Here is a 60948-nt window from a genome sequence, read left to right as displayed (position 1 = left end):
TCGAAAACAAATTTGATTTTGATATTGATGCTTTTTTTTACTAAATCATTCATCTGTTCCCTTGTTTGGAAATCATATGTCTTTATTTCTACTGTACAAACACTATACCACAAAACAAAAGCAAAAATCGTCGTTTTTAATTAAATTCTGCCTTAATAGTTCCGTTACTTTTTTGCTGTGGGACCACCCGTTTAAACTGCATCAGATACTGCCGATGGCGCATGCAATTAATGTGAGATTTTTCATCGAAAATAGAACTGCAGTTTAGGGTTTTTCAATGGTTTTCACATTAGAAATGCTTGCAGTTGTTCCCATCTGAATTTACGTCAAGATGGCTATGTCATTGTAGCCAGGGGGGTATCCATATAAAAGGGACAAGGGTGGTTGTTGGTTGTTTTTCAAGCCAAATGAATGATTTTGAGTTTATATCCATTATTCAAAAAAAAAATATGAAAAAACTGGAAACGCGCGTGAGTTATCCACAAAAAAATGTTTTTTCAACATAACTTTTTAGTCCGCAAAGTGTTATAAGCTAATTAGAATGTGACAACCGCAGAGCCTACGTGACGTGTTTTGTGACATCCACAGACTCCCACTTAATCATCACACAACAATCTAAACCACAGGCTTACCACCCTTAAAGTTTGTGAGGTCACATCATGCCCATATGAATATTCAAACTTATTCACTAGCTGCTATTGTAAATATTTAAGCTTTCTAAAATCGGCTTTAACGACTTGTATTTTTAATAAAATGAAGTAGACATATTTTTGCAATGTTAACCAGATGAGAGAGTTTTGCCATTATCAAGTTCACGCAAGTTTTATAATTCCTCGTGGTGATCAATAACTTTATTCTCATACTCAATGCAATTGGTTTGTATTGGTATTTGAAGGAGAAATAAAATATTTATCACCGTTACGTTTAAAAAGAATAAAACCTTGAAAGGCTCATTTGAGGAAATATGAATTGAAATGTACACAGCGTTAGAGAATTTAATTAATGGAGCTCAATCACGGACAACTCATCTTGAAAAAAACTGGCAAGTTTTTTCAAGTTTGTCAGTCGTAATCTGTGTTAATCTTCGTCAGTCGAAGCCATCTTTGTTTATTTTCGCGTTTCGTTTACTCCTTTGTTGTTTCCCTACATTACACAACTATTATTTTGAGGTTTTCTTCAATTTGGAAGTAATCAGAAAAATGACTTAAAATATCATGACCATGTTCCTTTAAGTTCACGAGCAATTTTAGGTCAATTTATCTATTGAACTGTTTTTTTAAATAATTACAAATTCGTAATCGTCCCCTGGCTCATGATTCAGCTTGGCAATCGGCCCTTTAAACTGATGCTTGTTGTCATTATTATTATTTAGACATAAAATGCTTTTGTGTTCAATTTTTTACCATTTTTTCTCATCCTGCCTACGACAAGATTTTCAACTGAAGACCAACTGGTTTTTAAACGTAAAGATATATAGTCATTCTCAATTAAAACGAACTGAAGATTCTTGCATGTTGCTTTCCCATGGCCAGGCGGAGTATTCCAAATGTCGATGATAAGTAAATACAAGTAGTTGAAAGTAAGCAAACAAAACTATTTAATTTACCTGAAAGATGATAACTGCTCTTCCTTTAGTGCTCAAACCCGTTATGGAACAAAAGCAACAATGAATTAATGCACAGAAAAGTTAAGCCCCAAACAGCTGTCGCTTTTTTTTTGATAAACTTCGGAACGTAGCATGAAATCTTTAATGTATTCCTTTTATGCCTGCGATATAAAGATAAAATTTAGCAGAAGAGTTGTGAATATCCAGTTTCCAATTCCGCATGCAGAAAAGGTTTCAGTTATGTCCTCAAATAACCGGCCTTTTTACAAAACTGGAGCAGTAAAAGCGAAAATTGTTATTCAGTATCAATGTATAAATGAAAGCAGATTTTCCCTGCAGGCAGTAAAAGTTTATTCTTCTTTTATGTGACAGCTCCTTTGTTTCATTTCTATTTTTAGTTCGACTTTTGAATGAAAAATGTATTAATGTCTTTGACTTGAAGTTGTCTCGCATTAAATTATTGTTTTCGTACATGGGAAATTTTATCTCTTTTCCAGGCCCAATTTTGAATTTTCTTTAAAATATCATGAGCAAACATTTTCCAGTCGAATGTTGCTTCGTGGTCTTAATTATAACTTTTGACTAAAAAATAATATAATATCCTTTTCTGCACACAGTTAAAGCTATCTCGCGTTAAACTATTGTTTTTGCGCATGGAAAATTTAAACTCTTTTCCAGGCTTTTTTCCATTCTCCCCCTGTTCCTCCTAGCTGACGGAGCCTGGGTACGAGGAAAAAGTGGCATGATTCGATAGGCTGCGTGCCGTTTATTCTTGATTGCTCGCCATTAGAAGGCACATCCACATTTTGAGAAATAATTCAGTTTGGGAAAGATTAATGAATATGAGATATTATCGCCAAACATGTCGATTTTAAGAGCTATTTTTGCGGTGAACTAATTAAATACCTTGTTAAGATTTGTGACATGCATTCAACTCCTGACAGTGCTGACACCCAATAATCTTGTTCCCAGATCTCGCGCGCTGGCTAGCTTCGCGCGCGAGATCTGGGACGAGATTAGACACCCAATTTTATTTCCAAAATTCAGAAAAAACTTTGAATTGGGAGTGGGGAAAGAAGTAACACAATTTTTTGCAGAATTATGTATTTTTAAGGGTACAAATCGACCCATAATCAAAGATCGTGACTGAAGGAAAAGAGCTAAAGCATACATTTTAGCCTCAATTAGCAGCCAGGAAATCAGCCCACGCTCATTCCCAAAACGAAGATCCTAATCCTCCGGAAAAACAAAACACATCTGGACTCGAGAGATCAACGGAAATCAACCATACCTACATGTGTGATCGCGAGTACCAGTATCCACCTTGCACTAGACACAAGTTCGCATTGCGGACCTTTTATTATAGCAGAAGTGAATGTCATATGTTTTATTGATTTCCGGCGGCCATCTTGGAGCCCTTCACATGGACTCCAGCATGGAGTTTCCATACTGAGCTCTGTAAATTTGTGTAAAATATTTTGACGGATAACTCTAGTACAGAATACCGTACAGACCTGAGAATTAGACAAATTGACTATATAGTAATTACATACAACCTGTAATATTCTTGAATTTCGTGACTCAATAGTTTTTGATTTATTTTTTAGCAGCGCGTGACAGAAGCATTACTGGCGTGACAGTGAAAACCAGCAACCGATCGCAGCAGCAGCAGCCAAGAGACAGAAGACGCAGTGCGTATCTATTGCATGAGACCTGCATGACTTGGAGTACTACCACCCTCACTCTAAGACCCGAAGGGTGAGGAAGTTTGCTCTTGATGATTTAGGGACGGACCATTATTTTTTTGGTGGGGGGGGGGGGGGGGGATGAAAAATATTGAAAAAAATTGTTTGCAGGGCCTGGAAAGACAAAATAAGTTGCTTGCAAACACGATATGTATAACAAAAAATAGTAAGAATTTCGAAAAAAAAAATGTTTGCAGTGGTGCATAAACTAAAAGAAAAAGTTTGCAGAGGAAAATTTTTCATCTTCCTCTCCTCCAAGAAAATAATGGTCCGTCCCTTAGTACGAAACTCGGGCAAATCGCCACTCCAGTGACCCGACCCCAGGGGCCCGACCCCTACCAAGGTGATCGTTCAGCAGTCATTTGGTGTTAGGGAAAAAATAAATAAATAAGGCTTCTTTCTTCAAATTTGAAACCGAAAATTTAACTTTCTATAAATTTTCATTACAGACATTCGGTAAGACGATAGAGCGGCAATTACCGACGAAATTTGAGTTAAAGTGGCAACATGTTAATTTGCTTAACTCTCTTTTATATGCGCTTGGGTGAGACCGCTGAAAATAGTAGCTTGTTTCTCAGTTCCATACGTTTCTATTCATCTGTCGGTCGAGCGCAACAGAGGCCACGAACGCGTCATAACATAAAGGCGATAGTCATCGTCTAAAAATGATGTCTTTATTTTGATTTGCAGTATTAAATACAGGAAGTTTTTTTTTCTTTATAAAGTAACAACATGTATTTAGATTCTCCTCACGGGTCGCAGTATATCTTCACTAAACCAGATGGGAGAATTTTGCCATTATCACACGCAAGTTTTATAATTCCTCGTGGTGATCAAAAACGTTGTTCTCATACTCAATGCAGTTGGTTAGTATTGGTATTTGAAGGAGAAATAAAATATTTATCACCGTTACGTTTAAAAAGGATAAAACCTTGTAAGGCTTATTTGAGAAAATATGAATTGAAATGTACACAGCGTTAGAGAATTTTTAAATAATGGAGCTCAGTCACGGACAACTCATCTTCAAAAAAACTGGCAAGTTTTTTCAAGTTTGTCAGTCGTAATCTGTGTTAATCTTCGTCAGTCGAAACCATCCTTGGTTATTTTCGCATTACTCCTTTGTTGTTTTCCTACATTACACAACTATTATTTTGAGGTTTCCTTCGGTTTAGAAGTAATCAGAAAAATGACTTAAAATATCATGACCATGTTCCTTTAAGTTCACGAGCAATTTTAGGTCATTTTATCTATTGAACTGCGTTTTTAAATAATTACAAATTCGTAAACGTCCTCTGGCTCAGGATTCAGCTTGGCAATCGGCCCTTTTAACTGAAGCTTGTTGTTATTATTATTATTAAGAGATAAAATGCTTTTGTGTTCAATTTTTTACCATTTTTTCTCATCCTGCATACGACAAGATTTTCAACTGAAGACCAACTGGTTTTTAAACGTAACTGAGAGTCATTCGCAATTAAAACGAACTGAAGATTCTTGTTGCTTTCCCAGGCGGAGTATTCCAAATGCCAATGATAAGTAAATACAGTTTATTATACAGTAGTTAAAAGTAAGCAAATAAAACTATTTAATTTACCTGAAAGATGATAACCCTTCCTTTAGCGCTTCATCGCGTTATGGAACAAAAGCAACAATGAATTAATGCACAGAAAAGTTAAGCCCCAAACAGCTGTCCCTTTTTTTAATAAACTTCGGAACGTAGCATGAAATCTCTAATGAATTCCTTTTATGCCTGCGATATAAAGATTGAATTTAGCAGTAGAGTTGTGAATATCCAGTTTCCAATTCCCCATGCAGAAGAGGTTTCGGTTATGTCCTCAAATTACCGGCCTTTTTACAAAACTGGAGCAGTAAAAGCGAAAATTGTTATTCAGTATCAATGTATAAATGAAAGCAGATTTTCCCTGCAGGCAGTAAAAGTTTATTCTTCTTTTATCTGACAGCTCCTTTGTTTCATTTCTATTTTTAGTTCGACTTTTGAATGAAAAATGTATTAATGTCTTTGACTTGAAGTTGTCTCGCATTAAATTATTGTTTTCGTACATGGGAAATTTTATTTCTTTTCCAGGCCCAATTTTGAATTTTTTTTTAAAATATCATGAGCAAACATTTTCCAGTCGAATGTTGCTTCGTATTTTTAATTATAACTTTTGACTAAAAAATAATATAATATCCTTTTCTGCGCACAGTTGAAGCTATCTCGCGTTAAACTATTGTTTTTGCGCATGGAAAATTTAAACTCTTTTCCAGGCTTTTTTCCATTCTCCCCCTGTTCCTCCTAGCTGACGGAGCCTGGGTACGAGGAAAAAGTGGCATGATTCGATAGGCTGCGTGCCGTTTATTCTTGATTGCTCGCCATTAGAAGGCACATCCACATTTTGAGAAATAATTCAGTTTGGGAAAGATTAATGAATATGAGATATTATCGCCAAACATGTCGATTTTAAGAGCTATTTTTGCGGTGAACTAATTAAATACCTTGTTAAGATTTGTGACATGCATTCAACTCCTGACAGTGCTGACACCCAATAATCTTGTTCCCAGATCTCGCGCGCTGGCTAGCTTCGCGCGCGAGATCTGGGACGAGATTAGACACCCAATTTTATTTCCAAAATTCAGAAAAAACTTTGAATTGGGAGTGGGGAAAGAAGTAACACAATTTTTTGCAGAATTATGTATTTTTAAGGGTACAAATCGACCCATAATCAAAGATCGTGAAGGAAAAGAGCTCAAGCATACATTTTAGGCTCAATTAGCAGCCAGAAAATCAGCCCACGCTCATCCCCAAAACGAAGATCCTAATCCTCCGGAAAAACAAAACACATCTGGACTCGAGAGATCAACGGAAATCAACCATAGTTACATGTGTGATCGCGAGTACCAGTATCCATCTTGCACTAGACACATGTTCGCATTGCGGACCTGTTATTATAGCAGAAGTGAATGTCATATGTTTTTATTGATTTCCGGCGGCCATCTTGGAGCCCTTCACATCACGGGCTCCAGCATGGAGTTTCCATACTGAGCTCTGTAAATTTGTGTAAAATATTTTGACGGATAACTCTAGTACAGAATACCGTACAGACCTGAGAATTACACAAATTGACTATATAGTAATTACATACAACCTGTAATATTCTTGAATTTCTTGACTCAATAGTTTTTATTTTTTTTTTTAGCAGCGCGTGACAGAAGCATTACTGGCGTGACAGTGAAAACCAGCAACCGATCGCAGCAGCAGCAGCCAAGAGACAGAAGACGCAGTGCGTATCTATTGCATGAGACCTGCATGACTTGGAGTACTACCACCCTCACTCTAAGACCCGAAGGGTGAGGAAGTTTGCTCTTGATGATTTAGGGACGGACCATTATTTTTTTGGAGGGGGGGGGGGGGATGAAAAATATTGAAAAAAATTGTTTGCAGGGCCTGGAAAGACAAAATAAGTTGCTTGCAAACACGATATGTATAACAAAAAATAGTAAGAATTTCGAAAAAAAAAAAATGATTGCAGTGGTGCATAAACTAAAAAAAAAAGTTTGCAGAGGAAAATTTTTCATCTTCCTCTCCTCCAAGAAAATAATGGTCCGTCCCTTAGTACGAAACTCGGGCAAATCGCCACTCCAGTGACCCGACCCCAGGGGCCCGACCCCTACCAAGGTAGTCAAGGTGATCGTTCAGCAGTCATTTGGTGTTAGGGAAATAATAAATAAATAAGGCTTCTTTCTTCAAATTTGAAACCGAAAATTTAACTTTCTATAATTTTTCATTACAGAGTTCCCGCAAAGTGTGTTTAAACTTCGCACTCGTGGTATACTGCTCCCCACCCTACCCTGCTGGTTTTAATACTTGGTACGACGCCGTGTTTCATACGCCGTGTTGTGCAATCCTACCCACAGTTCCTATCAAGCACCAATTCAAAATGGAGTACATGGATGAAGCAGTTTCGTCTTCAGAGACCCAACAAAGGTGTTTATGACATTTTTCAGCAGATATCTTTTTAACTTGTTGTTTTATCGACTGAGATGAAGCTTATGTTTTTTGTAAGCGCTTTGTCTGGCCTGTATTTTCAGTCTTTGCTGCCAGTGTGGTGTACTAACCACTCCGAACCCGTCGAACATGTGCGTTGGATGTCTTCGTTCACAAGTTGATATCACCGAGGGAATTCCGAAACAAAGCAATTTGTATTTTTGCAAAGCGTGTGAAAGGTAAGATGGACAATCAGATCGATTCTTTGAGTCGTAACCACGATGAGATCGATTGAAAAGCTTTAATAAATGGCTCAAAAATGTTACTAAAGCTTTAGTACATGTACAAATGTATATACGTAATGTGATCACACAAGTTTACGAATCATTTATACATGGATTTATACACTTCAGATACCTTAAGTATATATAACCTCGTAGTTCAGTGTATTTTATAAAACAATTTATTTAGGCTGGGAAAACGAAATTCCCGGCGAGAGGAGTAAAATCAAGAAGTAAAAAATATTACATTCGTACATTCAATTCTCTAAAGAGAGATTTATGTACATATCCTGGCGTATCCAATCGAACAAAATCGAACCAAAAATCAGTCGAACCCAACCGAACACCAATCGTCTGATTAATCCATGTGGATGGAGAGAAGAGAAGTACTTCAGCTGTAGTTACCAGATTAAACTCGCAAGTCTAAGATTTTATTTTTGCACAATGTAATGTTTATGACAGCTATACAATGACTATTTTGTTTTTTTATCCAGGTATCTTCAGCCACCAAGCCTATGGGTAACCTGTGCCTTAGAATCCAGAGAGCTTTTGGCACTTTGTTTAAAGAAGCTTAAAGGATTGAACAAGGTACTGTAGCAGTGACAATGAGCTTTGTACATGAAGCACATCATTTTTGTGTGAAACTTGACTAGCACTTGCTCGTGCAAGTCTGTATTCAAGCCTGCCCTTCAGGCCGTAGCTTATCCCGGTTTCGGCAGCATTAAGCATCTGTGAGTATTTTTGCTCCCTCCTGAATGGTATGTTAGAGGATTTATAAAAAATTTTTTTTTAAAAAAAAAAAAAAAAAAAAATAAAAAAATAAAAAAAAAAAAAAAAAAAAAAAAAAAAAACCCGCGCGTACACGTTTCAACCCTTATGGGTTTCTGATATTATCCATGGCAGGGTTACTAGGCCCAGTACCGAATTTGCTGCAATTCATTTGCATCGACCATCTCCTGCTTCTAACTCAAGGGATGCAGTAAATTTTGCCTTAAAAAGCTTGAATGCTGACCCACCCCCTCTCCCTGGGACCAAAAAGGTGTCCCCCTTGAAATGTTGTTGTTGGGCCTACCGTTTGTCTGAAATTGATCAACAGAGCCCACTGAATACTATCACTTTGCCAGGTTTGGTGCTTTTAACTAAAATCACACAATTCACCCAAATTGATGCACCATAATTATTGCTGGTTTTCACTGTCACGCAATCAAAAAATAAATTCGAAACTATTCAACTATGATAAATAAGACAATACATGTAAATAGATAAACAATTTCTCCAAGTTTCAGGTCTGTGCGGTGTACCGTTCGTGAGTTATTTGCCGAACCTTTCCACGCAAATTTATAAAGCTTAGTATGGAGATGCCATAGTTCTGTGTCCTTCCGAGGGACACAAATGGCTGCCGTGATGTCAGAGAAACCATCTGGAACTCAATTCAGTTTACAACAGCGGCAATCTTTGGCTCATGAGCTAGTACAGTTTCACATAAACACCACTTATTATATCTGAAATGTTCAATCTGCTGAAAATGGAAAGGAAAGGCCTTTTTTTCAAACAAAACAGCTTTGCAAGGCACTCAGCTTGATGTCACATATGACAGAGGACTCAAATATTCAAAATACTCTGTTTAAAAAAAAAAATGAATGACTTTATCGATCTGGAAATTTGCAAAAATATATCTTTTTAGTTTATCTTACGTCTAATGACAACGAAAATTTAGTAGGTCTAGTGAATTTTGGTTTTTAGAATTTTATGATGTAACATGAATATGTGGTACCCAAGAACATAATGCCTGTTAGGGCTTGATCACAGAAGGCTTTGATCTGGAGTCCAGCATGCTTACCATTAGGCCACTGTGCCCCCCCCCCCCCCCCCCCCCCCCCCCCACCCCCCCCTCTCCTCCCTTAGTCATTTAATAATATTAATGACATGTAATAGGGTCTGTCCATTTCGAGTTCGAGTTAGAATTTTGAGTTGAGTTCGAGTTTGAGTTAGAATTTCGAGTTCGAGTTAAAATGTTGAGTTCGAGTTAAAATATCGAGTTCGAGTTCCTTGCGGTTAGCTCCACTATGGTTAGCTTGCGGTTAGTTCCACTCCTATTTGCTTGCGGTTAGTTCCACTCCTATTTGCTTGCGGTTAGTTCCACTCCTATTTGCTTGCGGTTAGCTTTCATTTGGTGATAAGGGCGACACTATGCGTAACCAACTGGGAAAATGTTACCCCATAACTTGAACTCGAAATTTCTAACTCAAACTCATAAATTCGATACACTCCATGTAATACATGATGTTTGTAATAATGCAGCTGTCAGCGAAGTCTGACTGCCACCTGTATGTCATGTTTTAGGTTCGCTTGGTTGATGCTGGATTTGTATGGACAGAGCCTCATTCAAAAAGAATCAAAGTTAAATTGACTATTCAGAAAGAGGTTTGTGTAAATTGCAAGTACTGTATGCATTTAAAATGTGCCTTATTTTATAATGTTGCTTTCTAATTCTTTTCCTAGCTGTACTACAGTGTACACATGTTTACATGTAGGTTATAAATAATATCATGTGGATTTGGATTGTGAACTTGAAATGTTCTTAACTAGAAAATATTACACAAATCAAAACAAAAAAATCAAACAATTCATTTCTGTAACTTTTTAACCTTCAATGTCCTCACATGTACAGTTGTACATGTAGTTTGAAATTATATTAAGAAAATGTGTACCTTAAAAATTCATGTTGAGATATTTAATTAGTGAACTCATTTGCTGCAGAGTTTGACAACACAACATACCATTTCTGTTGTGCCCAAGAGTGTACGTGCCATGGTAAAAATATTTCTGTCTTATGTAATTTCTTGTCTTGATGTACATGTATTGATAAACATTTTAATTTTTTAAATTTTATCCTGCCTTTTGTAGGTGGTAAATTCCACAATATTACAACAGGTGTTTGTGGTTGAATTTGTCGTGCAGAATCAGATGTGCGATGCTTGCCATCGTCAAGCCGCTCAGGATTACTGGAAGGCAGTTGTTCAAGTCAGACAGAAGGTACATATATTTTTTTAATCAGTTATTGCTTTATTACATGGCTAGTAAAGTTCTGTGACTGTGTCTCGGCAGAAACCCATAAGGGTTGAAACGTGTAACACGCACGCACAGCGTTTGAATATTCATTTTGCTAAGTACCATATAAATTTGGAAACACGAATAATTTGTATGCGAATGTTATTCACGAAATGACACACGCAACATAATTTTTGGTTTTGAGGTAAGTTGCTTGAATTTCGACCTAAACGCCGTAAATTTCTTACAGAAACTAAAGAAATACAGTAAGTGTATGGAAGCGAAGTTCTCCAGACTACTTCAAGAAGATGAAACAGTAGAATTTAACCAAATTTAACTTTATTCAACCAAGCTTGTTCAAAAACAAGATTACACCATCGAGCGCGAGCTAGCGCGTGCTGTGAATTTAAACCTACAGTGTAACAAAGTTATTTTGATTGGTGAAATAGTTCTCGTAATTTTCCAAATATGGTACTTAGTGTAAACGAATGTGCAAACGCTTTGTACAATGCGAATCATAGGGAGTTACACGTTTCAACCCTTATGGGTTTCTGGTCTCGGTCAATAAACATACTGAAAAGAACTTGTCAAATATCTAGCCATCTTTGTATGCTGCCTAATGCTGAACACCAGTAACCCTATTTACATGGTATATAATGTTACAGGTCAAAATTAGCTTTAGGTCAAATTTTGCAACCTAGGTTATTTTTTTAACCTACAGTAGGTTATTTTTTACATACTACATGTAGGTTAATAAGTAGAAACTGATAATTAAAACACCTCCCCTCCCTTGCTGTCTTTGACCCTTCTCCACCATCCCTCCCCTACCATCTGCTAGAGACAAGTTCTGCCATAATACAGACAAGCTATGCTCTATCCTTGATTTTATATGTATAGTCTCAAAAATATTACTCAAATTGCCCTATACAGTCATGTAAATAATAAATGTATATAAGTGTACAGCGATAGTATTATAATTTGTTGTACTATTGTTCTTTAGACGTCCCACAAGAAGACATTCTTCTATCTTGAACAGCTGATCTTAAAACACAGTGCGCATCAAAATACTGTTAAAGTCAAACAGGAATCAGGTAAGAGATACTTGAATCAAATTGTACTGAATTTATTCCTTAGAACGACTAGCACTTATATGAAAACAGCAAAAACTTGTAATCACGACAACGTTAATTACTACAACTTTTGACTGCATAATTATAATTATGTTTTGGTTTAAATTTGGTGTTGATTTAAATGAACATGATTTCAAACCAGTTTGATTTTGCTTCCTTTTCTCTCCTACTTATTATGAGTCCTTCCAAGGGGTAAAAGCGACAAGCGACATGACCCTGAATTCTGGCGCCCCAATCATAATTTTAAAACAAAGGAAATAGGAAACTGGCTTGTTAAAAAACCCGCAAAGCTAATGATTTGTTTAAACCACAGCATACCGGCTAATCGCCAGATTTTACTGAAAACTGGTCAAAACGCAACTAAATTGGGGGTTGTATTTCCGCCAAAAAAATAATTGGATGGTGCTAGAAAAGAGTTGAATTTGAATAAAATAATTATTCATCTATAAGCCGAGCGATCATCAACAAAGAAAATTAACAAGCATTTGTAATTAATTCTTGTTCATTACCTTTTATTTAAGTTGCGGCTCCTAAAAAGCCATTTGGTTTAGTGAAGCAACGTTAAGAATTAAGTTTTTATTCCTCTTTTCTAGTATGTGTCAAACCAAGTGGCCCATACCGCCATATTCCACCTTATCCAGACAGGTGTCTATGAGTATTTCTACTCCCCCCTGGATGGGATGCTAGTCCATCGCAGGGTTATCCCCCAGCATTAACTTCAAGGAGTAGTTCAAAAGCCAATTGAAAGATTTTTATAATAAAAAAAAAGAAGAAATAACTCCAAGCTTGGAATTTTCAGTGGGAGGGGCATGGATATACACAGTTAATTATAAATTATTAACACGCTTTCATGTACTAGATGGTGTGGATTTTTTCTATGCAACCAGAGCTGATGCTAAGAAGTTTGTGGAATTTCTGCAGTCTGTTGTCCCGTGCAGGTAAATTTTTAGGAGGTACATGTACACTCTGTACAATCCTGTAGACTAGGAACCAGTTATGTACATATAAAAAATAATAATATTCTGAGGACTTAAAAATATTGAAGATCCGATACCAGGATTCATTGTAAGAAGATAAAAAGCGTTCTCTGGTAAAATATTTTAAAAATTATTAGCTTTCGACAGCCAGACTGCTGTCTTCGACGGATAAAAATGAAGGACTCATGCATGTGCAATACAGTTTTCCCATTTTGATTATGGTATTCATGAACAATAGTACAAGTAGTACATGCTTCAAATCAGGCTGTCCTTAAACCCTCTATGCACTGCTGACTAACAGTCTGTACTGTCCAGGGCTGTCATTAAGTTTTTAAGCAGCTGTAACATTGAAGTTATCATCTGTAGCATTTCATTCTGAATGCATGTGTAAAGTAACACAAATCAACATTTTCACCCGTAACATTGAGTAAGCTCAGCCGTAAGAGGTGTTACGGGTTACGGCCCTTAATGACAGCCCTGCTGTCAATGCTCAACTGTCTAACAGTAAGCATTAATTTTTCCAATGCCTGACCATTATTTGTTGTAGCTACATGTTGCTTATTGATTGCTCTATGTACTTATATTCATTTCATGAAGTAATGTAAAATTAATTTAGGATTTTAACTGAATTAATAGGATTTACATCCATTGATTGTAGTTCACATAAAGAATTAATATGCCTACGTGTGATGTCCATGAATCCCGGGGAGGGGAGGGGGGGACTTGGGTAAATTTTTGTTGGGTATGTGCCGCTGGCCTCTCAGAACCCCTACCCCATTATAGTCTTATTATATGGCCAATTATAGACCCCATCTTAGTCGTTTTTGGGTAAATTTGATTTTTACGACCCCAACTTAGTCACTTTCTGGGAGCTGTTTGTCAAATATTGAACAACAGCAATACATACGGTAACATTTTTTTGGGCGAATATTTCCGTTCATAAATCACAACTTTTTTCCGAAAAGTGTGACCCCATTCTAGTCACCCTATGAAAAATGCTTGAAATGGCGACCCCATTATAGTCAGTCCAGTCGTGAAAATGCGACCCCATCCAGCGGCACATCCCCATTAGCCCATTTATAGGAAGTGTCCCCCCCCGGGCCATGAATTGTTATCCTTGTACATTTCTATTTTCTGGTCATTAGGCCATTTCCAAGTTACCCTTTGCCTCTGTCTCAAAGCAAGTCTACATGCGAAAACCATTCATATGAAAATGAGTTTGCATTTGTATGGTTTTACACCTGGACTTGTTTTGAAACACAGGTAAAGGGTACAGTGTAACTCGGAAATGGCCTATTAACATCTAATTTGAAATTAATAAAATTCTGCACTGTTTCTTTCAGGTACAAGACATCTGAGAAACTTATCTCACATGACATCCACAACAACACATATAACTACAAGTATACTTTCTCTGTGGAAATTGTTCCTGTCTGCAGGGTGTGTTCCATTTTCTATAGTTTGATTTGATGTTAAAACTGCTTCCTGGTTGTTACTGTTGTTTTTTCTTTCTCCTCTCCAACCAAGGCCACCCAAGCAAATTCTTTGCAAATTTACCATGAGTGTTTGAGCGTTAAAATGGTAAAAAGGTCATAAATTTATTGCTGCTGAAGCGTGCAGCTTGGCTTGTTAAGATTGATAATTTGTCAAAAATCTGCAATGTATTTTTAAAGATGATTTCCAGTCTGTACTGCGCAATCTCCGCCTGCAATGTTTGTGAGTCTCACAAACAGAAGAATGTTTACTAGCAAAAATAAAAATTCCTGGACAAAACTTACCTTTTTCTTCATTATTAACGCCAGATATCCTTGCAAAACAATAATAACGAGTAAAAGAAGCTCGACGGTATTTCAAACGGACGTTTTAGCTCATCGTGAATTCTTGAACGAAACTATCCGTAATGGCGAACTAAAAAACTTCATGTACGCTATCACCGAAGTGTAACGTTTCAACGGATTCAAAACAAAAATGAAAACAAACCCTGAGTCTGCGCAGTACGGACTGGAAATCATCTTTAACAGCCAAGGTTTTCGTTTATCAATTTGTACAAAATTTGGTCAGGTGGCCTTGGTTGGAGTAGTGACGCTGTAAAGATGGCCTGCAATCAGGGTTTTGAGACAACTGAAATTCAACTGCTGAACAGCACTGAAGTGAAGCTGTCTTCACAGTTTAACGGGATGTATGATTTACATTCCATTATCTTCTTTAAAAAAACTCATTAATAATTCATAAAGAAAATACAAAAGAAATTAATGTTTAATGAGTGTCTTTATATCTGATAAAGACACGGCTAAACTTTATGTCCAATTTTCTTGGCCAAAATAACCCCAAATCTAAATATTAGTGCAAGAATGAGTTGATCTACATCAGAAGATTTTTAAGCTGTTCAATAAATTCGCAGTTCGTGTTTTATCAAGTCTAAAACACTCGGCTGCTCATTTATTAAACATTACTTAATATCAGTTTGCAGGCTAACAATCACCTTTATGCCTTACAAGTTACATGTTATGTTTTGTTAAATTAGTTGTCGGAGAAATCATCAGATTAAGTTTTTTTGTCCATCTATATTAGTTTTAGCCCTAATTCTCAATATTAGTTCAGATACCATTCATTATGTGATGTACATGAGTGTACATGTATTATGAGGCGAGCTCACTCTAAAAAACCCAATTAATAATTGAAATTATGACCTTTTTTTCAGGAAGAGGTTATTTGTTTACCTTTAAAAGTTTCAAGGTCCCTGGGAAACATTAGGTGTGATAATTAACTAGTAAATAATTAATTTAATGAAATATTATATAAGATGCCCTTCTTAACTGTCACATCCATAATAATAACATTATTTAGCTGACCCTCACCCTACGCTAAGCATGATATCTAACTTACGTCTAATAATTATCTTATCCTGTAGGCCAAATTTCCTTTGATAATTAGAGCACAGTCCAGGCCCTACATGTAAACTATTTTAGATAATAATATTGTGGCATTGTCCATTCCAGAAAGCTTGCAGTTGAATTTGTTGATAATAGGGAGAAAAGCAACTTGAATACCAACCCGGGGGGGGGGGGGGGGGTACTCAAAAAAGTTTTATACGAGGAGGCTCCGCCCCAAGTTCTAACCCCTTACCCTTTTATATACCATTTTTGACAGAAATTGTACCCCTTTCGTATACCTTTAACTGAAAAAGGTACCCCTTTCATATACCTAAGAGACATGGCTGACCTTAAAATTGGACGTTTTCTTGTCATTTTTGTGTTTTAATAAATTAAAACAATACAGCCATAAATTGCGCTGTTTGAAATATTTTAATTAAAGTCCCTTTTAAATAGCCAAATGACAGATTTCCATACCCTTTCATATACTTAAACTCGTGAAATCCCTACCCTTTTATATACCTGAAGCCTGAAAAAGGTACCCCTTTCGGACGGAGCCTCCCCGTATAGGCCATTATAGGGAGTACACCCCCTTCCCCCGGAATACCAGTATACATGTACAAGATTTCCATTAGTAACCTTAGTAGTAGTTTCTCCCATTTTTGTACCATTACAATTCAGTTCAGCCGTGAAGTGTCATTAACTGTTGATCAACACTGAGGGACAATACTTTGTTTTATTTTTTAGTCAAATTGTCATCTGTAGTCGTGTCAGCACAAACATACAACTAATTGATCCAGTGACATTACAAAGTAAGTCAGAACTACATGTATTTTAACTTGTGATTTCCACTACTCCTACTGTTGTTGTCTTATACCGTAGAATTCCGGTTATAAGCCCTGGGTTTATACAACTTCGTAAGGGGTTTTGGGTGGGCCTATAAGCGGAGGGGCTTATATCCTGGGGGGCTTAAAAGCGGAATGAAAATATCGTTTCGAAAAGTGTCACAGGAGTGTTGACTGAAATACGTTTTTAACTTAAAAACGTAATAAAGCAACATTTAGCCCTGTTCAGTACTGTCATCCGGTAGAGGGGGGCTTATATCGGGGGGGGGGGGGGGGGCTTATAATCGGATATATTTTTTTGTTTCCAGGTAAGTGGACCTATAACCGGGGGGGCTTATAAGCGGGGGGGGGGCTTATAAGCGGGGGGGGGGGCTTATAAGCGGGGGGGGGGGCTTATAACCGGAATTTTACGGTACGTTACTGTAGTTTCGGTAGTTTGACCATTGCTTCATTTATATAATCAGCTATAAATCATGCTATCTTATTTAAAAAAAAAGTACTGTTTACAATTCACAATTTTTTTTTTAGCAAATCATGAAAGTAGCGACCCCCACCTCCGGAAAAAAAAAAAACAGCCATTTTTTCGGCTGCAAAGGCGACTACCAAAGCAAGGTCTTTTCTTTAGTGAAGACATTGTGACTTACAGAGCATAGAACTTCTCCTTACGCCTTACATAATGTAAAGAGATTTAGAAGATGAAGACTGACAATTGATTTTGTTTTATCATTTCAGCTGCAGACATCTCGGCATCTAACTACTGGCGTTTACCATATAAAAGTCTTTGCACATATAAACAATTGACTGAGTTCATGGTGCTGCAGATTGAACCAGTTGACTCACAGAACCCCTCTGCATCTACCAGTAACCTCAGTCAAAAGGTATTTATTTATCTATTATCTACCGTCGATTGCATCTACCTGTGAACGCACGCTCTACGTCTGCGTTTCAGCCGCTGCCTCAAACTTTAAAGTTTAGCAGACCGTAACGCGAACTTTTGCACTCAAAATACTCACCATAAACACTGAGTACGGGCGAAACTTTACACCAGAAATGATTCAAGTGAACCAGTGTATACATCAAAACAAACTTTATACATACATGTCGACACAGATCAGCATCAGTTTCTCAGAAGAAGTCTCTATATCTAATCTTTCCGCCATTTTGAAACCGGAATGTGTTGAACTTTTGGCGCGAAAGTTGCCGTGAGGGTCTGGTAAACTTCAAAGTTTGACACCTGAAACGCTGACGTTTTACTTCACGTGAAAATATGTTTTCAGCGTGTGCGTTCACGGGTAGATGCAATCTACGGTATTTATTTTTTTATGCAAATTGTCTTTTAATTACAACTGCAATTTGCATGTCCTTGTACTCTAAATTGTCCCTCCTTTCACTACTGCCTTGATCGCTTTTAAGAGTTCTTCTAAGAAATTGGCAAGGCAAATAAAATTATTCCATATTGCATCGCATGTCAAAATTGTTCTGCATAAATCATTTACATGTAATACTGTACGTTTTAGTAAAAATTAATAATTGTTGCTCTCCAAAACAATGTTTGCTGTTTGCTTTTTTCAGAGTATATTAGACATCGGTACACAACTTTCCGGAACAAAAATATGCTATCTCGGCGTCGTCTCTTAAAATTGAAAAACATCTATTTCCTCACAGATTCCCTTAGAATTCAACAGTTATAAATTATTTTAAAATGAATCACAAATGGTAACATGACAACTACTGTTTATGTGATTTTAATTGCCGACAAAATGCCCGCAACAGCGTCGTTATCGTCCCAAACAGCTCCCCTCTGGTACAGTATGTCAACATGATACGGGCTAAATAACTTATGCACACAGCTAAAAATTAGCCATTTGTTAAATAGGCTTACCACTTTCAAAACCATTTGTCTTTCATAATATCAATATGTAATAATTTGCTGACGGTTTTTTTGTTTTTTTGTTTGTTGTGTTCTCAGCATGTTCTGGCTGATGCATGGGTTGCACGCATGCAGGACCTGGGAGTGAATGATGTTCAGTATCACTGCCGCACACACTTGGGTCACCTGTTGAAAACTGGTGACACAGCGCTGGGGTAAGAACGTTACAAGTCACTTAGAGACGGAACAACTTCATAAACATGTAATCTCTACCTCTGTATTAGGGAAACATCCATAATACGGTTTCGAGTGGTAAAATCTATTTCAAAACCAAACGAGTCATGTATGGTACCTGAAGTTATTTTTCTTTTTCTGTTAGATTCGATTTCACCAGTTCAAATGTCAACGATGAGAACTTAAGTAAGATGAACGCTGAGCGAGTCCCTGATGTGGTATGTTGAACAATTCACATTTACACAGTTTGTTTTACAGCTATTTCAATTAAGGTTGTCCGTCAAGACTGGGTATTCACTAGAATTTTGCATATTAGCCTACAGGATGTAAGTTTGTATTTTTGCACGTGAAGGATTCATGAATTTGTTTTCCTTGTAGGAGGCCATTCTTTAGTTTTACTTTTACCGTCGCCTGGCTTTAAGTTTTAAAAATCCTTCTCAAATTAATTGTGGCTAAAAAGAACTTTGTTTCCGTGTGTCGGAAAAGAAAAAAAAACATGCAACTTCGCGTTTATCGTGTCTATGTATCTATTAGTATTAGCACGTACAGCTGCTCTCCTCTTTTACCCATACTACCTTTTGGTCTTGTCTTAAAGCTTTGATCTGACAACGTTAATTGAAATAGCTATATGAGAGTCCGGAACAAGGTAGAAGGGGTTGAGGGAAGGGGTCTTGGTAAAAATTCCATTTCCCAGCCCTTTTTTGCCCAAATCCCAGTCTCATTTCCATTTTTGGTTTTGTTTTAATTTTTGATTTTCAGTCTCAGTGACCCAAATGCCATTTTTCCAGTTGAAAAAAAAATAGGAAAATCCCTCCAGCCCCCGCTATTTTGGGTCTGGTAGCAGCTCTCGCAAGGTTTCACATGAATGGTTCGCATGCCCTTCCAAAGAACAATTAAAATAATAGACAACAGAAACAATGTCCCACAGCCAAAAAACAAAAGCAACTGCTGTTTTAGATTAACAGTTAAGGTGGACGCCACACTTTAGTTACACATGCAATACCATTAAAATAACACCAACTACAGTGGAACCCCGATATAACGATTTGCCAAGGGGGCAGTAAAATAATCGTTATATCGAGGAATCGTTATATCGGGGTTCCGTCCCATACATTTTACTATTGCCGGTACATAACATATTCATCGTTATATCGGGAATATCGTTATATCGAAGATCGTTATATCGGGGTTCCACTGTAATAGTTATGAATAATTATTAGTTCGTATGAAGTGGAATTAACGGTGTGTTCTGTTGGTGCTTTCAGGTTTTGGTGAAGAAATCTTACGCCGATAAAAAGAAACGACATCGAAGAAGAAACTGGAAATTGAAAGGTCTTGAGAAAGAAGTGTCTGGAATTGACCAAGACAGCTTTGATAGGTAGGGCACATTTATTGGTTTATAAGGTCGGCGCCTAGCTATAACTTCCCTAGCATGAACGATTACGAATATACGGGAGTTCACTCTGGATGCAATTGTTGTCCATCGCTGGTTGGCTGCTCCGCGCCGTTTTAATGATAACTCGTCCAGTAGTGCTCATTTTGAGAACTTTTAAATATTTGACGCATCGCTTGATAAATCGCGAATTTTACCAGATTCTTTTTACATGCAAAATGTATATTTATGTTGCAGGAAACCAAAAACTAACAGTCCATTTTAATTTAAAAAAAAATGTTATCTAAGAGCACTGAAGCTGTTAACAAGCGTCTTTGGCTGGGGGTGGCTCGCATGGAAGTGGATTGCAACTTTAAAAATCAAGGCTTAACTTTTCAAGTTGTTTCCACGCGTCTTCAAAAAATTGATATTTATAGCCACAGCTTGATTTATACCCGCAAATTAAGGTTGTATTTTCCTTTAAGGTCGGGACACCTAGGCAACAGGTCGCTGCAACACGCCGTGGCGACATGTTGCTGCGACATGTCGCCTCGTGTGACATGGTGCATTCTTGTGACAAACCAGTCGCTGCGACAGAATTTTGTCGTTGCGATGTGTCGCACAAATTCAAACTGGTTTGAATTCGTGCGACACATCGCAGCGACAAAATGGACGATAGCAGCGTTGTCGCAGCGTGTGTACACGTCTGCGACAAGTCGCTGCGACAAAATATAAATTAACCAATGCGTCATGTATTTTCGCCATATTGAATATGGAAAACTAGTTGGCATTCCCACTCTTCCAAATTCGCTGTTTGTGCACCAAACAAACACCTTGTCGCAGCGACCTGTTTTTAAGCAGTACACACGGAGCGACTTGTCGCAGCGACCTGTCGCTGCGACTTGTCGCATAGTGGGTCCCGACCTTTAGATGTTCAAAGATAATGTTTCTCATGGGTTTAGTTGCCTACCATTAATTTTAGAACAGTTTAGACAAAAATCTGCAAAATACCCGTGACGTCGATTTTGTAGCTCGACTGCGAAGAATGCTACGAGTTTGTACCATGCTCGTGATAAAATTACTACAGTTACCAACTATAATATGACCAAGCTATAAATTTACCGTCTTTTCATCATCAACACAGGGATTATGATGCGTTCCTGGGTGATTTGGAAGAGGACAAGACTTACAGACAGCACGTCAACATCTATGTCGGTAAGTGATCAAGATTTAATTTCTCCACGTGATATAAATACATAATCAGCCATACAGGTAATGAGAATTGAGTCATCATTGAGAAATGGTCTTCATATCTGCCGGTGATGTTAAACACGAGTCAATTAATTTTTATTTGTGTTTGTTGTTGTTGATATTGTTTTGTTTCTAAGAACGTGTTTTGTCATTTGTACTGGTAAATACCGTAAATGATCTAATAAACGCCCACTCTGAAATAAACGCCTCGTATCTAATAAACGCCTCCCCTAAAGCGCAAAGTTTGTATTAGGCGCCCCTCTCTAATAAACACCCTGTCTCTAATAGACGCCTCCTCCAAGAATCATCTCAAAAACCAAGGGAATGCTCCATAGAGTAAAATCACGCAATAAAATTAATTTTTTGCTTGACTGGGACATCGAAGAGGCCAAAATGGTTGACCCTGATGACGATAAAAACGTAGATATCAACTATGAACAACATTTGCATTAGCGCAGATTAGATTAGTCTCCTACTCGCCAACTCTGTTATGTATCTTACTCCACTGGAAAACTACCCATCCTATTTGTTTTGTTGACGTTGTTGCTGTTAAATTGAAATAAACGCCTCTATCTAATAAACGCCTCATATCTATTTAACGCCTCCCCTAAGACCCCAACAAGTTAATAGACGCCCCGGGCGTTTATTAGATCATTTACGGTACATCGAAAAATGATGTTGACATTTTCACAACCGTATTTTACTTCAGATCGTGACTACAAGGGCGCATCTGAAGATGACGATGACGAGGCCCCACGGATAAGTCTCCAGGAGATGTTAGAGGACCTACACCTCGAGGGGCCTGACTCAGCATCCCACGTGCCTGAAACGGCAGCCATGATGACTGAATAATGCGCCTTGTACACTCACGTGACTGAAACGGCAGCCATGATGACTGAATAATGCGCCTTGTACACTCACGTGACTAAAACGGCCGCCATGATGACTGAATAATGCGCCTTGTTTAGTCATGTGACTGAAACGACAGCCCCAAAAGCGCCTGACACTCAATTGACTGGGACGACAGCCCTGATGACTGAATAATGCGCTTTGTACACTATTTAATAAAATATAAAAACAGAACATTTTATCTGAACAAACCAAGAGAGATACTGCTTAATTGTTTAAGTGATGCACCACATTGTAAGTGACACTTGAGATTTGAACAAAACTAGAACTTGCTACATTAAGCTCGCACTTGTTGATCCGGGATGAGTCGGATGATATTATGGGTAATAAAATAAAACCAAAATTGATTTCACGCGTGCTTTGTTAATGTGTTTTCTTTCTCCCTAATGTTAAGTCGACGAAAATCAGTTAGCAACTTTAATGAACAAAAAAAAAGAACCAATTTGTAACCGTGTTTAACAAAACACGCGTTTTAGTTATGGTGTGATTGAGTGAATGGGATAATAGACTAGTAGCTGCTTTGCTTTGAAAGGTTTTCGTCACAGGCGAAGCTCTTTGCCTTCCTAGAGCAAATACTGTATCTCAAGGATTATGTTCATGTAAAGCATTTTGAAATAAAGGAATCCTGCCTTATCTCAAGACTTCGCATAAGCTGGTCATGCGAAATCCTCTCAGAAGTAAATTTCGCAGAAATAAAGGAAAAAGCGTCTAAAATATGACTTGAAATATACAACAAATTGGTGTCATAGTCTTTCAATTAAATAAACGAAATATTGAAGACCGTCTACTTCGGACCCCTCTACGAGAATGGACCTCCATGCCATTAAAAGACCGCCTGCCCACGTTAACTTACAGCAGGGTAGAATTTGTTCCAACATGCCTGCGGACTAATGAGTAAATGGCTTTTAATGCAAAGTTTGATCTCATTAAACATGTTAAAAGAAGAAGGTTGCCTCTAATTATGACAAGTTCTTACCGGTAGCATTTTTGTAGGTCTGTCGACCCTATTTTCCTCATACCCAGTAAACTAAGATGCGAAAAAAAAAATGAATAACGAATTGATACCTTGCAAAATCTACGTATGGATAATGAGGAAGTAAAAAATATATATGCAAGGCCCAATCCCTGAAAAAGGAAGCGTTGTTGCATTTGTTATCTTGTAGCATGGGGTGGTTTGCAAGTGATTAAAATTGAAACATTCCACTAAAATTGTACTCTCATTTGTAGAAATTAAAGTTTTTAACCGTAACATTTAATTGTATATATCCGATTATTCACAAGTATCCTTTACCCTGATGAGCCCTTTATTCAGTTCGATGATAGTTCATTATCCAGTTTTCAGTAACGCCAAGTAAAAAATAAAATAAAAAATAAATGTTTCTCGTCCCCCCCCCCTTCATTTTTTGGGGGCCGCCTTCTTTTTTTATTATTTGGCATTGGAAAAGTTGGAACGAAAAAAAAAAAAAAAACAGCAGACGTTAGTACAACTGAAAATTCTGTAAGAGGTGGCTTTTTTCTGCGCTTTAACACGAACTCGACGCACTGAATAGGTCAATTACCTTGCAAGATTTATTTTGCAAGTTCGCTTCTGGAGAATTTGACGATGGAGGAAACAACAATAAACAAAAAAAAAAGCGCCCGCCCGCTCACTTTTTTATAAAAATATAATCCGGACGAGAAACATTTTTTTCTTTTACTTGGCCTTACTTCTGTAATTCTTGGGTTAAAAAATTGAGACCAGGAGACTCGATATTCCTTGACGACTTGAAGCCAACATTCAACCTTCATTGACAATTTCAATCTTCCTTGACAATTTCAAGTCACTTAGTATTCAATCTTCCCTGGCAATATCAGCTCAGTAAGTATGCATTATTCCCTAACAATTACAATCAGTATTCAATAATCCCTGACAATTTGAAGCCGGCATTCAACAACACTTTTAATCCCTGGCAATTTTAAGCAGTGTTCAATATTCCCTGACAATTTTAAGCCAGTATTTAATGTTCTTCGACCATCCTTTTTTGCCACCATTCAATATCCATTATTTCTTGTCTTTCCGATTTACCGAACAAGATGTGAAATTTGTATAATTATTCTTTTTCACTATTTATGTAATGGCAGGGGCCTAGGGTGAATATTTTGTGGTTTATACAGCTTGCATGTTAAATTAAAACTGTTAAAGAAGTTTGTCGTTTCCCAAATTTACAAACCTGCCAACCAGGTCATACGATGCCAATGAGAATAATTGTGCTCTGAATGATCACGCAAACACGAAAAGGCATAGTTTTAACTCCTCTCTTCAGAAAGCTTGTTCATTCTCTTCAGGCGGTTGAAGCTGCAGGAACTCAATCCAAGACTTGAGAGGTTTGTAGCTAGTATCTATTTTTTGCACAATTTTCATTTCTTTCTTGGCTGTTGCCTTTACTTTTATTTGCCAAAAAAATAGCGGTCGTTTCATTTTAAGAAAAAAATATATTTCACTGAACTACGCTTTTTTGCTGTCTTTTGTTTTTGTTTTGTTTTGGCTTTTCAAGGAGGGTTCAATAATTATTTTATCACGGCGAGCTAAAGCTACTGCATGGGTTTATCGACTGAATGTTTAAAAAAGAAGACACTAAAACGTACGTCACTGAAATGTCGCCTGCACTTTTTTGTTGATCGAAAAGTAATTTCAAACGTGATGTATAACAGTCATTTAATCATCTCTTTCACATTCTGTGTTCACTGTCAAGATAGAAAGCATCGATATCGTGCGAATCCCATAATTGAATGAGACACGAGTGCTCTTCGCAAAATTTAAATAAAAGGGACTGTGTCACGGATTTTAGCCAAATTTAGGCATGAGAAATGACCATCTAATTCGGTAAAATACAAAAAATAACCTCTAAAAACAGTGAAGGAATATTTCAGTAACACAGCAAATACAAACCTGGATGGGCAAAAATGAATGACGAAGATTGAAACGGATTGCGATATGGTTTTTGAAATATTGTTGGGCTGAACAGATTTTAAAGTTAATCTTGTTTGCTTGTAATTTTAAATTACAACGCCCAGGAAACAAAAAATCAGGAGCAAACCCATACAAGTTGTCGTGTTGAAATATGGCGTTTTGCCGGGACACCGTAAGTAAGATCAAAATACGAAATTTATACCCTAGGCGATATGAAGGACATTCTCAACTGATAGGGCAAAGAACGCAGTAATAAAAAACTACCATAATTGAACTGTCATATTCTATTGTAAGGCCAACTAAAACGCCCGAGACGGATCACAAAATAATTAATGAAACAGACGCAACAAGCCGAAATATTTTTCAGAGGGTGTGGTTACGCCTCGGTTTACAGAAGGTTTGTTTTGTGAGAAAAAAATTAAAGAAACGTTTCAGTGAAAGTTAAATCGGCCGATCGCCTCAATTGCAAGCGAAATGATCCGATTTTCGGTCTGCTTATTATAACTCGTAAGGCCGGACAAAGCCCAATTCCGAGTCACCTGAAAAACATCTCCACATTATGGGTGTGGAGGTTCTGAAGTTTCACTCAAAATACGATCTCCCAGAAAAAAAGATAAAGAACATTGCATCACGCAGAAATTTATGCCGAAGTGACTTCATTATCGTTTGGAAATTCCATAAAATGGAAAGAGGACATTTAAGGACATTCGCGCCAAAATCTTCGAACATTTGGAAAGTTTTCTTTAACTTTCACCATTGCTCGTTTACGAGTTTCTCGTGTTAGAAATGTTAAAAAAAATAAATAAATTGGGGGTCACCGAATTCGTTTCTGAGATACGATAACTGAAAGAAGGCACTTATGTGGATAAATTTGGCTTCGTCACTCGATGTGACCTCAGCGCCTTCTGGCTACAAAATATTTTAAATGAATTGATGCAGACCAACTTTCCTTTTCCAAGTTTATTTATTGCATTTGCGAACATTCCACACTGCAAAATTTGACTGATTTGCCCTCTGAGGCGACCCCCAAAAAAAACCCCCCCCAAAAATTTTTTTTATAATATTCTTCTTTTTTTTTTCCTTTTTTTTTTTATTTTTATAGGTGAACTGTGTCTTCTACACGAAGTAAGAGCCCTGATTTGATCGCGCACGAGAAGAGAAATTAAATTTTTAAATAAAAAGATACAAACTTCCAATTAACATTCAAATTTGGCCCATTTTTGAAAATTGGTAAAGATTTATCATAAAAGGTGATAAACCCCGAAAAAAGGAGCGGTCACTGACCATTTTTTTAAAAAAAGAGAACTTGAGGAAACTACAAGCAAAGTTAACGCAATGGCTACCCACCATGTGTTTAGAAATTTTCTCAGTGTGCGCGCTCACGCATGACGTGGCGTGACGTTGCGACACGAATTACGTGCGCAGTAAGGATGCGCATAAACAATTCGCGCAAACGTGTTAAATGTAAGCAATGAAATACCATACAGTATTCAGTTTTAAAGTTAATTGATGGCCATTTTGTTCATTTATTCTTTTACGCAGATATCTTGTTGTGCAAGGAAGCCATTAATTCCCCATGAAGTTGACATTTGGTATTGCCATCCTGGCTCTTCTGTCCATCTCAGTGACGTCAGCGGGTAAACGCAAAAGTAAGTCATTCTTAAATTTTGAAAAATTAACTTTCCACAGCATAAAAAAATAGTTCCGTTTCAGCCGATCAGCAGTAATGGAGATGGTAGAGGGTCTAAATGGGGGTACTTTGATAACACTAAACACTTAATTTTTGGCTCTGTAACATGAAACAGTTAAATTATAGGCATTTAAACACTAACAGTAAAAAATTCACTGTAGCAGTTAATTTTATCCAGAAAGAAACAAAAACGGCTCCAAAAAGGGAAATACCATTTTTTTTTAGTATATCAAGACGTCTTCGGCTACTTTCCAACGATTCCTGATCATTTCAGAAGACTTCCGAATACTACTGAAGATTCCCGAAGACTGCCAAAGCTTTTCGAAGACTACCGAAGACTTTCCGAAGGAGAACACAATCAAGTGAAAACCGCTCTAATGATGTGTTCCAAGACTAGAAGCTGTATCACTATGCAAAACGTATTTAGAAATACAGGACGGGTCGCCGGAATCAACAGAAGTTAATTAACATTTTTTATAACTTTTTTTGCCTGTTTCTTCTCTCAGAACTCCGCGATCAGATTGCTGATTTGACTAAAGCAGTGCAACAACTGAGCCAGAAGCAAGGCAATGGTAAGTATTATTTTCCTTTCTTAAATTTGTTTTTTTTCCTTTGGGATGAATGGATGAATACATTACACTGTATGATAAGCAAACGGTTGTGTTGAGCTTTTTAGAAATAGAAATTGCAGAAAAATAATAAAAACAAAGAGACAAAAATAATCATATTAGAAGTTTTATTTTTTTAATGCGCGATTTTTTTAAAGGTTTTTCAAACAATTACTATTAAACCAGCTCCAAAACTTACCGACATGTATAGAGGTTGCTGCATAAATCAATAAATTGCATGAGCTGTATTAGCGTGCTTTACATAATATCTATAATGTTGCCAGGAATGGGATGAAAGTCCAGCGGAGCTGTGCCCGACTGCAACATGCCATCAAATTCCAATGAGGCTTATTTTTGTAAAAATAAATTTTGGTAGGCTTACATTCGGGGGTCGAGGAGGGAAATATTAGTGCGTTGGAGTTGTTTGATGGAGGGAATTATACTTCGTGTAAAAATAATCGACTTGCATTGCATGCAGAAGCGACGACGTTTCAAAAGGGGGTTTATAATAACTTTCAGGAAATTTGTCAAAAATTAAGGTAATAAAAGTAACTGATTTTTAATTTTAAAAAAAAAAAAATTTTAGGTTTTATATTTTTTAAATTTTTAATTTTTTTATAGATTGATTATTCTAACACCAGAACGTCAAAAGAATTTTATGTAGCCAAGGTGTTAGTGTATAAATAAATTTGATTTATTTGTTTTTACAAATTTTGTGTTAATTAAATGGGAAGTGAGAAGAATTGGCACAAGTAAAAGAATGGCATATTAAAATTAAAATTAAAACGCTCTGAACACCAACCACTGACATAAAATGAAAAACAAACCCCGCACTTGAGGGCTTGCTTTTGTTATTATTTTTTGTTGTTGCTCAGTTCCCGCTATTAATAAAAAATGGTGTATTTTTATTCTTTATATTTAAGGTCCCTGGCAGAAGCTTAATACTGCTCCAGTTTGTTTTGGCGCAAAAGATAGCCAGTTTGGCACGTTTAAGGTTCCATCTGGTGGGAATATCAGGCAGATGAAGCTGGTCCACTTGTACGGTTACGTAAACTGTCAAAATGGCGTCTCAATCAACTACTGGTCCCCCTTCAGCTGTTCCATCTACCCCGGCCTTACTGAGTATATTGGCGTTACCATAACGACCGCTAGCAATGACGTCCTCTTGCCGCCAAAAGAGATGAGCATAGCTTCCGGTTGGTCTTTTATCCCCGGGTTTAACGGCAGATCCCGAAAAATTGTGCTGACGAAGTTTGCCGATCCCATTTCCGTGACTTCGGGTCAAGAATTGCGCCTGTGGTACAGCGAGGATTTGGTGAATGGCCCAGAAGGTGACAACGCGGGAACCTCTTGTTGTGATGTTTACGCCATGTTCGAGTAGCGGTGCCTCGGCGAGCTTCGTAAACTCTAATTAATCTGATGATGTAAGGGCAGGGGAATGTCTAATGTAAAGGCATGTACATTAAAAGGCAGTACATTAAAAGTGGGAACAAGCTGGTTGTTAGTTGTTCAGTATTTTTCGAATTTGGCGTTAAAGGGACACTGTTGACACGGGGATTTTAATGCTTTTCGGAAAATATACTAAAATTTGCAAATAGGTTTTCTGAAATGCACCTAGTACGTCAAGATGGAGATAAAAAGTAAATTGTTGTTAAAGGAAGAAGGCAGCCGTAATAATTTTTAGATGTGTTTGCAGTCCACATGGACAAAACTTGAAAAAAAAAATCAGCCTGACTTTTTCAAGTTCAGATCTTAAGTTCCTGATGGCATCACAATAATATCACTTTTATATCGCTTCAGTACTCTTGCATGGTGATTTTTAACAAAATTGGACCACTCTTCGTAGTTTTCATATGTCTTTAGGCCCTTAAATTTTTTAAGTGAAACTGGTGACAGTGTCCCCTTTAAGGAGGCTCACAACAGTTCCCAGCACTTTCAAGCTTTCATAATTTGATGGCTCAGTGCTACAAACATTTATCAGTTACTGCTACGAAAATGGTATCAAATGAATTCCCAAACAATGATAAACAAATTTATAGTTTATTTACGTCACTGGTAGCCATAGCAACGCTATAGCCTGTTTAAAACACCCTTAATTTACACTTGTGCTCATAATCCAAAAACGAGTCCGGTAACCCCATTTTTTTTTATTGAATAATGGTCAGCATGTTAAGATACAACTTTTTGCAAAGTTAAAAAAAAAATTCGGAGCCAACCTTAAATTATCGAAAACTTAAACCCCCGATCTCTTACAATTGCTTCTAAAGCTTACGATTGTCTCAGTAATTGCAAACGATCGAGGCGATACAAACGATCCGGGCGATCATATCAGAACCAAATTAAATAATCTTAAGGCTGGTAATTCAGCGAAGTGAACATCGACGGTTTCGAGTTTGAAGGGTCGTGCGCGTTAACCAGAGCCATAATTTTCCAAGAATATATTTGGATTCTCCACTTCATTTCCTTTCCAGAGATTGTTAACGGTGGTTTTACTGAAAGTGGCGCGCGCACGAAACGTTTTCCAAAAGGAACCCAAATAGGTTATCAATTACCTTGAATCCGCTCTGTGAAAGAATTTCTTTTCCATTGCAAGGCACAAAACAAGTAGTTACATTACATTGCATTGCATTACATACTTACACAAGGGCGCTACTTACAATACAACACTTACATATTACGATACTCTACTTACAATACAGTAATTAAACTAATTACACTTAATGCTTACAATATTTACACTTTTCAGTTTACACTACACAGTGACACATATAGACCATGAAATGCCCAATTAAGAGAATATGTCTGTAATACCGGTCTGGTCAATCTGGTTTGTAAAATAGAATTCGCTCATTTCTTGTGTGTTGCAAGACTTTCATGTAGTTATACTAAAAACACAATTCGCTTGACCGGATCATTAATTTTTTTCGAGGTTTTAAGGATTTTCGGTTCACCCGAACGAGCGCTTGCAACGACCACTGTCAAGGCTTAAATTTACCACAACTTTGAAAATTAATTAAAAAAGAACTAACAACTTCAGTACCAAACAAACACCACAGCCTGTTAAATTATGTCTTTTTAATTTATCACACCAACTTTCACAAACATTGAGCTCGAATCAAGCCAGCAGCAAAACATTAAGGACGTTCCTATCATACACCTTCAGTTGATGAAACACTTGAAAACGGCTCAGATTCAAACTTTATTTTTGAAAAAGTGAGGCGGTCTACTTCAATCAAACCAACGCAGCCGAAAAGTAGATGTAATAGAAAATGTTCCTACAGAAAAAAACCTTCTGGTATCGTCTTAATGAATTATTTACAGCTGTGTAAACTTGCCCAATTTCGAAGATCTTCATGTTTGCAGCCATTTTGAGGGACTCGTCAGGACGAGGAGTTTCATCAACTGGCCTCGCAAACATACCTAACACCATCAGAAATGAACAAAAATAGATATAAATGCATTGCAGTTCAATTGAAAGAGAATAAATCGTATTTAAAAATGGAAGCTCGACTTACATTTCAACGATTTCTACGGGCGTAAGGTCATTCTTGTTCGAATTTCGCTCGATGATTCCACAACAAATAACAATATTTGACACGCAGACTTTGACTAGATGTAGCGTTTGAATCAGTTAAAGGTAGTAGCCTCGTGCTTTTCCTTCCTTATCGGCGTACAGCGAAGTTGTTTTCACGACAAAACAGCGAGCATCGGGTAAAGAAGACCAAACTGACTTGTTTATCGATTGGTCGGTACATACTTCATGTATGGAGTACCGTTGTGTACCGTATGTGTACCGTATACTCATACATGAAGTAGTGACCGACAGGCCGTTTTCTTCGGCTGTTTCTTCGACGTTCAACGTTTTGCGATGGAAAATCTTTGCTGTACGCCATCAAGGAAGGAAAAGCACGAAGTTACTGCCTTGAGCTGATTCATAGGCTCCATCAAGTCGAAGTTTGTATGTCAAATATTGTTATTTTTAGTGGAATCATCGAGCGAAATTCGAATAGTATTAAACAACCGTACGTCCGTAACAATCAAAATGTAAGTCAAGCTTCCATTTTTAAACACGATTTATTCTCTTTCAATGGAACTGCAATGCATTTATATCTATTTTTTGTTTATTTCTGATGGTGTTAGGTATGTCTGCGAGGCCAGTTGATGAAACTCCTTGTCCTGACGAGTCCCTCAAATTGGCTGCAAACATGAAGATCTTCGAAATTTGGCAAGTTTACACAGCTGTAAATATTTCATTAAGACGATACCAGAAGGTTTTTTCTGTAAGAACATTTCCTATTACATCTACTTTTCGGCTGCGTTGATTTGATTGAAGTAGACAGCCTCACTTTTTCAAAAATAAAGTTTGAATCTGAGCCGTTTTCAAGTGTTTCATCAAGGTGTGTGATAGGGGTGTCGTTAATGTTTTGTTGCTGGCTTGATTCGAGCTCAATGTTTGTGAAAGTTGGTGTGATAAATTAAAAAGACATAATATAACTGGCTGTGGTGTTTGTTTGGTACAGAAGTTGTTAGTTCTTTTTTAATTAATTTTCAAAGTTGTGGTAAATTTAAGCCTTGACAGTGGTCGTTACAAGCGCTCGTTCGGGTGAACTGAACATCCTTAAAAACTAAAAAAAAGATAATGATCCGGTCAAGGGAATTGTGTTTTTAGTATAACTACATGATAGCCTTGCAACACACAAGAAATGAGCGAAATCTATTTTACAAACCAGATTGACCAGACCGGTATTACAGACACATTCTCTTAATTCCCTTACAAGTTTAACGAAAACAACTTTCTAGCGCGTCAAATATTTAAGCTTAATAAATCCAGTGGGCATTCCATTTCTTTCCTTGAATTAAACTACTATGAGATTACAACAGAAGTTCCCATCTTGTATAAAAATCGCGAAGCTTTCGGTTCCTAATTGCAATTATCTTTTCGACCTCTTGCTTAACTTCGACCTTGTGCAAGAACAGCCTTAACTTTGGAGAGGTCGTATTTTTTCTACACTCCCAAATAGTTATCTTACCAAGAATTATCAAATAATTTAATAAATCTTTTCTCTGAAGAAAGCCCATTATAATGGCCAAATTTGACATTTTCGTTACACGTTTTTGTTACAATTGTTTACTTGACAGTAACAAACCACTAGCCCTTACACATCTCTTATCAATGCTAAGCAGTCAAAGATATTATTTGCTAAAAATTAAGCCACCTTCAAAGGGCACCGGACAGTTGTTACAGAAGCAATCTATAGCTTTAAAATTGGCTGACTGATTTATGATAAAAATATATTTCTAAGACACCAACACTGTGTCACGAAAAAAGCGATAATTATTTATAGCACATGCAGTGCAGAAATCGTTTAAATATTAAGTATAATGATGCATAATAATGTCTGTTCTTTTGAATAATAATTAACACAAGCCCCATATTTGATTCTAACATTATCTACTTCTATTGGAAGAGAGAATTAATTGATATACAAAAAGCAAAACCGCTAGAAGAACAGATTAAACACAGATCCCCGTCCGTGCCCGGTTCGCATCATGTCTGGTCGCAAAACACTTGTCGCTTGGACAGGCCTAAAACATCCTGTTTTCGTTTCCAGGATGAAATTTTTTTCACGCAAATGTTGGTATCTTAAAGGCCTGTATCTTAAAAGGTCTTTGACTTCGCCGACAGTTTCATGCTGCTCTAAGAGAAATTGCAAAAATCAGTGTTTTTTTTGCGGATTTAACCTTTTAAAAAAAACTTTTGTTCTTGTTGTGAACTTCATCACGTCTTAATTTCTTTACTCAAGGGCGCCATTTTGTTTTTTGTTTTTTTACACAGTTAACATCACGTGACTTAAAGCGACCAATCACCAAAGATCGTTCGCCAGGCGAACGGAACAGTTGGAAGAGCATAGACAACAGTCTGTCAACAGGCAGTTTATTTTTTTCCTTCGCGCTTCGCGCGACCCACAAAATAACTAAATAAACCGCCAATTCGGGCTGCAGGCGAAGAGCAAGCAATCGAGAGCAAAGTTTTATGTTCAAAGCATTGGTTCGCGTCTTCACAAGTATGAATAAATAGTTAAGCCAGGTTTTTTTGCGTTGGTTTGCGTCTTCGAACGTATGAATTGTGTTCAAAGGGTTGGTTCGCGTCTTTCTTCACAAATATAATAAGAAGTTGAGCGAGGCTTTATGTTTAAATCGTTGGTTCGCTTTTTTACTTCACAAGTCTGAATAATAAATTAAGCAAGGTTTTTTTGCGTTGGTTTGCGTCTTCACAAATATAAATAATAAGCTAAGCAAGGTTTTATGTTCAAAGCGTTGGTTCGCGTCTTCACAAGTATGAATAATAAGTTAAGTAATGGTTTATGTTTAAAGGTTGTGTACCTTTTATCAATACGTACTATACAATTCTTCTTACACACTAAGCAATTGTATTAATTTTGCAAATAAGGACACCAAGCAGTTGTTTGTGGAAATCCATAGCTGGAAAAACGCTTTATTGATTTGTGACAACAAATTATTTCTAGGATACAAACAGTTGCGTGAAAAATTTTCATCCTGGAAAGGAAAACAGGATGTGAATTATTTTCTTAAGAACGCAAACAAAAAGACGGGAAGACGGGACGAAGACGGGAAGTGAATTCTTTCGGTATTCATGAGTTTCATCATACGTCGAAACCAGGTCATTCTCAGTGGTATAAAACGACTAACCCTTTGCAGTTCTCCTACACACTAGAGTTGCTGTTTAGTGAAGCGAGGTAAAGGACCCGTCCCAGGCACAACAAGCAAGGTAGGTGACCAGACTTGAAGAATCTCCTATTCTACAGAGATCTTAGATTCCACAACGAGCCTTTTTAGCTGTTTAACCTCCAAGTCGCGTCTATTTCTTTGCACATTTGATTCAATCATAGTTCACAAAAACCGGCGAGCAAACCAGGCATGATACAAACCATGCCATGTATTACTCGTTCTATATACGTGTGCCGGCAATCAGTACTTTTTAAGCGAAACGCAGAATTCGGTCTGATTCTTTAGGCCAACGCTCACTCAAAGTATCAACCAACATTAACATCACACATAAATGATATCGTTGTATTAATTTACAACAAACTTTTGGCTTCATTACCATTTAAACTGGTGTCCTTTGTCCTACTGTTTTTATTGTTTAGTAACTCTTTTGAGTGTTTCTCTCTTAAACAAATTCGCGTCACGATTCGAGTCGAGTCGAGTCGAGTTGCCGACGTTTTTGTTATCACACTGATAACTGACTTTTCCGTATATTACACAAAGGGGCCATTCGCACTTGCGGAAAAGTTTGGTAACAATCGGAAGGTTTCATCAGACTCTCGGTAGTCGAGTCGCCTTTCTTCCATACGAGTCGTCACGACTCGATCGAGTCGAGTCGCCAGCTTTTTCTACCTTTCCTCGTTCCCTTTCTGTGTTTTACGCTAAGTCTCGCGCGACTAGACTTCTGTAAGTCGAGTCGACTTCAAGTAAGACAAGTCGTCACAGGCGATATTATAATAAATTAAATCAAGATGTTGAATTTAAAATCATACATATTTTCTTTGGAACTGATTGAACTGAAAAACTGTTAAAAAACAATCCATTTTTATTTTTTAACAAAAATGAGAGTCAGTTATTTCACGGGTGTTTGTTCTGTGTCCCGTTAGTTTGCAATCGCGTGTTATTACGTGCTTATTTAAATTATTGTGGCCACATTTTTTATAACGTAGTAAATACATGTAGTACATTCGCTTCGTTGTTTTACGGGGCCATGTCGTGGGTTTTGTGGTACCTCGCGAAATGACTTCCGGTTGACGGCTCGTCTCGACCTGTATCGGATCGTCTCGGATCGACTCCATCCGCCGACATTTCTACCCCTCTTCAAAAAACTATTATTTCGAGGTTTCCTTCAGTTTGGAAGTAATCAGAAAAATTGCTTAACATATTGTGTTAATGCTCCTTTAAGCCTGTTTATTTTTCATTTTCTCTTTTATGTAGATATCTTGTTAATTGCAGTCGCCATTAATTCTTCATGAAGCTGATATTTGGTATTGCCATTCTGGCTCTTCTGTCCATCTCGATGACGTCAGGGCAACGCCTGAGAAGTGAGTCATACTTTAATTTTTCATAGCATGCAAATTTAATTCCCTTAATTTCCAGGACAATCGATCAGCCATGATAAGTATGGTAGCTTTGGTGTCGGCAGAGTAGTTTCAATCGAGTGTCTAAAATCGAAAACTTAAGTATTCGCTCTGGCTAGTCACAAAGAACGCAAACAATCCAGTGATCCATTTAAAACTTGAAGAAATACATGTAGCCGGCACGAAGCGCAAGGGAATAAAACATGTGCGAGTGAGGCACGATTGGTTTTGAATTGGGTTTTACTTCTGATTGGATAAGATAGCAGTGCGAGGGTTTGAAACAATCACTAAGCGTAATAATGCAAAACGAAAGCAAATACGAAAACTTTCGACATTCGAGTGAAAACCGCTTTGATGACATGCTGATGATCTGTTCCAAAATTGGAAGCTGCACAACGTAACTTAGTAAAAAGTATGAAGAAATACAGCACCGGTCGCCAGCATCAACAAAAGTTAGTTAACATTTTTATTATTGTTATTTTTTTTTACTTTTTTTGCTCTTTCTTCTCCCAGGGCTCCGCGCTCAGATTGCTGATTTGACTAAAGCAGTGCAACAACTGAGCCAGAAGTTGGGCAATGGTTAGTTTTCTTTTTCTTTTTCTGTCTTTTGGATGAATGGATGAATATATTGAACTGCATGATTAGCAAATATGTTGTGTTGAGATTTTTGGCTACAGAAGAATCTTTTTTAATGCGCGACTTTTTAAAGGTTTTTCAGATATTGCTAAAAAGCTTCAAAAGTTACCGATTTGTATAGAAGTGGCTGCATAAATCAAGTTAGCATCATTCCGCGAATGGGCTGCTAGTCCAACATACCATCAAATTCCTATAGTACGCTTTAGGTTTATGTTTTAAAAAGGCATTTAAGTGAGCTTACAGTCGTGGGTCGAGGAGGGAAATATTGATTATTGCGTAAGAGGCGAATCAAAAGAGAGAGTTATACTTGCGTGTAAAAATAAACGGCACGCTATGCATTTAGAAGCGATGACGTTTTACAAAGGGGTCTTCATAATTTTCAGGAAATTTGTCAAAACGTTAACTCACTAAAAGTAGCTGATTTAACTTGTTAATATTAATTGTAAATATCAATAATACGTTTTACCATTTTAGATTTTTTAATATATATATATTTTTAATTTTTTTTTATAGATTTATAAGTTCTAGACACACAAGTACACGTTGGAACGAGAACTTTAAATACTCCTTGGTGTTTCGTGTTTAAATAAATTTGATTTGATTTGTTTTGATTTTGGCAACTTGTGTGTTATTTAACTGCCGAGTGTGAAGAATTGGCAAAGGTAAAAGAATGGCAAAGAAAAATTAAAACGCTCTGAACACCAAACTCTGACACAAAAAAAGTGAAACAATCTCCGCACTTGAGGGCTATTTTTTTGTTGCTCAATTCCTGCTATAAATAAATATGTTGTACTTTCATTCTTTAAATTTAAGATCCCTGGCAGAAGCTAAATACTGCTCCAGTTTGTTTTGGCGCAAAAGACAGCCGGTTTGGCACGTTTAACGTTCCATCTGGTGGAAATATCAGGCAAATGAAGTTGGTCCACAAGTACGGCTATGTATCCTGTCTGGCTGGCGCCTCAATCAACTACTGGTCTCCCTTCAGCTGTTCCCTCTATCCGGGCCTCAGTTATTACATTGGCGTTACCATAACGACCGCTGCCAATTCCGTCCTCTTGCCGCCGAAAGAGTTAAGCTTAGCTTCTGGCTGGTCTTTTATCCCCGAGTTTAACGGCCAATCCCGAGAAATTGTGCTGACGAAGTTTGCCGATCCCATTTCGGTGACGTCGGGTCAAGAGTTGCGCCTTTGGTACAGCGAGGATTTGAAGAATGGCCCTGAAGGTGACAACGGGGGAACCTCTTGTTGTGATGTTTACGCTATGTTCGAGTAGCGGTGCCTCGGCGAGCTTCGTAAACTCTAATAAATCTGATGATGTAAGGGCAGGGAAATAAAGGCAGTCATTAAAAGTGGGAACAAGCTGGTTGTTAGTTGTTCAGTATTTATCTGATTTAGAGTTAAAGGGAACTGTCACGGGGATTTTAATGCTTTCTGTATGTTTCTATGTTTCTGTATGTTTTCTGAAATGCACCTAGTACATCAAGATGGAGATATATAGTAAATTGTTGTTGAAGGAAGAAGGGAGCCATTATAATTTTAAGGTATTTTTCTAGTCCACAAGGACAAAACTTGAAAAAAATCAGCCTGACCTTTTTCAAGTTGAGAACTAAAGTTCCTGATGGCATCACAATAATAGCACTTGCTTATCGCTTCAACACACTTGCATGGTGATTTCTGACAAATTGCAACACTATTCGTAGTTTTCGTATGTCTTAAGGCCCTTAAGTTTTTTAAGTGAAACTGGTGTCAGTGTCCCTTTAAGTGTTATCAGCCGAAGCAGAAGACTGAGGCTGATAACATTTACCGAGACCTTGATTATTCAGGATATCACAAAAACCGAATCTAGAAACGCTTTTATTATACATTGCTTCAAAGAAAATAACGACAAACGATTTCAACACTCGTGCTATTCTTTTTTGTCGTCCGGCTCCTGAATGTTTTATTCTTTACGGTATTTGTGGAACATCTTTCACAACTTTGGTCAACTGATGTGTTTGTGTTTTCCGAGTCTTTATCGTCAAGCAACTTTTTAATTCCTTGCTTGGTTAAAGAAACGAATCGACGCCCCATGTTTTTACTATGATGTCTTGAAGATGCCATTGCTCTTGAAAATCACGCACTGCGCGCGTTCCCTACAGATTCTTCACCAATATCTGATAGCAGATTAGTGAATAATCTGTAAGCTGCGCTGATTACCAGATTGACGAATGTATATAACACAAGGCCTTGTTCTATGCTTGCGGACGGCTGTGACATGTTTAAATTTGACACTTCGTAGGAGGGCTTTTCCGTACTTTAATTGGAGGTCTTTTTAATTGAGCCTTGAAACGGTGACTAGGGGACAAGGAAGCAAAAAAAAAAAAAAAAACAAGCATAAACGCATGTAAACGTGGAATTTTCGGGGGGTTTTGTGTTATAAATATTGAAATAGTTTATACTTCCAAGCCAACGTCTCACAGCGAAAAACGAATTACCTGTGCGATACACTAAGCAGATGCTTTGTACTAAATGAAAAGCGCAGAGCTGGGTATAACCGTAGGCGCTTACATGTTGTCACCACACTGAAACACCTTCTTAAGGGAATTTTCCTTGTTATGGAAATTAATAAGACATATGCATCTTCACTTGATACGTGAAGCAATTTTCAAAAATCATCCAAACTGCTCACTTGAAGATTGTTTCCGTTGCTCCTTCCTCTGGTCTGCGTGTTTTGTTGTTGTTCTTGTTGTTTTCGTGAAAACTCACTCATGGGAATCGAGGATGAGGACTGAGGGTGCGTTTCTTTGGGAAAATCCAAAATTGGATCATTGATCTTAGATCACACGGATACTTTGCTCCCAAAGAAACGAAGAATCCGAAAACGGATTATTTGCCATGACAACCCCGTAAACACATTTCGCACAGAATCGACACAGAACATAAAATATCAGCACAAATTTATTTTTCGTCGACTGTATCCTAGCTAAAATAATTTAAGCATACAAAATCTTTTACAAAAACCACACGTCGAAGTAGATCTTCTTTAGCGTTAAGCACAATGTGGCGAGAAAGCATCTGAGCGCGAAGAATGAGTGCGAAATGATCAGTGCAAATTTCACTCGTGACAATTTCAAAAGGATACAACTTCCGTAGGCACACAGTGGCTGTTCTAGAAAACCTGTATCCCGTTTAAAATGATACTACATACCTATCTGAAGCTACCGTTTCCTTTTATCGTGAAAAATTTTTGTATTTTGATCGAAATAACCACCTAAAACTTTCCGTATGACAGTGTTTACAAAGAGCGAACCTGTATTTTCACAGCAAAGACCGCTGGGCCAAGGTACTTTTTTCGAATCCTTTCCCAAAGAAACGCACGGATCATGAATCCTAAAAATCCGGATTCAGATATGATCTGATGTATCCACTCGAAGTGTGGATTCTTCAGATCATTGATCCAAGATTAATCCATTTTCGGATATAGGTAAAGAAACGCAAAATCCGTTTTTGGATCAAGAATCCGGATTTGGATTTTTCCCAAAGAAACGCACCCTCAGTTTACCTTAACGGAACAATTGAACTTGATGATCAAAATTTGATGAACTCAGACTAAGGTTGAGCAATTTAAATTCTTGAATTAATCAAAATGGTGCCTGATTGATGGAGTTTTCTAGTCGAACTTGTGTGTCTCTTTGGCGTCCATCGAATGAAACTGGTTAAATAACGAATATACATAACACAAGGCTTTGCTTGTTTCATGTCGACGGTTCTGCGACTTGTTTAAATTTGACATTTCGTAAGGAGTGTTTTTCGTACTATGGCGACCAGCTAGTACAGTGGTTTAACAAAGACTCTGCTTAAATTATTTAAAGGTTTAATTTAAATTGATGCAAGAATTACTGTTATAACATAGCTAGCAGAGCCGCGCAATCAAACTCAGAAAACGTAAGCGTGCACCATTTACCCACTTGAAGAGATGACATTTCATGTTCAAAAAGAAAATGATGCAACCAGCTTGTACAGAGGTTTAACAAAGACTCTGCTGAAATTCTTTACAGGCTCACTTCAAACTGATGCATGAATAACTTTTAAAGGAAAGTAAAGTGCAAATAAATTTTAGTTTTATTAAAAAGGAGAAAAAAAATTAGGTTTGAAAGCAAAAGTTTGTAGCCAACTGTTCCGTTTCATTTCTTTATTTTTTTTCAGAATATTTTTCAAATTTTCAACATAGAAGATCTACTGATTTTTGATCCAAAGTGATTAATAAACTTATACTGAGTGGAATAATTGCTTTGTTAAATACCACCATTCACCTCTCTCTTTTGTCTAGTCTAAAACTTATTTCGAAATTTACCTATCATTTCGAAATCCTCCACTTTACCGCACACTTGAATTTTTTTGAAAAAAGCAGCAAAATCAAGTAATATTATTAGCAATTAATATAAATTTTGAAGTTCAGAACAACAGCAGAGAAGCGTTAGAAAACCTCTCTCAGAATTTCTGAAATTATGTGGCCCACCCTGACAATGTCGTAACAAGTAATTTATTGCTCCAAAAAGGCAAAGGCGTATTAGAGAGAGGCAAAACATAGGTGGGGGAGCTCTTATTAGAGAAGGGAGCGCAATAGAAGGTTTACGTTATGGCCCATCTTTGTGAAATAAATATCATGTTTAATTTGATGTTTTGAAATTGAACTGTAAAACACAGTACCAATGGTGCGAGAAAGCTAAAAACGAGTAAAGGCACTGAATCGTGGAGTGGGGGGTCTATCGTAAATATTTAAATACATCTTACCCCCAACTAACGGACATAACACGTATAACATGTGCGATAAAACCAAGCAGATCCTGCCCACTGAAATGAAAAGCACAGTGTTGTGAATATAACAAAACGTGCTAACAGGTTACCACCGCACTGAAACACCTCCTTAAGGGAATCTTTCTTGTTATGGAAATTAATAAGACATATGCATCTTACATTATTCGTGAAGCAATTTTCAAAAATCATCAAAACTGCTCACTTGAAGATTGTTTCCGTTGCTCCTTCCTTTGGTCTGTGTGTTTTGTTGTTGTTCTTGTTGTTTTCTTGAAAACTCACGCACGGGAATCAAGGCCGAGGACTGAATACTGAACTGAACTGAACACTTCAACTTGATGATCAAAATTCGATGAACTCAGCCTAAGGTTGAGCAATTTAAATTCTTGAATTGATCAAAATGGTGCCTGATTGATGGGGTTTTGTAGTCGAACTTGTGTGTCAGTTTTGCGTTCATCGAATGAAATTGGTTAAATAACGAATATACATAACACAAGGCTTTGCTTTTTGCATGTAGACTGTTCTGCGACTTGTTTAAATTAGAAATTACGTAAAAGGGGTTTTTCGTACTATGGCGACCAGCTAGTACAGTGGTTTAACAAAGACTCTGCTTAAATTATTTGAAGTTCACCTCAAATTGATGCAAGAATTACTGTTATAAAATAGCTAGCAGAGCCGCGCAATCAAACTCAGTAAACGTAATCGTGCACCATTTACCCAATGGAAGACAGTTTTCCATGTTCATAAAGAAAATGATGCACGCCGTTTGAGGTCACTAGAAAAGCTGGCAGTGGATGCCGCGCCGTTAGGCTAGGGCATTCAGCTGCTTTTCTCGACCTCAAAAGTGTATTGTTTGAATATTTATCATGACATATAAAAACCGTGAACGAGTAAAAATTCAGCAACTTTCAGTTTAGCCATTTTTTAGCCAAAAATCGAAATCATTTTTTTTTCTTTTAAGAGCAACGTGCGCGTCTATTAGTAGTCTAATGAAGGACTTAAACTGCCGATTTTCAACACGATTAATGTCTATTAAGCTACATTATTTCAAATATTTCATATCAAGTACATCACGCTTTTGCCAATGGACTAAACGGTTTAAAATTGTCTGTGTTTTCTGATAGAGTTTAGGGGAAAAATACTGCAATACTCTTGTTTGCCAATTTGTTGTTTTACGTTGCATTCAATTCAAAACTGCTTAAATGCCAATCATGAACACCGTTATTGAGTATTAACCAATAGAACAAGTCTTTAAGATAAAGCAACCAATAGCACAACTTCATGCATATGTCAGCTTTGTTCGTACACCCAGCATATCGATCATGCTTTAAAACGTTTTATCATATGCAAGTCGACGCTACACCCACTGCAGGCTTCTGTCGTTCCACTCTCTACAGAATTAGCCTAATCCCGTAACTTACTTGGTAAGTTTCATGTCATGTCATTGTATTCATTTTGGTTGGTAACGTGATTCTAAAGTACCATTTCATAATTGCTGTTTCATGTGGGCTATCCTTTTTTTCTCTTATAACATCCCCAAACCTTCACAGTTAGAACAACAATACAGTCCACACGTCATCAACAGTTCGATACACTCAACCCTCATGCCCGTACATTCAAACCTTTCTTCAACAATGTGATGCCATTTTAGAATTAGCGTTTTTTTTTTCTGTTGCATTAAGCAGATCGATTTTGAATTATTTCATTTTCGAGTTGAATTTGGCCAGAAGATAAGATCAGGGATCGTTTTGGAGTAGTAATCAATGTCACAGCGTAGACTTCCGTCTTAGTAAATTGTTGAAACACTTCAAAGGTACTACTCCTATAAATGTCAAGTAACTTTTGAGAATAGGAAACTCACAGAAGAAGTTATTAAAATTAATTCTGGAGTCTGCCAGTTGTATTGAGATCTGAAAGCATAGAGGATGTAGACAATTCCGTTGTATTGGTATTTTACAGAAAGGGCGGTTAGTCCGCCAAAATCTTGCATACGTACTTCAATTTTTATACTCGTAAGTGGTAAAACTTTTGAAATCAATTTTAACTTGAAGTTGCTGAACTTTCTTATGAAAAATAAAAAGAACATCACTAGGTATATAGGTATACCAAAGGTGGTAACATGTAACCATCGCACTGAGGCACCTTCCCAAGGGAATTTCCCTTGTTATTGAAATTAATACGACATATGCATTTTTATTCGATTCGTAAAGCAATTGTAAAAAAACTCATCATCAAAACTGCTCGATTGAATAATGCATTGTTTTAGTTGCTCGCTCCTCTCGTCGGAGTGTGTTCTTTTTTTTATTTTTTTTTTCCAAAACTCGCGAGCATCAAGGCTTAGGATCGATTTTATTTCAACTGAACACTTATATTTGATGATCAAACTTCGATGAATTCAGGCTAAGGTTGGGCTATATATCTTTTAAATTAATCAAAATGGTGCCTGATTGATGTAGTTTTCTATATTCGAACTTGTGTGTCATTTTGGCGTCCATTTTGGCGTCAATTGGTTAAATAACGAATATACATAACACAGGTCCTTGCTTGTTTCATGTGGACGGCTCTGCGACATGTTTAAATTACAAATTTCGCAGGAGGGTATTTCCGTACTATGACGACCAGCTAGCGCAATGGTTAAACAAAGACTCTGCTTACATTGTTTGAAGTTCACTTCAAATTGATGCAAGAAGTTTTTTAAAAGGAAAGTCATGCTCTCTAATCTTATTATATTTTTTAAAAAATGGGTTCCGAGTACAAACTGAGGTTTACTGACCAACTGTATATTCGCCTTCTTTTTGATTTTTCTTTTAATTGTCGAAAGGAAAATCTACATCCACTGAGTCTGAATTTTTTTGCTTGGGTTGGACTCGTAGTGATAGATGTTCTCAAACACAGTGTGATGATTGCTTTGTTAACTACTATCATTTCTCTCTCTTTTATTCAATGTGAGAATTATTTCGAAATTGACATAAGTCTTAGTTCGAAAAGTGCTGGTACCTTGCGCGCGAACTGCAAGCAAAAACCAAATAATATTATAAGCAAGTTAAATAGATATTTTGAAGATAAGGACAACAGCGTATAGGCGTAGGAAAAAACCTGCTGATAAGATCAGTATCATTTCTGTAACGTGGCCTACGCAACCAATGTCGTTCACAAACAATTTCTTGCTCCAAATAGGAAAGGCTTATTGGAGGGAGGGAGTTTATCGGGAGCTCTTATTTGAGGAGGCTGAATAGAGCATTTTCGTTATGGCCCATGTTTTAGGCGCTTTGTGAAATAGATATCATTTTTAATTTGAGGTCTTTTTCTTTGAACTGGAAAACAGTACCTAATGGGGCTAGGAAGCTGATTAAAAGGACAAAAAAACATATAGAAATGGAATTTTCGGTGTTATTTGTCTTATAAATCTTTTTGAACATTTTATACCTTCAAATCAATGTCTCTCGCAAAGAACATGTGCGAATTTTCTGTGTGGTACACCAAACAGCTCCTATCCAGTGCGATAATAATGACACCAAAACTACCCTTTATACCTCAAGCTGTTCCATGATTATTTTAAACCGTTTTAGTCGACATCATCCTTGCAAACTAGACTCAAATCGTTTAGCCCATTTATTGAGAAATTTATGCAGTAAATAGCATGTTGTCATCTCCAAGCTCCACTGATTCACCTTTTGTTAGGTTTAGAAAATTAATCAGAACACATGTTTAATTCTGTAATTAACTGTTTTCAGAGCGATTCCTGCAGGGAGTTGAACACATCTTCTGGCATGAGAATGGGCATCTCTGTATGTCTGCTGTTTATCTTTCTTGCCTTCTCCACACAACCTACAGGTATAATAAAGTTCTTGAGTGCGATTTTGACCTGAGATATCATGTTTGCTTTGTTTTAAAATATAAATTCTCCTTTTACTATAACAATAAATTTATTTAATGGTATATCAAGACAATATTTTGTGTACTTGCTGATTTTTTCGGTTTAAAACTTACTGCAAAAATTTATACACAGTATATAACTTACTTTATCGATAAAGCAGTAATGACATTCAACTTTATTAGACGAATGATACAGAATCCTTGTTTTTTAGTTTTTGTTTTGTTTTGTTTTGTTTTGTTTTTTGTTTTGTTTTTAATTTTCAGCTCTTATCCATCATCATCGATCAGCGCTCAGTTAAGCTGAAAAAGAGTAGAGTGCGCAAAATATTATCATAATTAAAAATGGGTGTCAGACGAACACAACTGCTATCGATGAGTGAGAATTTTAGTTTGTCTAAATTCGATAATAGCGCACGAAGATCAAGCAAACGAACGTATGCGATCAACCTCGTTCTTTTCGATTCATTTTGGTTTCCAGAACAAATCACTTGTTAACCCTCCTGAAATACAAAATGGCCTTCTAGTATTAACATTGACTTTATTATTGTTCGTTTTAAAAGAGAGCAAACGCAAAGGAAGGCAAATTCCAGAGCACTGTGATGTGGCGATTGTCGGAGCTGGCATTGGTGGACTGTACATGGCAGAATCACTGCTGAGGCACGAGAAGGAAAACAACGTGTGCGTGTTTGAAAGAGATACACGCCTTGGTGGAAGAATCTATGATCATGTATTCCCTCAGGTGCCAGATGTATATGCTGGTGAGTTATTCAGACAGGATGGAGGGCAGAGGATTGTCAACTTGTTAGGCAACAACTGTTAGAATGTTACTGACTGCAAAGATAGCTCGCTAACGTTCTGATAATCATTGTTCTGCTTTCGCAGGTTTGGGAGCTTGGAGAATAGACATGGCTAATTACAACCTCAGGTAATAACAAGCAGACAAACAAATAAACAAACAAACTTATAGTAAGCCAAGGGTTAACCTTACTAACCCGCAAAACAAGTTTCTTTTTGCTTCAATTACAAGCTAAACCTCAAAACCTTATAGAACTACCAGGCAGGACACAGTTGATGGATTATAAAGTTTAACCTTAATTACCATACTCGTTTTGTAACTTAATGGAGAAAAAGGTTTTAAATGGACCCAAATAACGACTCCGGAGGAGAATAGTTCTTTTGTTAACAATTTTTATTTCAACGCCATTTTTTTTTCGCAGAGACATTCTCGCCAGATTGGATATTCCATTCGAGGACTGGACTTTCTACGAGGAATCTCGAACAGAAACCAGGGGCAACTCTTCTCGTTCCGAGCAAGAGATCAAGGAACAGTCGTTCCCATCACTTCTCCAAACGAAATTCAGGGACATGTCTTTCGGTGAAATGCACGAGTATCTTTTACAGGAAGAACACAAGAGCGAAGCTTCGAAGTTCGCGACTTTTGAGACTTTCCAACAATATTACCTGACACCCGAAGGATCGAAATTTTATTTCGATGTTTTTGGGTATGAAGGCGACGTAGGGGGAGGAGCAGAGGGCGTAGTAGAATATTATTCCCTGTTGGATGCAGAATTCACAGGAGAGGAAATCCGTCCAAAGAAAGGAATGTCTGCACTTATTCGCGCCCTAGCAAAATCTGCCGTGAAGCTGGGAGGAAAAATCTACGCAGGCAGAAAGTTCGAGATAGCGTCGATAAGTCAGGGCTTTGACAAATTCATTTTGAAAACTTTGAAGAAGAAGAGGATAACCGCGACCAAGCTTGTGATTGCAGTGCCACCCGGCCCGTTTAAGAAAATTGGCGGCGCTCTGGCACAGAAAATTCAGCGCGAACCAGCTTTTCAGTCCGTAAAGGGGTTCCCGGCATTCAAAGCGGCGGCCGTTTATCCAAGAGCATGGTGGGAAGATATAGCAGATGAAAGCGAAATGTTGTATCCCATGGAGAGGTTCTTGTCCAACAGTGACTGTCTGGGATGGACTCTTCCGCATAGGTAAGGGACGAAAAGCTATTTTCCTTGTAATGTTTTCATGTATCACTGATCTGTGAGTAATAAGAGCAGGAATACTCATCAACAAGATTAATATAACTATATAGTTATACGCACATGCAATAGATAATTGAATGAAGAGTTACTGTGGGTAGATTGAAATTAGAGTTTGAAAAAGAAAACCTTAATTAAATTGTTATAGGAAGAAAACTTCGCAGAAGCCCTAGATGAAAGTTAAAAGTGTCAAAAAATCATATTATACCTGACTCACTCACTCTTCGAGTTACCCAAATAGACGGAGTCATTGTTTCAGGTTTGATATTATTGGTATTGATATTACTGATTATATGATATGAAGTTTTTAGATACTTAGATTATAACAGTAACAGAAATGAACATCACGCAGTAAGCTTGCACATCAAATATAAGTTGAGCAAATTTTAAAAATAGGTCATCACGTCACGCATTCGGTTTGCGTATCACACATCTGCTTAGCACATGTTCTAATAAGTTAGCCCATCCTGTATTCATTGTTGAATGCATGTTTTGTTAGCGTAGAGGTTAGCACAGCCTTCACGTTAACACAGCCTGTACAAGTTGAACAGATGACGTATTAGCTGAACTGTGCCACGGATTTTAACTAAATTTAGGCATGGGAAATGACTATCAAATTCGATGAAATATATAAAAAAATAACCTCTTAAAACTGTGAAGAAACATTTCAATAACACATCAAATTCAAAATGAGGTACGGATGGCCAAAAGCGACGCAGATTGAAACGGATTGCGATATCGGTTTTTGAAATATTGTTGAACATAAAGGACTAAGTATAAGTATATATATACTAGGACTAAGTTCATTGTGTCCAACAATTCAGACAACAAATGAGGATCTTGATAAATAGATTGTTATATTTCGGTATAAGCTATACTATCATCAGACTAATAAAATTAACATACAAGCTAGATCTTAAATACTGTGAGTGAGGAGACGGAAACAATGAGATAAAACCTGACACAATCGACATCATTCTAGAACTTTTCCACAAGTTTGACAAGAACATCCGCTTTACTTATGACCTCTTGGAAAATACCACTCCGCACTTTCTGGATATCAACATTTTAACCAACGGCATCGGAATCTACCGTAAGGACACCTTTACAGGCCAATACACGAACTTTGATAGTTTCGTTCCATGGCGCCAGAAAATTTCTTGGATTAAAGCCCTAGTCAACCGCATCCACAGTATCTGTTCACCTAAAATGCTTAAATCTGAACTAAAACGGCTCAAAACGATCATATCTTGGAACAATTTCCCCTCGCGCATTGCAAACGCGCTAATTCGACGGTTCTCTTACGATGCCCTGAATAAGATCCGTACAGCAGCGAACAAAGACAAGGAAGATTCCATAACCATCTGGCTTTCTGTCCCGTACATCGGAGACAAAACATCCCATGATCCCAACTCTTAAGATCCTTCAAAAGAAAGCTTCGCAGATGTCTTACAAACTCTAACATCGAGATAAAAGTACGCGAGAAAACAACGAAACTATGTTTCTATACGAACAATAAAGATCGAGTTCCACTTCTGAATAAATCACATGTTGTTTACAAATTTAAATGCCCTGGCTGACAATCAGCGTACATCGACTAAACTTAACGGACAGAACTCTTTTCGTCCGAACACATGAACACGCAATCTCTGACAAAGAGAGCGCAATTTACAAACACCTACGAACGTGTAACCATTTACTTTTCATTCGTGATTTGTGTAATTTAACGGATAATTTAAACACTGAGATTGCTCCACCTTCTATCAGTAATGACAAAGAATATTTCACCCATGTTGTCCGTGATAATACAACGGTATTAGACTGTGATCACAACTGGAATCTTCTTCTATACAAAGAGGCTTATTATATCAAACGCCTAGCAACTTCCCTGAACAATGGACTAAAATCCAGCAGAGAACTCTATCTATTCTCCTGAGTAAACTTATTGTTTCCGTCTCCTCACTCACAGTATATTAAGATCTAGCTTGTATGTTAATTTTATTAGTCTGATGATGGTATAGCTTATACCGAAATATAACAATCTATTTATCGAGATCCTCATTTGTTGTCTGAATTGTTGGACACAATGAACTTATTCGGGTTATCCTTCGTCCTTTATGTCCTGAAACTGTCATCGGGTACTGGGTTTTGAAATATTGTTGGGCTGAACAAATTTCAAAGTTAACCTTGTTTGCTTGTAAATTTTCATTATAATGCCCGGGGACACATTTGGTTGCCATGAAGCTATGGCTTTAAAATTTAGATCCATGGAAGTAATTTATTTGCAAACATCAAGTTTCTTAGCCGCATTTGGCAAAACGTAATAAAATAGATTCAACTCAATCGTGACACAGTCCCAATATTTCTTTGTCTGTTTGCTGCTTATCCTTTCAGTGGGCGTGGTGAAAATGGCGAAGCTGTCCTTCATTTGTCGTACAAAGATGGCGAATGTGGCGCTAAGTGGGGGATAATCCTGAATTCAGTACCGAAGGAAATGGTTGATCAGGAAATTCACCGCGCACTCGAGTACAAGTTTAACATGACGATTCCCAAGCCCCTAGATACGGTATATCAGTACTGGGACGAGGGAGCATGGTAAGAAGCTTCTCTTGATTGTACAGTAGCCAGGCAATTACTTATAGAGTATGTAGGGTAACAAAACACTCCGCAACGTTTCACAGTTTCTTCATATTATGGTATCTGTTTGGATTTGTTTTCAAAGTAAGCTGCAAATAAACCGGAGTAAGTTTGTTAAAGTAATGTCAAACTGGTGCGTAGTTTTTGGCAGGCGGTATCATTATCACTCATCAATAGAAAGGTTCAAAATCGCCGGCACCTCTTATGAATTGGAAGACGAACTTAAGCTAAACCCACTAAAATGGGTTCTGATATCTCTTACGGATCTCCAACAAAACTTTCGTCCAGCATTACCGTTAAGTTTAATGGACGTCTCCAGGGCCCCATTGCATTTTGTACTTTAGCTTGCCTCATTCATTAGCCATTATTCACGAGAAGGATGTCACATAATTATATGAACATATGCATGCATAGTTTGTGCTGGCTTTGACAGTTCATTTTTTCCGTTCAAATATCTGTTTACGCAGGTACTTACAAGGGCCTGGAAGTAATACCTCCATGCAACAAGTTGAAGAGTGGGCAAAAAGACCATTTGAAGGGGAAGATCTCTACATGGTTGGCAGTGCATATCATCCCTACAGAGCCTACTCAGAGGGCGCTCTTGTGTCCGCCAATAATGCTCTGTTGGAAGGCTGGGGCATACCAATACCCAGTCCACCACACGAGGCTCGCGCTAAGAAGCCAGGGAACCACACACCGGGAACGAAGCTGAAAGTGATTCGATAGAGATTATAGGAGAACAGGGGACGAAAGAGGGGAAGACAATTTAAGGGAGAAAAAAAAGATGCTGTATCATTTACTATTATTGGTGTAAACTTGTAATCGATGTTTGGAAAGTGACTAATGAGGGAAAATAAATAATATGGAAAATAACTGATTGTGTACAGTGTAACTGAGATACTTCCTACCGCGATCCTATGGCGTTAATATTCTAAATTGGGAGAAGCGCCTTCCAATTGAAAACCTGGGCTCTAGGTTGAATTACCTAAACCGTTTTCAGAAATAACAAGAATGGCTAGTAAAAAGAATGCCCCTTTACGCTTTTGACGCTTTATGATATAGATACACACTATAAACAGCAAAAGACAACACAACCTTCTACAACAGGCCTTTCCAGAAATCAAAGCACCTTTGTAAGATACGAGTCCCTTAAAATGAGCCTTAACTCTCCAAACAAAAATAAACCCCGACCTGAGAATCTTCTAAAGAAGCTCTCCAATTGTTGTTTACTTTGGTATTGCTAATAAAAAGGTAAAGTCTGTGTCCGAGCCAAGTGGCCCTACATCCGGATCTTATCCCAGTTTCCGTAGCATTAAGTGACTGAGAGTATTGCTACTCCCCCCAGGATGGGATGCTAGTCCATCGCAGGGTTACCCCCTAGCAGCATAATTCGCCAGTACCCATTTATACACCTTGGTGGAGAGAGGCACTGTGAGAGTAAAGTGTCTTGCCCAAGAACACAACGCAGCGCCCCGACCAGGCCACGGACCCGGGCCGTTCGACTCGGAGTCGAGCGCGCTAACCATTAGGCCACCGCGCCTCCCACACTTTGGTATTGAGTCCCGCTAAAAAAAAAAAAACATAACGCGATAACAGCTGCATAACTTGTTTTGCGTCTTATTTGGTTCATGATTCATACTGGAGGCATAGTAAATTGCAATATACATACATGTACCTGAAAGTTTTCGGAATAAAATTCACATCAAATTTCACATCCCAACCAAAACCAGTTTTAACTCGGGGGGGGGGGGGGGGGGGGGTACTACCTATAATGGCCTATACGGGGAGGCTCCGCCCGAACGGGGTACCTTTTTCAAGCTTCAGGTGTATAAAAGGGTAGGGATTTCACAAGTTTAGGTTTACGAAAGGGTATGAAAATCTGTCCTTTAGGTTTTTTTGAAAGGGCCTTTAATTAACCCTCGGACGTACAAGCAAACTCATACCCCCATCATCATACAAGGGGGGGGGGGGGTTGAAGGAACCCCTCCACACACATGTAAATTAGGAGTTGTGGCACAAACCGTGACAACTCGCTCGGCTCGCCCTGGCTCGCCTCGCTCCTTGTCACAATTTGTGTCCACAACTCCTAATTTACATGTGTGCGCGGAACGCAAGACGCCTTTCTTACCCCTCTCGCGAAACGAGTTGCAAAAAAGGCGTTGGCGGCACCTCTAACGGCCCGCAGCAACAGAGAGCGCCACCTGTGTGCTATATTTATTTTTCAATTGAACAAATATTTTTCTTTAGTATATGCAACAGATGGCTGCCGCAAGATATTCGTCAGAAGTTTTGCAAGCTAAGATGGAGGAAAACCTCCGTGAATTTCAAAGAAACCCCCAAAGAAATTTGTCTTTTTTATTGGAACACAACGATTTTAACGAATGGCTCCGTGTATGGAAAATGAACATACCGGAAGCTAACGAAAACAACAAAGATCTTTTAATTTTTGCAAAAAAACACAAAAAAAAGTTTTATGATCTTTTGGAAAGCGAAATTGATGACTTACGAAGCTTAAAAGCAAGCTTTGGACTTGAAGTTAAATTTTCGATACAAAGAGACGGAGTTACGCAACACATGAACCACTATTTCAGTGAAAGAGAACCGCACGTGTTTTCAAAAAACACCAAAGAAGAAATCGAAAAAGAGTTTGTCAGATTTATCGAAAAAGCAAAGGGAGAAATTGAGGCTTGGTCAGAGAAGGGCTCGGGGTGGAAAATTGAAAGAATAGAAATGGCGTATATCAATGTCGCGCGTTATCAGCCATTGAGAGGGGGGAGTTATCTGCCTTTACCACCAAAATTGGCAAACAAAAAAGCAGTTATTAACGTGCAAAACAGGGATAACGAATGTTTGAAATGGGCTTTGAGAGCTGCATTATTTCCGCCAAGAGATGGGAAAAATCCGCAAAGAACAAGCAGATACCCAGTTGACGACGGAATAAACTACAATGGAATCGATTTTCCAACGCCTCTAAAGCAGATTGACAGGCTTGAGGCGCAAAACAACAACCTTGCAATAAATGTGTTTGGATGGGAAGACGACTGTGTGATACCTCTCAGAACAAGCAAAAAAGAAAATAGCATTTCCCGTATAAACCTTATGTTAATTGAGTCAGGATTAATTCAGCACTACTGTTTTGTAAAAAGAGTATGCGCTCTGCTTTACGATCAGACTAAATCACACAACAAAAAACACTTTTGCATGATGTGCTTGACCGGTTTTACAAGAGCAGACTTGCTCGAAAAGCACGAAAAATATTGCAATGGAGTTAACGGCAGGCCAACAAGAATCGAAATGCCGGAAGAGGGGAAAAACACTATTTCTTTTAAAAACTACCACAAACAAATGAAAGCGCCTTTTGTAATTTACGCCGACTTTGAGGCATTGTTAAGAAAGATGCAAGGATGTAAACGCGAAACGCCCGAGGACAGCCAGAAGAGAAAAGAACAAGGAGAAGAACTAGAAGACTTGAAGAAAAAAAGCTACACAGAAAAGACAGAACAGCACGAAGCATGTGGATTTGCTTACACAGTTGTAAGGAGCGACGGCAAACACGAAAAACCTTACGTTTACAGGGGTGAAAACGCCGTTGAAGTGTTTTTGAACTGCCTTTTAAGTGAAGAGAAAAAAATAAGATTTGAATTGTCAAAGCAAAAACCCCTTGTGATGACTTCGGAAGACTGGGAAAAATTCAAAAATGCAACCGATTGCCACATTTGCGAAAAAACGCTGATGAAACAAAACTTTTTAGACTCGTTGCCGGTTTGGATTGGGTATTATGGTGAACTTAATTACTTTGGGCAGCTTCACAAAAAATGTTATTACAGCACGAAAAAAGCGGAGCAAAGCCTTGGTACCGAACACCACTATGAGCTAAAAAAGCTGACACAAAACACACACATAGTGGCCGCAAAAAACCAAAAAAAATGTTTGAAGTGCCACAAGCCGCTTATCCAGCCGAACTACAAAGATGTGGTAAAGGACCACTGCCACATAACAGGGAAGTTTCGAGGAGCCGCGCACAACATTTGTAACTTGATGATGAGAATAAATCCAAAAAATGTCCAAATACCAGTTGTATTTCACAACCTAAGGGGCTATGATGCGCACCATTTAATGCAGGCAATGTCAAAGATTTCAAAAGAGGCACAGAAAGAGGTAAAATGTGTCGCAAACAACATGGAAAAATACATCACATTTTCATTTGGCGGACTGCGTTTTATTGACAGCTTAAACTTTCTTCAAGGAAGTCTTGATTCACTTGTAACAGCGACACCGAAGGAGTCATTAAATATAACAAAATCTATTTCAACACAGTCTGATGAAAGTTTTGAACTTCTTTGCAAAAAGGGAATCTATCCTTACGAATACATGGACTCATGGGAAAGATTTAGCGAAACAAGTTTGCCTGAAAAAGAAAAGTTTTACAGCAAACTTAATGATGAGAACATAACGGATGAAGAGTACAAACACGCGCAAAACGTGTGGGAAACCTTTGGCTGCCAGACCCTGGGCGACTACCACGATTTGTACGTTAAGACAGACGTTTCTCTGTTGGCTGACGTTTTTGAAAACTTCCGAAAAATCTGTCTTGAGAAGTACGGGTTAGATCCCGCGAATTATTACACGACGCCAGGCCTTTCTTGGGACGCACTTTTGAAAAAGACAGGCGTGGAGCTTGAGTTACTTACGGACTATGAAATGCATCTTTTTGTTGAAAGGGGATTAAGAGGCGGAATTTCGATGGTAAGCAAAAGATATGCAAAGGCGAACAACCCTTATGTTGAGGGATTTGACCCGAGCCAGCCAAAAAAATACATAATGTACCTCGATGCGAATAACCTTTACGGGTGGGCAATGAGCAAGCCGCTCCCAAAAAGTGGTTTTAGATGGAAAAAGGTTATGCCGACAGAAAAAGAAATAATGACAAAAAAAGAGTTTGCAAAAGCTGGATGGATTTTAGAGGTGGACTTAGAATACCCGAAAGAGCTGCATGACGCCCAAAACAGCTATCCATTAGCGCCAGAGAAAAAGAAAATAAACAAAGAAATGTTTTCACCTTACCAAAAGAAAATAATAAAAAATCTTGATTTAAAACTGCCAGAAAGCGAAAAGCTTGTATTGACTCTCGAAGACAAAACTAATTACGTCGTGCATTACCGAAACTTGCAGTTTTATTTAAAACAAGGAATGAAACTTAAAAAAGTGCACAGGGTCTTAGAGTTTGAACAGGAATGCTGGATGGAGCCCTACATCCGGATGAACACAGAATTCAGAAAAAAAGCAAAGAACGACTTTGAAAAGAACTTTTACAAGCTAATGAATAACTCGGTTTTTGGAAAAACAATGGAAAACCTGAGAAACCGTGTAGACATAAGAATAGCGCGAAGCGACGAAACAAAGAAAATAAGAAAATTAGTTGCAAGCCCATTGTATTCAAGGCATGTAATGTTTTCAAACGATCTAGTTGGAATAGACATGCGAAAAAGCAGGCTTTTTCTTAATAAACCGGTCTACACAGGCATGACCATCCTTGACGTAAGCAAGCTATGCATGTATGACTTCTTTTACAACCATCTGAAAAAGGAGTACGGAGAGCGTTGCGAGCTTTTGTATACAGACACAGACAGCCTTTTGCTTGAGATAGAAACAGAAGACGTTTACGCGGACATGGCAAAAAACATTGACAAGTACGACACAAGCGACTACCCAAAAGAGCATTCACTTCATTCAAACGAAAACAAAAAGGTGTTGGGAAAAATGAAAGACGAATGCGCAGGAAAACTAATTTCAGAGTGTGTTTGTTTGAGGCCAAAAATGTATTCAATAATGACAGAAGACAAAAAAAATATAAAAAAAGCAAAGGGGGTAAAAGAGTGTGTGACAAAGAAAAAGATAGATCATGAAAACTTCAAAGATACACTTTTTCAAAACAAGGAAAGCTTTCACGAAATGCACATGCTAAGAAGCTATGCCCACGAGATGTATTCAATAGTGGTAAACAAAAAATCGCTGTCGCCTTTTGACTCAAAGCGATGGATAGCGGATGATGGGATACATACAAATGCTTACGGGTATAAGTTTTGCGAAACAAAGCCTACATAAACATAACTTTTAGAGCTTTTCTGAGCCCAAGGGGCTCAAGCACTAAGTGCTTGGTGGTAACTGTGTATTTGGAGGAATAACAAGCAATTCTTCACGCACGAAGCCGCGCTTTGGACCATCGTGCAAGTAATAAAGCACTGGCTGATTAGGTTTAGTAACAGACCTTTCAATGCTGTAGACTTTTAATGACCAAATCGGATCTGTAGCCCTTTTTACGCCGCCTTCCAGCTCGCCAGGTTGGTAGAGGAAGCGCACATTAACGAGAGAGGGGAGTTTTTTTTCTTTCTTGCCAACAGGTCTTGTATATTTTGAGGACGGTTTTGACGAAACAGCCTTTTCTTTGATTGCAGCAGCAGGTTTCTTACCAGTAAGACTGGTTACTTCGTTGTTCAGAGCGGCAACAACTTCGGGTAGCCTTTTTACCCACGCTGTCGACCGCTGGCCAGATGGCAGGTTCATCTCGACACCGTACTGATAACCAAACAGGCGCCCTGCCAGTGTTTGATTAAAACGTTCAACAATAGCTTGATCTCTGTGAATGTTAACACGCCCGCGTCTAATATAGGTTTTGTGATTTTCCATTTCTTTGGTAACAGCTCCCATGAATTCGCGACCAGGGTCAACTTGCAGCATCTGTGGCCATTTTAGTGCACTTCGCCTGTAAATTGTCTGAAAACCTTTTGCAACCTCAGTTGAATCTTTGGAGGTCAAAGGCTTGGCCTCTTTGAAACGGCTGGCAACGTCAACAACAGTCAGAGCGTATTTGTAAACTTTTCGCCCTCGCGGCAGTTTGTCGTGTGGCAGAAAAAGAAGGTCCGCCTGGTGGACCGCGTTAGGAGAAGAAACATCGAATTTTGGGCGAGGAACGTATCGTGGTGCCGGAAGGTAGATCTGCCAAAGGGCCTGCTTAACGAGCCACTTTTTAGCAGCATCTTCGGAAACCTTGGCCGCCTCGGCTAATTTTTTTATCGCTGCAATTCCCTTCCAGTAGCCCTGGGGGCTATAGTAGACTTTCGAGATCTTTGCATCCATGTGTATACAAGAAAAAAAGAAAAGTTTAAAGAAACCGAAAGGCAGCGTACCCAAGTGCAAGCGCGCCAGCGCCAACGAACATAAGTTCACCTTGTTTCTGCTGCTCACTTGGCTGATAGAAATCAGAGAACTTGGGTTCTTTCGGAGGAATCATTTGTTTGTCAGGATGAGCAGGAGGGCATTTTGCGTGCGCATGCGTCGATATGGACTAGTGCGCACGACAGAGAAGTTCTGCTATCGATTGTTTACATATTTTCCACAATTTATGGCCTAATTTCTAGCTCAAAATGAAACGTGTTTTAAGTTTTACTTGCTGTATACAATACTAAGAGTCCTTGCTTTATCTTCTGACAACAACAAGCAAAGTTTGGTGTCGGCGTGCTGTTTATCTGATCGACTTTGGCGATGTGTATTAAACATTGCACGTGGACAAAATGGCGACCGAATGTCGAGAACCTAAATACCTTGCCCATGTTTTTAATAGCCGGAAGATCTAAACGGACAAAGCGCTACGGCTACTTAGTACTAAAGTATAAAACAGCAATTTTAACTATACGATGTTATAATCAAGTATCCCGGGTTTGAGCGAGTGGTCATGATTTTGTTCAGATTTGTCATAAAACTACAATTTAGTCGTTCTCACAATGCAAATATCTCAAAATCTAGCCTTGATCTCCAGCGTCTACCGATGATATATGGAGCCTGAAGTACTTAAACTATCGTCTAATGCTGCGAAGGTAGCGTTAAAAAATGGTCAATTGTGGAAATTTTTAGCTTTCTTTAACGTACGTTCTCGCTGGTTTATCCTAACAGAGAAACTATCGTTTGTGATTATTTCCTTAAACGTGAGCATTGGTCAAAATAACTTCACATTTCGATGATACCACAATTATTCTGTTGAACAAGAAAATAATTACTGCGATCGGTCTTAATTTTAAAGTGTTATGGTAATTCTTTGCTGGTAGACTATTTGTTTACATTTTACTATGTTAATTAGTACATTTTTGGCTCCTTTATCAAAATCTAGCCTTGATCACCAGTCAAAAAATAGCATGAAACGAACAAGCTATATATATATTTTTCAGAAACGTTCTAATAACTGCTGTATAAAATGTCTTAAGAAATAATTTTTAACTATAAACAATGTTATTTTCAATTTTTCATTCAACGTTTATTTCATTAAGTTTGATGTTCATTCTGTTATAAAGGCTGTTTTACTTCTGTGTCGCCTAAATGTGTTTTAAAGAACTGCAGTTCTTGTTCCAGGAAACCCTGTTTGCCAGTCGAGGGCAAGTTGGCTTTGCTTTGGAGCCATCAGTGAGCTGCATTATCATGTGCAGAACACCCAAACATGTCGTTCCCCTCAGGGAAAACCCTTTTCTTTGGTGGCCGTCCCTTTAGGCAAAAAATCTCCCGACAAGCTATAATATTGCTCGCACTCTGCCTGTATTACAGCAATTGATTTGATGTGAAGTTTTGATCCTAATATATCACACTCCAGCACACGGATAAATGTTTTCCTCTTTTTACGGCCTGTTTAATTTTTGTCGGTGAAGGCTTTCCTACCTGTCCCACATATTTTCCCATTATTTGCAACAACGATCCCGAAGCTGGCCAGAAAATCTGCTTTATAAGAGCCTTGCCACACACAAAACACTTTTTCTTAGCGAAATTTAGGCCTATATTAAATTATGTGACGATAAACAGTACAAAAAACAAAGTTTGAATCTTCCGCGCCATTTTTATTCCCAAGATCACGCGGTCTTTGTACAGCGGTTGCACGCATGCGCACGCAAAATGCCCTCCTGCTGTCAGGATGTGCCTGGTTGTAGAGTTTGAAAGCGTAGTCTGTGTTCGTAAAGTTTTGTTTCGCTTGCTGTTTGATCTCATTGTTGGTTTCGATCCAGTCGAGAAGCTTCGTGCGGTCGCGAGAGTATTTCGCGTAAGCTGCCTGGTAAGCCTCGAGAGCTTTGTCGTGTCTTTCTTTTTCTTTTAAAGCGGCGTCATCTCCGCCACCCAAAGCTCGAGCAAGGTAGTTGCCGCCAATGAAAGCAGCAGCGTTCAAGATAGCTCCGCCAGCCATAATCGCGACGCTTGCCATTTTGTTATTATACTATTCTAATTTTTTTTTAATTGGTTGGGAGAATTTTCTGGTCCTCGAGATACTGTTTAAGTGCAACGCTGCCAGCCATGACGGCTGTGAACTTTGTGAACTTTACATAGTTCATAAAACTGCTGCTTGGGTCGGATGTGAAGTTTTCTTTTACAACTTTTTTTGCAGCCCAGCCGATTCCGGCGGCGAGACCTGTAATGGTGGCGGCATCCATGAGCGTTTTCACGAGCTTGTTGTCGGACATGGCGGTTCAGTATAAAATAATAAAAAATATTCAATTGAAAAATTTTTTTGTTTATTCTTCACCGTTTTGCGAAGCAAAGTTTGCAACTTCTTCACCAGATTCAACTTCTTTTGTTTTTTTATACCTCTTTTAAAAATTGTATCCTCATCCTTTTGCACCCGAATAGCGGTTTTAACGCAAGTTTTGGAAAATTCAAACCAAAGTAATGCAATACCAGCCATAGCTGCACCTTTAACAAGGCTGTCAAGAATAAAACCAAGGGACATTGTCGGTATAATAAATGAAAAATAAATGTTCAAAAGAAATTTTTTAATCCATCGGACGGATTCCTCTTTGTTTGCGAGGTCTAATGGCATTTTGGATTGTCGAAGGCGTGTCTGAAGAACGCGTTGCAACCCTTCCAATACTTTCTGCTGTAACTGGTGTGTCATCAGTTATAAGAGTTGGCGGAGCTTTAAATGTTGGACTTCTTTTTTCGTTTATAAAGGCTTTTATGTCTTCGCGTTTCACATAAGTTGTAACGATTGCAACGCCGATACCAAGCAAAGATATCCATTGATTTGTGGTGAGACCGCTTGATTGCGGCTGAGCCTCGGGCGGAGCTGGTTCCGTTACGGCCGGTGGTGTTACATTTCGCTTTGCAGCCGCAGATTTCTTTTCCTTTTCTTTTGCAATTATTGCAGCAGCCTCAACAGCAGCTTTTTTCTGTGCTTCACGAGCCTGTTTTGTTTTTTCAGCTGCAAGCTTGCCAGCAGCAACTCGCTTTGGATTTTTGGCAGGCTTTGTTGCTGGAGTTGTTGAAGTAACTTGTTTCTGTTCTTCTTGAGCGATCGGAGTTTGTTCGAGCTCGGCCATAATATAATGAGAAAAAAATAATATTTAAATGAACAATGCTCAGCAAACTTTTTTGCTAAGCAATTGCTAAGCATTGTTCAGTAATTACTTAGCATTTTCTTAGCATTGCTCAGAAAAATCTTCAGTAGTTGGTGTTTCAGCGCCATGGCGCTGGGACTCAAGAGTCCCTTTGGTTTGCAACTTTGTCGGGACCCCTTGGGCGTCTTTGACGCGTGCTGCGCACGTCCCCGCGCCTGGCGCGGCTTCGTTTAAATCAATGTGCTTTGTTGTGATGAGCGCAGCATTTGCAACGGCAAGAAAGCGGCCGCATTTCAAAGCCAGACCGCCTGCCAAAGTGGACAGCTCTTTGCTGATGATGTAGTCGTTTTTGAGTTCCTTCTGATAATCATTGACGTCCTTGATATTTACGGCCATACCAACGACTTTAGTAACAAGAAAAATAAAGCTGTCAATCAAGCTGTCGGTTGTTTTGGATCCAACGTATGCCTCATATCTCTTTAAGTACTTTTCAACTTCTTTATCTGTCAGGCGCTTCACCTGCTCGTGTGTCAGTTGCACACCGATTGCTTCTTTGGCTTTTCCTGTTGAAACAAGGATTGCAAGCTGTTCACGCAAAGCAGGAATGTCAGGGCCTTGAATGAGTGCCATAGCGCTTTCTGTACTTTCTGGTTCAGCTCCTAGCAGTTCCATTACGGAAGCTAATTCTTGTTCACATGCAGCGCCCTTGACGCTCTCGGGAGGAGAAGTTGCGAACGGGTCAGCCATTTATTACTCTAAAAAATATGTTCAATAAGAAAATTTTGTGCCGTAAGGGTGGCGATGAGAAATGACAAGATGCGAAAACTTATTTTTTTTTAGCTTTAAAATGATTTCTTTGTAATCCTCATTGGCAAGTTCGCCAGCGTAATCCTCAAAGATTGCCTTCGTGGTCTTGGCAGAAGGGGTGTAAAAGAAAACGATTGCCGCAACATTTTCGCGGAATGAGGATGTTATGCTTGTCAATTTTTGAGTTAACACCCATATGCTCAAGCCTGCGTGGCGAGCAGAGAAAGCAAGATTCACCAACTCCCCTGTTCTTCCTTTTACATCTTTCGAAGCAGC

General features: G+C 38.1%; 4 protein-coding genes across 4 annotated transcripts; all 4 read left to right on the top strand.

Moving 5' to 3' along the window:
* Positions 1-7254: 7254 nt before the first annotated feature.
* LOC144666362 (60S ribosomal export protein NMD3-like) lies at positions 7255-22205 on the top strand. Its single transcript, XM_078527780.1, has 16 exons — positions 7255-7333; positions 7438-7572; positions 8109-8202; positions 9958-10038; positions 10522-10650; positions 11666-11756; positions 12655-12733; positions 14116-14212; positions 15474-15526; positions 16393-16457; positions 17223-17368; positions 18460-18575; positions 18740-18812; positions 19860-19972; positions 21111-21181; positions 21927-22205. The coding sequence occupies exons 1-16, from the start codon at positions 7287-7289 to the stop codon at positions 22067-22069; spliced, it is 1533 nt and encodes a 510-aa protein (XP_078383906.1). The 5' UTR covers positions 7255-7286; the 3' UTR covers positions 22070-22205.
* Positions 22206-24390: 2185 nt separating this feature from the next.
* LOC144666449 (uncharacterized) lies at positions 24391-28866 on the top strand. Its single transcript, XM_078527891.1, has 4 exons — positions 24391-24490; positions 26619-26725; positions 27273-27338; positions 28298-28866. Exons 2-4 carry the CDS (start codon positions 26653-26655, stop codon positions 28753-28755), a joined length of 597 nt encoding a protein of 198 aa, XP_078384017.1. The 5' UTR covers positions 24391-24490; positions 26619-26652; the 3' UTR covers positions 28756-28866.
* Positions 28867-34040: 5174 nt separating this feature from the next.
* On the top strand, positions 34041-37514 carry LOC144666450 (uncharacterized). Its single transcript, XM_078527892.1, has 4 exons — positions 34041-34164; positions 35379-35485; positions 36035-36100; positions 36971-37514. The coding sequence occupies exons 2-4, from the start codon at positions 35413-35415 to the stop codon at positions 37426-37428; spliced, it is 597 nt and encodes a 198-aa protein (XP_078384018.1). The 5' UTR covers positions 34041-34164; positions 35379-35412; the 3' UTR covers positions 37429-37514.
* A 7642-nt stretch (positions 37515-45156) lies between these two features.
* On the top strand, positions 45157-50248 carry LOC144666359 (aplysianin-A-like). The gene is made up of 5 exons (XM_078527778.1): positions 45157-45583; positions 45708-45750; positions 46043-46810; positions 49256-49456; positions 49966-50248. Exons 1-5 carry the CDS (start codon positions 45262-45264, stop codon positions 50222-50224), a joined length of 1593 nt encoding a protein of 530 aa, XP_078383904.1. The 5' UTR covers positions 45157-45261; the 3' UTR covers positions 50225-50248.
* The last annotated feature ends 10700 nt before the right edge of the window (positions 50249-60948 follow it).

This window comes from Oculina patagonica, chromosome 9, assembly GCF_052425735.1.
Source record: "Oculina patagonica isolate OP01 chromosome 9, crgOcupat, whole genome shotgun sequence".
Lineage (NCBI taxonomy): Eukaryota > Metazoa > Cnidaria > Anthozoa > Scleractinia > Oculinidae > Oculina > Oculina patagonica.
Note: the sequence above shows the minus strand (reverse complement) of the source record. Positions and strands in the feature narration are given on the sequence as shown.

Bases quoted from the DNA above. Each gene is read 5' to 3' on its own strand.
- LOC144666362 (XM_078527780.1), top strand. From the start codon at position 7,287: ATGGAGTACATGGATGAAGCAGTTTCGTCTTCAGAGACCCAACAAAG. The intron at 11,757-12,654 runs GTAAGAGATACT...TTCATGTACTAG, and splicing joins TAAAGTCAAACAGGAATCAG to ATGGTGTGGATTTTTTCTAT. The intron at 19,973-21,110 runs GTAGGGCACATT...TCATCAACACAG, and splicing joins GACCAAGACAGCTTTGATAG to GGATTATGATGCGTTCCTGG.
- LOC144666449 (XM_078527891.1), top strand. From the start codon at position 26,653: ATGAAGTTGACATTTGGTATTGCCATCCTGGCTCTTCTGTCCATCTCA. The intron at 26,726-27,272 runs GTAAGTCATTCT...TTCTTCTCTCAG, and splicing joins GTCAGCGGGTAAACGCAAAA to AACTCCGCGATCAGATTGCT. The intron at 27,339-28,297 runs GTAAGTATTATT...TTTATATTTAAG, and splicing joins GAGCCAGAAGCAAGGCAATG to GTCCCTGGCAGAAGCTTAAT.
- LOC144666450 (XM_078527892.1), top strand. From the start codon at position 35,413: ATGAAGCTGATATTTGGTATTGCCATTCTGGCTCTTCTGTCCATCTCG. The intron at 35,486-36,034 runs GTGAGTCATACT...TTCTTCTCCCAG, and splicing joins GTCAGGGCAACGCCTGAGAA to GGCTCCGCGCTCAGATTGCT. The intron at 36,101-36,970 runs GTTAGTTTTCTT...TTTAAATTTAAG, and splicing joins GAGCCAGAAGTTGGGCAATG to ATCCCTGGCAGAAGCTAAAT.
- LOC144666359 (XM_078527778.1), top strand. From the start codon at position 45,262: ATGCGATCAACCTCGTTCTTTTCGATTCATTTTGGTTTCCAGAACAAA. The intron at 45,584-45,707 runs GTGAGTTATTCA...CTGCTTTCGCAG, and splicing joins GGTGCCAGATGTATATGCTG to GTTTGGGAGCTTGGAGAATA. The intron at 46,811-49,255 runs GTAAGGGACGAA...TTATCCTTTCAG, and splicing joins GGATGGACTCTTCCGCATAG to TGGGCGTGGTGAAAATGGCG.